This window comes from Triticum urartu, chromosome 4 (genome assembly GCF_003073215.2).
Source record: "Triticum urartu cultivar G1812 chromosome 4, Tu2.1, whole genome shotgun sequence".
Lineage (NCBI taxonomy): Eukaryota > Viridiplantae > Streptophyta > Magnoliopsida > Poales > Poaceae > Triticum > Triticum urartu.
Window position 1 is genome coordinate 420,239,740 of NC_053025.1, and position 72,089 is coordinate 420,311,828.

Consider the following 72,089-nt stretch of genomic DNA (forward strand, 5'->3'; position numbering starts at 1 on the left):
CCAGCATATTCCATGTGCTAACCTACACAGGCTGCAACGTATTATGTTGCAGAATTTTCAGACGAAGAATAAGGTGCGCTAGGTCATTGTTGTGCACTTAGTTTTGCCGTGGAGTTGGATGGACTCTTCTACCTTTGAAGCTTCCGTTGTTATCTTATTTAGATGGCCTTCAACCATATTATTGTAAAAAGTTCTCTTTTGAGACATTCGGTGTAATAAGTGTGTGATTGAACTCTGTTGTAAATCCTCGGGTACTGTGTGTGTCAGCAATACCGATCCAGGGATGGCACTTAAGCACAGAGACTTGACCGCTGAGGTCGGGTCGCTACAAGAACTCACATACTTATTGCAAAAATTTATTAGTTATCGAAACAAAGTAATAGACGTATGCTTCTAGGGGGATAGAATGGTAGGAAAAGACTATCGATCGTCCCCGACCGCCACTCATAAGGAGGACAATCAATAAATAAATCATGCTCCGACTTCATCACATAACAATTCACCATACATGCATGCTACGGGAATCACAAATTTTAACACAAGTATTTCTACGAATCCACAATTACTCACTAGCATGAATCTAATCTTACCATCTTTATATCCCAAAACAATCATAAGGAATCAAACTTCTCATAGTATTCAATGCACTTTATATGAAAGTTTTTATTATATCCCTCTTGGATGCCAATCATATTAGGACTAAATTCATAACCAAAGAAAATTACCATGCTGTTTAGAGAGAGTCTCAAAATAATATAAGTGAAACATGAGAGTTTAATTTCTATAAAATAAAGCCACCGCCATGCTCTAAAAAGATATAAGTGAAGCACTAGAGCAAAATTGCCTAGCTCAAAAGATATAAGTGAAGCACATAGAATATTCTAATAAATCACGATTCATGTGTGTCCCTCTCAAAAGGTGTGTACAACAAGTATGATTGTGACAAACTAAAAAGCAAAGACTCATATCATACAAGACACTCCAAGCAAAACACATATAATTTGGTGAATAAAAATATAGCCTCAAGTAAATTTACCAATAGACGAAGACGAAAGAGGGGATGCCCCAGAAGCTTAGGCTCTTGGTTGTCCTTGAATATTACCTTGGTGTGCCTTGGGTATCCACAAGCTTAGGCTCTTTCCACTCCTCATTCCATAGTCCATCAAATCTTTACCCAAAACTTGAAAACTTCAGAACACAAAACTCAATAGAAAACTCATGAGATCCGTTAGTATAAGAAAATAAATCACCATTTTTGGTACTATTGTGAACTCATTCTTTATTTATATTGGTGTAATATCTACTGTATTCCAACTTCTTCATGGTTCACACACCCCGATACTACCCATAGATTCATCAAAATAAGCAAAGAACACATTTAAATACATTATAAATGCTCAGTTTTCCTGTGCTCCCAAGCCATTAGCCTTTGTAGCTGTCCGATCAATGCTCGGGGCGTTTGCTGGCCATCTGATTGGCCCTAAATCACATGTTCGCTTGCTTTAATCGCTGCCAACGAACGCTCACCTTCGTGGGCCGCTGCTCCGGCGACATTTTTAGCCCTCTGATATTAAATTGGGCCTAATGACTTGTAACACCCTCGTAGGTGGGCTGTTTCTGCAGTCGGCCCATAATAGTTCGTTCGACTGCTAAAAACAAAAACTTTCGTTTAGTGGGAGGACCAGGAGTCGAACTCCTCCCGCGAGGATAGGAAGGTAGTCGACACAACTGAAAGGATCGATATGGTTGACTAGAGGGGGGGTGAATAGGCAACTAACAATTTTTAACTCTTCTTTACCAAATTAAACTTTGCATCAAAGTAGGTTGTCTAGATATGCAACTAGGTGAGCAACCTATATGATGCAACAACAACAAACGTACACGCAAGCAAGAGAAGTAACACTAATGAGCTTGCACAAGTAAAGGTAAGAGATAACCAAGAGTGGACCCGGTGAAGACGAGGATGTGTTACCGAAGTTCCTTCCTTTTGAGGGGAAGTACATCTCCGTTAGAGCGGTGTGGAGGCACAATGCTCCCCAAGAAGCCACTAGAGCCATTGTATTCTCCTCACACCCTCACACAATGCGAGATGCCGTGATTCCACTATTGGTGCCCTTGGAGGCGGCAACCGGACCTTTACAAACAAGGTTGGGGCAATCTCCACAACTTAATCGGAGGCTCCCAACAATACCATGAAGCTTCACCACAATGGACTATGGCTCCATGGTGACCTCAACCGTCTAGGGTGCTCAAACACCCAAGAGTAACAAGATCCTCTAGGGATAGGTGGGGGAATCAAATATCTCTTGGTGGAAGTGTAGATCGGGGCCTTCTCAACCACTCCTGAGCAAATCAAAAAGTTTGATTGGCTAGAGAGAGAGATCGGGCGAAAATGGAGCTTGGAGCATTAATGGAGCTTGAGGGGGAAGAGGTAAGTCAACGGGGAAGAAGGGTACCCCCTTTTATAGTGGGGGTAACAATCCAATTGTTACCCCACTAAACAGCCCCGCAGAGGGCAGCGGTACTACCGCCGGACCCAGCGGTACTACCGCTGGACCCAGCGGTACTACCGCTCCCTCCTACGGTACTACCGCCCAACAGAGAGGGCTAGAAGATAGAGGAGGGACTGGCCTAGCGCGGTACTGCTGGACATGCCTAGAGCGGTACTGCCGCGCTGGCAAAGCATTACTACCGCTCTCGAGCGGTACTGCTGCACCTACAACCGCTGCAGGTGCTGCTCAACCCGACACGAGAAATTCCCCCCTCGAGTCGAGGCGGTAGTGGCCCGATACCGTAGCAGTACTGCCGCTGAGGAACACAAGCGGTACTACTGCTGGGCACCGCGGTACTACCGCTGGGGCTAAAGACAGCTAAAACTGCAAGGAAAGAGACCTCCGACGATGCGGGAAGGCCCAAAGGGTGAGAAATGAAGGTGTACTTGATGATTCCACTCTTGATAGTACGGTGACTCCTAAGAAACTAGTCCACCAACAAGAAACCAAAGAGCTACACCGTCTTGAAAAACACTCCGAGGGGAGAGAAATCGTCTCGAGCCAAAGGATGAATCTCCGAAACGCTCAACGCACAAGGTTAGTCCACAAATATGTTGTCATCAATCACCAAACTACATCGAGAGAGATATGCCTTAACAATCTCCCCCTTTTTGGTGGATTGATGACAACCAGGGATTTGCACAGGGAAAAGACATAAAAGTAAGGATACTTAGAACTACAAAATATAGACGGGCTCCCCCTGAATGTGTGCACCTAGTTAGAAGTGCCTTTGGAATGCAAGACACACACATTCGGATCAACACTCCTCCTATATTTTATAGTCCAAAAATTCTAAGCACAAGATATATGAGAGCAGGGTATAAAACAGGATAAGCATGCAACTCATAAGATACTACAGTACTGAATAGACATGGAAAATAAGGTAATGATAGGGTAGCATATGTCTCACACCATATGACTAGAACTTAGTTCTCACTGGCACCAAACCAAACCAAATAAAGACAACGAGAAAACACAAGACACCACAAACCACAAAGACACACTCGCAGCACGGCAACAACACAAATCCCTAAACTCTCTCCCCCTTTGGCAGCGAGACACCAAAAGGGCAAAGAGCGTTGCTACAGCTCCAGGTGATGGCAAGCTGAGGATCTCGAACATCACATCTCAGCGTGATCATCTGCATCTCCGTCGTCGGTCGGAAACTGCTCGGCATCTGAATCGGTCCAAGGGCAATGCTGGTGAATCCATTCCTCCTCTTCGGTGATTTGGCCCTCAGAACTGCTGGCAATGGTCCCACCCAGCTGACGCATGAGCTCCTTGTGACGCCCCCTGGCCTGCTTCTCAGCCACATGAGTCATGTACTGACCATGAGACTCCATGCAGAAAAGCTTCTTCATCTTGCATTTAAGCTTCTTTGCCCAAGAGGGTTCTGCACTAGAAGGCCCAAAGTCCTCCTCGTGATCATCGGCCGCAGCCCCACCCTCGGTCTCCATGTCAGCAGCAGTAGATGGACCCCCGGGTTTAGGCGCTGGGGTGCCCCAATTGTCCTTCTTCCTCAGACGCTTGATCTCATGAGAAACCAATTCTCCAGTTTCCAACATCACTTTGGGATAGACATATGCCCAGGCCTTCTCAATGAGCCTCATGATGAATGGACCATATATCGGGCACTTGCACTCAGAAACGGCAGAGAGAAGTTTAGACCACATAACATGAGAAATGTCTAGGCTCTCTCCAGTGTTTTCTTCCTTCTCATGCTGGCAGAAAAGAAGCATGTCCACGAGATAGGAGTGGACCATATCCAGATTCCCGATGCGAGGGAAGAGAGTCTCACGGAAGACACGATGAAGGATGTCCAGATAGGCAGACATCTCATAGGTTTCCTTATTAGTCACTAGGTGAACCTTCACAGTACAGTAGGGCCAAAGGGCTTGCTTATGAGTGGATGTAGCATTGCAGTGAGGGCGGAAGCCGACTGGAGTCTCAAGCCCGTGATCTTCCACATCAAGTAACTCCATGAAGGCCTGCTACTTGACGGAAAGCAACTTGCCATTGGTCATCCAAGTCAGAGTCCTGTCGGCATCAGTTCCAAGATGAACGGTAGCAAAGAATTGAGCCACCAAATCTGCATCAAAATCCTTGTTGAACTGCATGATCCTGAGAATGTTCAGCTGAGAACACATCTGAAGGGCTTCGCCAAAGTACTCAGGGTCCTTCTCCATAGCATCCGTGTCGATGGAGCGTACATCAACATAGAGATTCTTCTTGGCCTTGATCACATCAAAAAAGATGGCAAACTGAAAGCGGTTCCAGAACAGGCGGTTGACCAAAGTGGGATCTTGGTCTTCCTCATAGGGGTTGCGGTGACACTTTGCCCAAAACTCTGTGGCAGTCATTTCAGTCATAGTCTTTCCCTTTGGCTTGTTGGCGGATCTCTTCGACTGCTGAGGTGGTGGTGGAGCACTTGAGGTTGCGCCTGCTGGTGGCGGTTGAGTACTAGAGGAACCACCTGCTGGCTCAGAGGTGCGGTAGCGCTTTGACGTTGCACGCCCGGGGTTGACACGGCGGACCTGCTGCTCAGGATGATCATCACCTGGAACCAAACAAACGACCAGAAGAAACACATGAAAGAAAGAGCATAAGCCATCAAACAAAAACAACAAGGATCAAAGCATGGTAGGAAAAAGAAGGAACTGGGCATACAGCGGTAGTACTGCGACCAACCAGTGGCAGTACCGCCCTAGCAGTAGTACCATGAAACAAGAGCGGTAGTACCGCTTGAGTGGTAGTACCGCCCGAGGAGAGCGGTAGTACCGCGCCAGATGGGGAACGGCGGTTCTTCACTACCGTGGTCAGATCTGGCACTACCGGAGATGCCAAATTCAAAAAGAAACCTACCAGACTTCAATCCACAGAGCCTAGAAGCCATCTCCATCCTACTCAAGCCTTGCCTTAGCCAAAAGACAAGAAGAACAATGCCTATTGCCCCTAAAAACTAGATGCAAGATCTAGGCAAAGAGAGAACGAGAACGGGGGCAATACCGGCATCCATGGCAAGAGGACGAGGTGGGGATCGACTCCACCGAAGGAAATGGAGAGGGGCGGCACGAGAACGGCGGCCGGCCGGGCCCCTCCTGTGGCGAGAGGTTGCAGGAGCAACGAAGAAGATGAGTGGGGGCGAATGGGTATGGGGGAGAAGCAACTCCCCCTTCCCCGACATAACCCCCAGTCGCCCGCCCCGCAGTGGTAGTACCGCTGGGTGGGCGGTAGTACCGCTTGACGCTTGTCAGCGATAGTACCTCTCATGCAGCGGTAGTACCGCTCTACCACAAAAAGGTCCGACAAAACCGGGCAGAACACACGAGCGGAAACCGAAACAAAACAAGAACACACACCCACACAAAACCGACAAGAAGAAAGAAGACACACACCTCTCCAAGAGAGGACGGTGGCCGAGGCCACCTATGTTTGAGTTTATAGGTATGGAGCCGCGAAGATTTTAACCTTGGGCCCATGACCAACACTCATCTTTGAAGCACAAGTACCATAAAGAAATGGCTAATGTGAAAGAGTTTGGTTAGTTTATGCATTATGGGGGGAGGGAAAGTTCATTGAGAGAACAACACTCCCCCTATGTCCATGCCTACACCTAAACTAGACAACAAGTTGAGTGAGGTGGGGTGTGCAAGGGTTCGAGTCACATTGCTCGAATCAATGATATTTAGCTCATGCCTTAACTCGTGAAATCTTGCTTCATCCAAAGGCTTCGTGAAGATATCTACAAGGTTATCATGATTGTTGACATAGTTGAGCTCGATCTCCCCTCACCTAATGTGATCCCGGATGAAGTGATACCTAATCTCAATATGCTTTGTCTTGAAGTGTTGCACCGGGTTGAGGGAAATCTTGATGGCATTTTCATTGTCACACCAAAGAGGCACTTTATTACAAGTGACACCGTAATGCTTTAAAGTTTGCCTCATACATAAAAGTTGTGCACAACAAATACCGGCAGCCACATACTCCACTTCCATGGACGAGAGAGACACACAACTTTGCTTCTTGGAAGACCAACTTACCAAAGAGCAACCAAGACATTGGCACCCTCTGGAAGTGGACTTCCTATCCACTTTGTCTCCCGCCCAATCCGAGTCCGAATAACCTACAAGCTTGAAATTTGCTCCTCTTGGGTACCATAAGCCAAAGTTTGGGGTATGAGCCAAATATCGAAAGATTCGTTTGACCGCCACATAGTGACTTTCCTTAGGTGCGGCTTGAAACCGTGCACAAATTCCCACACTCAACATGATATCCGGTCTAGATGCACAAAGGTAAAGCAAGGAGCCAATCATGGAGCGATATACCTTTTGATCCACCGCTTTACCATTGGGATCAATGTCAAGTTGGCACTTGGTGGGCATGGGAGTGGACGTCGGCTTGACATCACTTAGATTGAATCTCTTAAGCATGTCTTGGGTGTATTTGGCTTGGTTGATGAAAGTTCCTTCTCTCCTTTGCTTCACTTCAAACCCGAGAAAGAACTTCAACTCTCCCATGGAAGACATCTCGAACTTTGAGGTCATGAGAGCGGCAAATTCCTCATTGAAAGCTTTGTTAGGGGAACCAAAGATAATATAATCAACATATAATTGGCACACAAACAACTCCCCTTTGACCTTCTTAGTAAAAAGAGTGGGGTTGATTAGCCCAACTTCAAAACCACGGTCTTGTAACAACTCGGTAAGGTGGTCATACCACGCACGTGGGGCTTGTTTAAGGCCATAGAGTGCCTTATCGAGTTGATACACATGATCGGGAAAGTAGGGATCCTCGAACCCGGGGGGTTGCTTGACATAAACCAATTCATTAATAGGACCATTAAGAAAAGCACTCTTCACATCCATTTGGTGTAACTTAAAGTTATGATGAGAAGCATATGCAATCAACATGCGAATGGATTCAAGACGCACAACGGGAGCAAAGGTTTCACCGTAGTCGATACCCTCGACTTGGGAGTAGCCTTGTGCTACCAAACGAGCCTTGTTGCGAATGATAATCCCATGAGCATCTTGCTTGTTCTTAAATATAAACTTGGTTCCAATGACATTGTGGTTCACTGTCGGCCTTGGCACCAATCTCCACACTTTGTTGCGCTCGAAGTTGTTGAGTTCTTCATGCATGGCATTGAGCCAATTCGGATCTTCGAGCGCCTCATCGACCTTGTGGGGTTCGACACAAGAGACAAACGTGTGATGTTCACAATAGTTTGCTAATTGTCTATGAGTGCTTACCCCCTTTCTTAAGCTTCCAAGCACATTCATCATGAGATGATCCTTGGTGGAGAGCTTGGAAGCAACCTTGGTGGCACGACGCTCCAATTCCTCCTCGGGGGTGAGACGAGGAGTGGTCACTTGATCATCTTGAGCGTCGTCTTGAGCTTGTTCTTGATCTCGTGGAACTTGATCTTGAACTTGCTTGGAGGAGGGAGCTTGACCTTGGGCATCACTTGATGTTACAACACCATCTTGAGATTGATATTTCCCTTGGTCTTGTTCTTGAGGTTGAGGGCCCTCACTTTGTTCTTCGGAAGCGTGTGGGTCTTGGGTTGGTGAAGGTTCCACTTGAGTAGAACATTGTCCTTCTCCTTCGGCCACAAGGGATTCCTCAATGGGTAGGATATGACCAATACCCATTATTCTTATGGCTTGGGGAGGAATTTCATCACCTACATCGCAAGTACCACTTTGCTCCACTTGGGAGCCGTTATTCTCATCAAACTCCACGTTACACGTTTCCTCAATAAGTCCCGTGGACTTATTGAGAACACGGTAAGCATGAGAGTTTGTAGCATAACCAACAACTATGCCCTCATAAGCTTTAGCCTCAAATTTAGACAAACGGACACCTTTCTTAAGAATGAAACACTTACACCCGAACACCCGGAAGTACTTGAGGTTGGGCTTGTTACCGGTGAGTATCTCATATGGAGTCTTGTTCAAGCCTTTGCGGAGGTAGAGCCGATTAGATGCATGGCACGCGGTATTGATGGCTTCGGCCCAAAAGTTGTAGGGAGACTTGAACTCCGCCATCATGGTCCTTGCCGCATCCATCAATGTTCGGTTCTTCCTCTCTGCTACACCATTTTGTTGAGGGGTATAAGGTGCGGAATGTTGATGCTTGATTCCCTCATCACTCAAAAACTCATCCAAGGTGTAGTTCTTGAACTTGGAGCCGTTGTCACTTCTTATTGTCAAGATCTTTGCATTGTGTTGTCGTTGAGCTTCATTTGCAAAGTCGATGACGGTTTGTTGGGTCTCGCTCTTCCTCTTGAAGAAATATACCCAAGTGTATCTTGAATAGTCATCTACAATCACCAAGCAATACTTTCTACCCCCAAGACTATCAAAGGATGGAGGTCCAAAGAGATCCAAGTGAAGGAGCTCCAAAGGCCTCTTCGAGTAGATGATAGTCGTGGGAGGGTGAGCCTTCTCATGTAGCTTTCCTTCGATGCAAGCACTGCAAGCACAATCTTTGGCAAAACTAACATTTGTTAGTCCACGGACATGATCCCCCTTGAGAAGACTTTGCAAAGATCTCATATTGACGTGGGCTAAACGGCGATGCCAAATCCATCCCACGTCAACTTTAGCCATTAGGCATGTCACGGTCTTAGTGGGTCGCTTCGAAAAGTTAATCACATAGAGACCGTTCTCGACATGCCCAACAAAGGCTAATTTAAGAGTCTTGCTCCATAAGAGGGCCACGGAATCAATATCAAAGAAAGTGGCAAAGCCCATGAGTGCTAGTTGACGAAGGGAAAGTAAATTGTATGCAAGGGACTCAACAAGCATGACCTTCTCGATCGTAAGATCATGAGAAATGACAACTTCGCCGAGTCCCAATACCTTAGAAGACGAGGCATCACCCCACTCAACATTGGTGGGCACGGATGGAATCTTTTGCACGTCCACCACCAAGTCCTTGCTTCCGGTCATATGATTAGTAGCTCCACTGTCGAGCAACCATGATCCCCCACTGGAAGCAAACACCTACAAGAGATCAATGCTTGGTTTTAGGTACCCATTTTGTAATGGGTCCTTTGATGTTAGTAACAAGGGTCTTAGGAACCCAAATAGACCATTCAATGTACTCATAAGGAGAACCAACAAATTTGGCATAAACATGCCCATCTCTAGTGCGGCACAACACATAAGAAGGGTTAAAGTCACCGGCTTTGTTGGGAAGGGGAGAGTTTCCCTTCTTGGCATTACTACCCTTCATGGAGTTTTTCTCCTTCTCCTTAGTAGAACCCTCACCCTCCTTCACAAAGGTTTTCTTGAGAGGAGGAGGTTGTTTGGCCTTGTCATTCTTCTTCTTGTTCTTGGACTTGGGCACGTACCCAATCCCTACCTTGGCCACAACTCCCTTTTGGTTGGTCAAGAGGTCGTTGAGGCTCTTCTCACCTTGTATGCAAGACACAAGACCTTTCTCAAGTTGCACCTTTAGCTTAGCATTCTCCTCAACAAGATGCACATGCTCACAACACGGGTTAGTAGCATTTGCATTATCAATTAACATCATATGAGGAAAGGTGGCTTTCTCCTTGGTTAGCTTTACTTGGAGTTGATCATGAGACTCTTTGAGGCTAGCATGAGCACCCTTCAAGACCTTGTGAGCCTTGTCAAGTAGATCAAACTCCTCTTTGAGTCTAGCAAGATCAACCCCAAGTTTGGCCTTCTCGGAGTTTAGCACACGAGAAACAACGAGAGCATGATCAAAATCTTTCTTTAACTTAGCATGATCATTGTTGTGTGACTCCTCAAGAGCCAAACGAAGACCACGCTCTTCCACAAGAGCATTGGAAAGATCTGAAATCTCATCGGCATAGTCACGACTATGCCCCTCCATCTTGGAGATAGTATCTTCATGGGACTCGATCATGTCATTGGCTTCACCAAGTTGTTCCAAGAGAGCAACAAAATGCTTCTTGGATTTACCCTTGAGTTTACCCATAAAGGACTCAAACTCATTTTCCTCCACATTAGATCCCTCACATTCATCAATGCAATCCATCAAGGAAGGATTATTAATGATGGTAGTTTTGATGTTGGGAGTTACCTTGTTGGTGGCTTTAGCCATGAGGCACTTGGCGGTGATGTTCTCATTGGGTGAGTCGAAGAGAGATATTCGTGGAGTTTTTGCAATGGCAACGGAGGCCATGGCAACCGACTCACCATCATCATCATCATCATCCTCATGGTACTCTTCTTGAACCACCAATGTCGTGTGAGGGGTTTTCTTGATGAAGTTGCTCTTGTTGGGGAAAGACTTGGCTTTGTCCTTTCGAATGAGCTTGCCACCATTGTCTTCCCTCTTCTCATACGTGCACTCCACAACAAAATGACTCACATTGCCACAATTGTAGCATGTCCTTACACGTTTCTTGCTCTTCGTGCCACTTGAGTTGTTCTTGTTGAAGTTTGGCCTTGAGTTTTTCTTACTCCAAAATTGCCTTGAAGCAAGTGCCATGTGTTCATGATAGGCATACTTTGTATCTTCGGGGTTGCTTTCCTCTTCTTCCTCTTCTTCTTCAACGCAAACCTTGGCCTTCAATGCAAGGTTGGGATTCTTTGCTCTCTGAGAATGAAGCACCGCATTGTCAGCGGTCTTGTCCAAGATGTTCATAGCCACAAACTCATCCAACACTTCACTTGAGTTCAAAGTGTGGAAGTCCGTCCTTTGATGAATGACGGAGGACATGGCCTTGTGGTAAGGCATCATTGCCTTGAGGAATTTGCGCTTGATCCAATTGTCATCCGTGTCCTTGCTCCCGTGATCTCGGAGCGAGACCGCGAGTTTGGTTACTCTCCGATAAAGATCACGAAGTTCTTCATGTTCCTTCATTGCAAACTCATCGGCTTCATCTTGCACTACTTCATAGTTGGAGCGTTGAATGCTTGCGCTTCCCCGGTAGAGAGAGACAACACAAAGCCATGCATCTTTGGCCAAGGCGAAGGGTCGAAGATGAGGTAGATCTTCGGGTGGAATTGCATCTTGAATGATGAAGAGAGCATTCTCATTGAATTGAATATCCACGGCTTCTCGAGGAGTGAAGTTGCTTGGATCATGCAGATGGAAACCTTCTTCAATGATTCTCCAAATATTAGTGTTCACATGATTTAAATGACGCTTAAAGCGATAAACCCAAGAATCAAAGTCCTCATTTTTCACAATCTTAGGGGGAGGACCGGCATGATTCAAATGAGTGGAAGGAACCGGTCCACCATAAACAAGTGGTGGTTCCACATGAGCAAAGATGCCGGTGCCATTTTTACCACTAGAAGAAGGAGCCTTTTCACTACTATCTTCCCCCTTGTTGGAGATAGCATCCGTCACCTTGTCAGTGGGATCACCCACTTTCAATGGTGCGGTGGATAGTTTAAGACCTTCAATGAATTTAGTAAACATGCTTTCAACCTCGGTCGTCATGGAGATTTTCAATGTCTCCAAGGCCACATTGAACTCCTCACGAGAGACCGAGGTTCCCCCATCGCCCGTAGACGAGATCGGATTCACACCAGAGTGTTCCTCCACACCGTCTACGGTATCAACCATACTCTTCGGACGGCAAAGTCCTTAGTAAAGAGATGAGGCTCTGATACCAATCGAAAGGATCGATATGGTTGACTAGAGGGGGGTGAATAGGCAACTAACAATTTTTAACTCTTCTTTACCAAATTAAACTTTGCATAAAAGTAGGTTGTCTAGATATGCAACTAGGTGAGCAACCTATATGATGCAACAACAACGAACATACACGCAAGCAAGAGAAGTAACACTAATGAGCTTGCACAAGTAAAGGTAAGAGATAACAAGAGTGGACCCGGTGAAGACGAGGATGTGTTACCGAAGTTCCTTCCTTTTGAGGGGAAGTACATCTCCATTAGAGCGGTGTGGAGGCACAATGCTCCCCAAGAAGCCACTAGGGCCACCGTATTCTCCTCACGCCCTCACACAATGCGAGATGCCGTGATTCCACTATTGGTGCCCTTGGAGGCGGCAACCGAACCTTTACAAACAAGGTTGGGGCAATCTCCACAACTTAATCGGAGGCTCCCAACAATACCACGAAGCTTCACCACAATGGACTATGGCTCCATGGTGACCTCAACCGTCTAGGGTGCTCAAACACCCAAGAGTAACAAGATTCGCTAGGGATAGGTGGGGGAATCAAATATCTCTTGGTGGAAGTGTAGATCGGGGCCTTCTCAACCACTCCCGAGCAAATCAACAAGTTTGATTGGCTAGAGAGAGAGATCGGGCAAAAATGGAGCTTGGAGCATTAATGGAGCTTGAGGGGGAAGAGGTAAGTCAACGGGGAAGAAGGGTACCCCCTTTTATAGTGGGGGTAACAATCCAATTGTTACCCCACTAAACAGCCTCGCAGAGGGCGGTACTACCGCAGAGGGCAGTGGTACTACTGCTGGACCCAGCGGTACTACCGCTCCCTCCTATGGTACTACCGCCCAACAGAGAGGGCTAGAAGACAGAGGAGGGACTGGCCCAGCGCAGTACTGCTGGATAGGCCTAGAGCGGTACTGCCGCGGTGGCAAAGCGGTACTACCGCTCTCGAGCAGTACTACTGCACCTACAACCGCTGCAGGTGCCGCTCAACCCGACACGAGAAATGCCCCCCTCGAGTCAAGGCGGTAGTGGCCCGGTACGGTAGCGGTACTGCCACTGAGGAACACAAGCGGTACTACCGCTGGGGCTAAAGACAGCTCAAACTACAAGGAAAGAGACCTCCAACGACGCGGGAAGGCCCAGAGGGTGAGAAAGAAAGGTGTTCATGATGATTCCACCCTAGCCAAACCAAATCGGACCCCCTCTTGATAGTACGGTGACTCCTAAGAAACTAGTCCACCAACAAGAAACCAAAGAGCTACACCGTCTTGAAAAACACTCCGAGGGGAGAGAAATTGTCTCGAGCCAAAGGATGAATCTCTGAAATGCTCAATGCACAAGGTTAATCCGCAAATATGTTGTCATCAATCACCAAAACTACATCGAGAGAGATATGCCTTAACAACAACCACTAGACAAAGTTCCCTTTGATGACAAATTGCAGGAAAGAACACTAATTGACCCGTTCTTAGTACAGTATTACCTTATATAAATTAAATGAACAGAAATTCATGAGACTTTCTACAACCAAGAATGAAAGAAACAAAAAAAATAAAAATTCGTACAAATCTAAAAAAGTTCGTAAATTTGAGAAAATTTCTAAAAATTGAAAAAAAGTTCATGAAATTCGAAATAAGTTCATTGAATATGAAAATAGTTCATCGAATATCAAAGTAGTTAATCGAATTTAAAAAAGTTCATCATGATTCAAAAAAATTCACCGAATTTGAACAAAGTTTGTGCAATTTTAAAAAAAGTTCATCGGATTGAAAAAAGTTCATAGGATTTGAAAAAAGTTTGTCGATTTTCAAAATAAGTTCATTGAATTTGAAAAGGAGTTCATCAATTTTTAAAAAATTTAACCGATTCTGAAAAACATGTTCACTAAAATTGAAAAAAGTTCATCGAAGTTGAAAAAATAGTTCATGGATTTGAAAAAAAGTTCATCGAATTCAAAAAAAGTTCACGGATTGGAAAATAGTTCGCGCATTTATCATATATCAAAAAGTGTAAGAATAAAGAATGAGAAAAAATAAAAATAAAAAACGAACAATACCGTTTGAAAAAACAGTAAGTAAATCAACTAAAAAAGACGTAATCAGTCACTGGCCGGGTGGTTATCCTGCCGTACTAGAAACCAGCAGGTCGCTGCTTCAATTCCCGGCTAGCGCACTGTTTTTTGCGATTTAACCAATGAGATAATTTAAATGGGCCGGCCCAACACGCAGGAGGTGGTCTGCGCTGCAGGCGCCCGTTAACGAAAATGCACGTTAACCGGCGCATGCAGCGCCAAATAGGATTTGCACGTTAACGAAAATGCACGCCGATCCAGACAAAGGCGAAGGGGCCATTCGACTGTACGGTGAAGCATACATGGGGATGAAATTGAGTCGCTGGATTGAAGGAAGTAATCAATCATCCGCTCCTGGAAGCATTCATCCCGGCTGAAGTGCGCCGCTCACCGACGGCAATTAATGTGTGCGTTTCTGTTTTTCCAATCTGCATATAGGCGCCCATATATACGCTTCGTCACCTGGCTCTCTCGGATCTCTCGGAACCCATCTTCCTCCGGCAGCAAACACTAATGCAGGAGTCTCCCTCCTTGCCTCCTCCTGACCCTACCGACTATCTCTCTCCTCCACCTGCTCGATCCAGATGGCATCCGGCGCACCAGGATATATGTTGTGGCGATGATTAGGGGAGTACAAGGGGTGACAACTGGATCACCATCCTCGCCCTGTGCCTGCAGCAAAGCACCGCAGAAACCATCAGTCACAGTTAGGCAACAACAAGGTGCCACGGTTGTGTCCGCTACCTTCTCTTCATTGCTGTCTCTACTGCTACTCAGCACCTCGCTCACAACCGCTCGGTACACCCCAATTTCTTAGATTAATTATTTCATCTCAGTTCGAGGTAGTGGCATTGACGATGAGGAATATGTGGACATGATCTCTTAACCTTGTCATTTGCTAATATCTAGCAATTGCTACTGAAAACTTTGCCATGTAGAGTACCTTTTCCATCAGGATGCATTTTTTTAGTACTCTCACAAATTAAAGTTCCATGTGTGCAGCTTCGGCCACTAGAGGTCTCCATAATTGATGTTCCCAGGCTCCTCTCCGCCTGCATGCCATGGTGCAGAACATGCAATGTTTCTGGAATCAGCATATGAAATTTGTTGAACTTTTTTATTTGACTTGACTACCATGCATAGGACTATAGTTGAGTAAATAGTCTCCAATTATTTCATGTTCCATTCAACCTAATACTAATTTTGTGTAGTTTGTAATGCTGAATTTTAATTGGAGATTATAAGAATAGAACTGCTGCAACATTATGTGTCTTTTGTAATTTGTCAACACTATGTGGCTCCCATGGGAAAACAGCAATGTACAGAGATTATGTGTCTTTTATAATAACATTGCTCCATAATGTGACGTAAGTCAAAGAAAATTGTTTTTCATGTATATATGTTTTGGAAAGTGCTTCGTCATTTTTTTAGCATGATAATATATTTTTCTTGCTGAAGATTGCTTCTATTGCTTTCTAATGGAGTGGTTGTCCTGATTTTTAGTAGACCCTGCAAAGGAAAAACAAAAATGTTTTTTAATGGTTAGATGCTACAATATTGGTGGAAATAATGAATGTAAATACTTGTATTATGTAGTTAAGTTGATTGAAACAAAGCCAAAGACCTTGTAACTACTTTCATGGAACAAGCTGTTGAATCAGTACTCATTTGTAACTGAAATTATAATGTTTAATCAACTTGCTATCTTGCAGACACAAAGTCTTATGGTTCAAATTCATTTGTGTCCTGCGCAGCAGTTTTTATTGGTGAAGTTAGTATGACCATCCACTATGTCATCTTGTTCAAACATACTGATCTTGATTCATGGGGGAAAAACAAATGGAGAGAGGAGTTTTGCAAGGGAAACTGGTCCTTGGTGAGACACAAGTTCAGAGTCATGAAAAAATATGTACATATATATTTTTCTCTATATTTATTGATTTATAGCTCATATGTAATCATGTTTTTCACATCTCATGGTACATATTTCCATGGAAGCACCATATGTTTATTTATTCCTGATTTTGTGTTGTACATATAATTGCAAAGGAATCACCGTATCAAATATGTTGGATATACAAACTAATATATCAATACACATATGCCAGTTTTTCCTTTAAAATTCAATGAGAACCCACCATGGGCTGGCTAAGCATGTTCTTTTCCCATCTGATTATCTCCATGAATACTGGCAATGTATCAGATATAAGCCGTGTTTCAATGTAAGGTACTTTGGTTGCCATGAAAATGAAGAGGTTATTAATTTTCAATGCTATAAATTTAAGTTCTCCATGGGAGGTGCTTACATAGTGTGACTTTACTGGCCATTTATTTTTTATGGGATGAGTGTCAATCTGATGTGTTATAGGTCACATATAGGCATTCCTCTACTACTTAGCCATGTATGTATCTTAATGAAAGCAAATAGACACACATTATTACTTGTACAATTGGTTAATATCTCTAAATTGATGACATCCATGGTGCCTGTAGTACACGGTTACCAATGAGTTGATCCCAAACATAACATCTCTATAATGCCAGATAAACATATAGTTAGCCAAACGAACTTACAGTTAATGGACCTAATATGAATTTTTGAAACCCGTTTCCTTTTCCGAATATGCAGGTTAATGACACTCATTTTTTGGATATTTTAGAGCTCGTCTTCATGTTCACTACATGTACGAGATCTCTACTCTGAACTACAATTGGTGTGTTTCTGGTTTGGAAATGGATCTCCACTGTAATTTGAATTGTTCAGATTATATTAAATGGATGTTGTAAGGGTCCATATTTGTGCCGGAGATAGCTTTCATGGCACGAACAAATGTTTATACCTAGAATAAAAAATTGCACAAATTAGAAATATCAAGGTGCTACCTGCCCTACATGAGGTAGATCCTTCCCACATTAAACCTTCATGTACTATCACTGGACGTATGATGCTCTTGCACAAATTGGTTTGAATATTTTCTAGGCCATCTCATCGAGATAGAAGAATATGGTATTTGTTGGTTTATGTAAATTTAACTTTTGTATTTTGTATCACCATATATGCACATAAATTACTATAAATTTATTGTCAAAATAGACGGGCACGGCAACGCGCGCCATCATTGATCTAGTAGAAAACAGAATCTGTCAAAAACAGAATAGTCCGTAGGAATCTGTAAACATCGAATACTTACGTAACTCCAAAAATTCTGAAAAATTAGGAAAACATGGGAAATTTGTATATTAATCTTGTGAAAAAAGAATCAATATTTTATCGCACCTCTGTTAAAAATAAAAATTATTTTACTGGGCAGAAAATTTTCTGTTTTTCAGCAAGATCAAATGAACTATCACCGTAAGCCATCCCAAAGGTCTTACTTGGCACAAACACTACTTAAAACATAAAAACACATCTAACCAGAGGCAATATGAAAAAAATTTGAAAAATAGAACCAAAAAATCAAGAACAAAAATAAATTCGGTTGCCTCCCAACAAGCGTTATGGTTTAACGCCCCTAGCTAGGCATATTGCAATAGATCTAGGTATTGTCATCTTTGGTATGCAATACATAAGTATCTCTCATAATAGATTCATATGGCAACTTAATTTTCTTTCTAGGAAAGTGTTCCATGCCCTTAATGGAAATTGAAATCTAATGTTTCCTTTTTTATATCAATAATTGCACCAATCGTTCTAAAAAAAGCTCTACCAAGAGTAATAGGACATGTAGGATTGCATCTATATCAAGCATGATGAAATCTACGGGCACATAATTCCTATTTGCAACAATAATAACATCATTAATAATTCCCATAGGTTTCTTAATAGTGGAATCCGCAAGATGCAAATTTAAAGAATAATCATCAAATTCACAGAAACCTAGCACATCACATAAAGTTTTTGGAATCGTGGAAATGCTAGCACCCAAATCACACAAAGCATGACACTCACAATATTTAATTTTAATCTTAATGGTAAGTTCCCACTCATCATAAAGCTTTCTAGGGATAGAAACTTCCAACTCAAGTTTTTATTCAAAAGATTTCATCCTAGCATCAACAATATGTTTAATAAAAGTTTTATTTTGATTATAAGCATGGGGAGAATTTAACATGGATTGCAAAAAGGAAATACAATCTATCAAAGAACAATTATCATAATTAAAATCCTTGAAATCCAAAAGGGTGGGTTCATTGCTACTTAAAGTTTTGACCTCTCCAACCCCACTTTTATCAATTGTTGCATCAAGATCTATAAACTCCGAATCATTGGGACGCTTTCTAGCTAAAGTTGACTCATCTCCAGTCCCATCTTTATCAAGATTTATATTAGAAAACAAAGATTCAATAGGAGTCACTTCAATCACTTTAAGATCTTCATCATTATTTAAAGACTCCGGTTTAGCGTCCATCTTGTTTACTAAAGTAGCTTGTTTATCAGAAATTTGGCCTACTAAATTTTCAAGGTGAGCAAACTGAGACTTCAAACCATAAAATTCCTTAGACATATCATCGAGCTCTTTATTCATATAATCAAAGTTTTATGCTCCTTTAGCTCGTTCCTAAAGAAACTATTGTGCTCAAATTTTAAGGACATGAAGCTCCTAACATTATTTTTGATTTCTTCCAACTTCCTATATAGTAAGGATCAAAATTATTGGGTTCAGCCATAAAGGCAAGCAAACACACCGACACACGAGCAACAAAAGGCAAACGAAAAGACGAACGGAAGAAGGGCGAAAAAAGGCAAAGCTTTTTCTATTTTTCTAAAAAAATCATTTTAGAAGTGGGGAGAGGAAAACGAGAGGCAAATGGCGAATAATGTAATGCAAGAGATGAGAGTTTATTATGGGTACTCGGTAGGCTTGGTGTCCTAGATGCCCATATTGGTTCCTACATATCCTACGAAGATCTTTATCGGTCGAACCGTTATGACAACATATGTAATTCCCTTTGTCCATCGGTATGTCACTTGTCCGAGATTCGATCGTCGGTATCTTCATACCTAGTTCAATCTCGTTACCACCAAGTCTCTTTACTCATTCCATAATACATCATCTTGCAACTAACTCATTAGTCACTTTGCTTGCAAGGCTTCTTATGATGTGTATTACCGAGAGGGCCCAGAGATACCTCTCTGATACTCAGAGTGACAAATCCTAATCTCGATCTATGCCAACTCAACAAACACCTTCGAAGAAACCTGTAGAGCATCTTTATGATCACCCAGTTGCGTTGTGATGTTTGACAGCACACAAGGTATTCCTCTCCGGTATCCGGGAGTTGCATAATCCCATAGTCAAAGGAATATGTAGTTGACATGAAGCAAGCAATAGCAATAAACTGAACGATCAATATGCTAAGCTAACAGATGGGTCTTGTCCATCACATCATTCTCCTAATGATGTGATCTCGTTATCAAATGACAACACATGTCCATGGTTAGGAAACCTTAACCATTTTTGATCAACGAGCTAGTCTACTAGAGGCTTACTAGGGACACAATATTTGTTTATGTATTCACACATGTATTTAAGATTCTGATCAATACAATTCTAGCATGAATAATAAACCTTTATCTTGAATAAGGAAATATAAAATAACAACTTTATTATTGCCTCTAGGGCATATTTCCTTCACATGCCGCCGCCATCGTCGTCCCTCCAGCGATGAAAGGGCGTAGGGCCGCCATGACAGCCTTGTCTGGCCACTGCCTAGCGCTCGTAGAGGAGCTGGTCCGCTTCCTTCTGCGTGGTATGGAGGGCCGCCGCGGCAAAAGCCGACGACGCCTGCAGTGCCCTAGCGGTGGCCTTGCACCTATTGGCATTGGCAGAGGTGTCGGTAAGCGACCATTCCTTGCCAATCTTGACGAGCTCCTCGTCAAGCCAACGGCGGTGCCTCACGGTCGTCTCCACGGTGGTGATGGAGCGATCGAGGGCCCATGCTGCCGCCAGGTCGGGTTCGTTGAGACCCAGGCCAACGCCATGTCTGACTTGGCGAACCCGGAGCAGCGGGTAGCGTTGCGTCGCTCTTGCCGCCCCGCCAACCTTGTTGCCCTTTACTCGGTGGACACAATGGACCACAACGAAGAGGGATCGCCACCACCGAGGTAGTGGAGGATGTAGCCGCGTGCCTTGGCAATCATAGGTGGCAGTTCCTCCTTGCCTTGATCACGCTAGTTGCTGCAGGGCGTCGATGTTGGCCCGTCGATCCAGGCATGCTGTTGTGCAGCGGAGGCGACGCCGTCTCTGCCTTCATGTGGCGCCCAATTAGGACGCCACGGTTGTGTGCCAGCGATCTTGGCTCCTGCTGGACGTGGCGTCCGATTTGGATGTCGTTGTTGTGTGTGGGCGGGTGCGGGATCCTCCTTGACACACCAGAGAGGAGACATCGGCTCGTCCTAGATGCGGGAACGCAGCGGGGAGCACGGCGCCGGAACACGTTCCCAGAGATACCTCTTTGTCATGATCTCCATCTGACGGATGAACTCCTGGCCCGTTAGAGTGGCCTCGACGAGGAGGTGTGGCTACTGCACCAGCGGTTCCTGGTCCTCCTCGTCGCTGGAGGAGATGACAATCTCCTCCTTGCCGGAGGAGCCGGAGGTCGTGGAGCCCGATATCCCCGAAGAGTGAGGGCGATGGCAGCCTGAGCCAGACGAAGATCGACTCATGCCGCCACTGCCTTGCTACGAAGAGAACTAGGACTTCGTCATTACCGTATGAGGAGGAGCTTGGAGAGGAGGAGGGGCTCGAAGAGGAGGGGGAGGGGAGGAAAAGATCCACAGGTGTTGATGTGCATCGCCGGAGCACGGCACATATAGTCACGGCGAGGCCATGCAAAAGGATGGTCAACCCTTTTCAATGTGGCACATCGGCCAGAGTTTGTTTTCTGAGACATTGTGTACGCATTGAAGTGGTGTCACCAAATAAGTAACGTCGGTCAGTGCCGCCCTCTTGTCCGGTCACATCTCTCAGCATCAATGCCAGTCGTTGCGTGCCGTGGGCCGACATGAATGCAGCACGGGAAGTGGCGCTTGCGTTGTATAGAAAGAGCGGGAGTGGCGGGATGGGGTTTGGGTGGGCCATGGTTGTCAGACACGTGCATGGCAATGGCCCGGACACCTGCAGAGCCCCCCCCCCCATATCGATTTGTTTCCGTCCGGCGGGAAAAAAGACGTCCGAACCCATTAGCGGACAGATACAGGACCGTTGGATGACAAAACACGTCCAGACCGCACGGTCTGGACGGTTGCGCACGATTTGAGGGTCCGTGTTGGAGATGCTGTAAGACCTCATTTGTGATGAGATTATCTAGTCACATGCATATGGTTGGTGTAGATGAAGAGAGACAGAGACATAATAAAAAAAGATAGAAGTGCCCCGAGGGTAGGCCGCGTCCTACGTGGTGGATTTGTTGTACGTGGTGGATGATACGTCAATTTTGCATCATGTTTTCCTACTGTTATTTATGAGGTTTTTATGCATAATAATGCTTTTTGGAGTAATTCTAATGCCTTTTCTCTTATAATATGCAAGGTACACACAAAGAGGGAGAATTCCGGCAGCTGGAAATCTGGACCTGGAAAAGCTACGTCAGGCTACCTATTCTGCACAACTCCAAACAAGCTGAAACTTTACGAGAATTTTGTATGGAATATATAAGAAATATTGGAGCCAATAAGTACTAGAGGGGCCCCACAAGGTGGACACAACCAACCTGGGCGCGCTAGGGAGCCCAGGCGCGCCCTGGTGGGTTGTGCTCCCCTTGGCCCACCTCCGGTGCCCATCTTCTGGTATATAAGTCATTTTGACCTAGAAAATTAAGGAGAAGACTTTTGGGATGGAGCTCCGCCGTCTCGAGGCGGAACTTGGGAAGGAGCACTTTTGCCCTTCGGCAGAGCGATTCCATCGGGGGAACTTCCCTCCCGGAGGGGGAAATCATCATCATCATCACCAACAACTCTCCCATATTGGGGAGGGAAATCTCCATCAACATCTTCAACAACACCACCTCCTCTCAAACCCTAGTTCATCTCTTGTGTTCAATCTTTGTACCGGAACTATAGATTGGTGCTTGTGGGTGACTATTAGTGTTGATTACATCTTGTAGTTGATTGCCATATGGTTTATTTGGTGGAAGATTATTTGTTCAGATCCATTATGCTATTTAATACCCGTCTGATCTTGAGCATGATTATCATTTGTGAGTAGTTACCTTTGTTCTTAAGGTCACAGCAGAAATCATGTTGCAAGTAATCATATGAACTTGATATGTGTTCGATATTTTGATAGTATGTATGTTGTGATTCCCGTAGTGGTGTCATGTGAACGTCAACTACATGACACTTCACCATATTTTGGGCCTAAGGGAATGCATTGTGGAGTAGTTATAAGATGATGGGTTGCGAGAGTGACAGAAGCTTAAACCCTAGTTATGCACTATTCCGTAAGGGACCGATTGGATCCAAAAGTTTAATGCTATGGTTAGAATTTATTCTTAATACTTTTCTCGTAGTTGTGGATGCTTGCGAGGGGGTTAACCATTAGTAGGAGGTTCGTTCAAGTAATAACAGCACCTAAGCATCGTTCCACCCACAAATCAAGTTATCAAAGTAGCGAACACGAATTGAATCAACATGATGAAAGTGACTAGATGAAATTCCTGTGTACCCTCAAGAACGCTTTGCTTATTATAAGAGATCGTTTTAGCCTGTCCTTTTCCTCAAAAGGATTGGGATACCTTTCACTTTTTCTACTACTATTGTTACTTGCTCGTTAAAAATTATCTTGCTATCAAACTACTCTGTTACTTACAATTTCAGCACTTGCTGACATTATCTTGTTGAAAACCACTTGTGATTTCCTTCTGCTCCTCGCTGGGTTCAACACTCTTACTTATTGAAAAGGCTACAATTGATCCCCTATACTTGTGGGTCATCAAGGCTATTTTCTAGCGCCGTTACCGGGGAGTGAAGCACCTTTGGTAAGTGGAATTTGGTAAGGAAACATTCATATAGTGCGCTGAAATTTACTGTTACTTGTTACTATGGGAAACAATCCTTTGAGGGGTTTGTTCGGGGTATCTTCACCTCGAACGGAACCACAATTAGCTACCCCTCAACCTACTGCACCTACTGAAAATATTGAATAGGAAATTCCTTTAGTTATGATAGAACAACTGCTAGCTAATCCTTATGTAGGAGATGGAACCGAACATCCTGATATGCACTTGATATATGTGGAACAAATTTGTTGATTGTTTAAGCTTGCAGGTTTACCCGGAGATGGAGTTAAGGAGAAGGTTTTCCCTTTATCTTTGAAGGGAAAGGCATTGGCATGGTATAGGCTATGCGATGATATTCGAACTTGGAAATGGAATCGGTTGAAATTGGAGTTCCACCAAAAAAATATCCCATGCATCTAGTTCATCGTGATTGGAATTACATATATAATTTTTGGCCTCGTGAAGGAGAAAGTATCACTATATCTTGGGGGAGGCTCAAGTCAATGTTATATTCATGCCCCAATCATTAACTCTCAAGAGAAATTGGTATCCAGAATTTTTATGATGGGATTTCTCATAATGATCGATCCATGCTTGATACTTCTTGTGTTTGTTCCTTTATAAAGAAGACTATTGAATTCCGATGGGATCTTTTGGAAAGAATTAAACGCAACTCTGAAGATTGGGAACTCGACAAAGGTAAAGAGTCGGGTATTAAGCTTAACTATGATTGTGTTAAATCTTTTATGAATACCGATGCTTTTCAAAAGTTTAGCACTAAATATGGACTTGACTCTGAGATAGTAGCCTCCTTTTGTGAATCATTTGCTACTCATGTTTATATCCCTAAAGAGAAGTGGTTTAAATATCACCCACCTATTAAAGAAGAAATTAAAGAACTGGAACTAGCTAAAGAGGAAACTATACTTTATAATGTTGATCCAGTTGTTCCTACTGCTTATATTAAGAAACCACCTTTCTCTGTTAGGATAAAGGAACATGCTAAACTTTCAACCGTGGCCAACAAAAGTTATATTAGAACACCTACACCTGATGAACAAATTAAAGTAGAGCCTAGTGTTGCTATGGTTAAGGACCTCTTTGAAGAAAATATAGATGGGCATGTTATTTACATCTGTAATGAAGCTACTAGAATTGTCAAACCTGATAAAACGGATATTCATAGACCCATTGTTGGCATGCCCGTTGTCTCAGTTAAAATAGGAGATCACTGTTATCATGGTTTATGTGACACGGGTGCTAGCGTGAGTGCTATTCCCTTTACCTTATATCAAGAAATTTTGAATGACGTAGCAGCCGCTGAAATAGAAGAAATAGATGCCACTATTAAATTTGCTAATAGAGACACCATCACACCACTTGGGATTGTTAGAGATGTTGAAGTCTTGTGTGGAAAAATAAAATACCCTACTGATTTTCTTGTTCTTGGTTCCCGACAAGATGATTTTTGTCCCATTATCTTTGGAAGACCTTTCTTGAACACCATTAATGCTAAAATAGATTATGAGAAACAAAATGTCGGTGTTAGCTTTGGTGATGAGTCTCATGAGCTTAATTTTTCAAAGTTTAGTAGAAAGCTTCATGAAAAAGAATTGCCAAGTAAGGATGAAATAATTGGTCTTGCTTCGATTGTTCCTCCTCCTACTGATCCTCTAGAACAATATCTGCTAGACCATGAAAATGATTTACATATGCATGAAAGAAATGAAATAGATAAGATTTTCTTTGAACAACGTCCTTTGCTTAAACACAATTTACCTATTGAAACTCTAGGTGGTCCTCCACCACCTAAAGGTGATCCTGTATTTGAATTAAAACAATTGTCGAATACTTTGAAATATGCTTATCTTGATGAGAATAAGATATATCCTGTTATTATTAGTGTTAACCTTTCAGAACATGAAGAAGAAAGATTATTGAAAGTTCTAAGGAAGCACTGAGCTGCTATTGGATATACTCTTGATGATTTAAAGGGCATTAGTACCACTCTATGTCAGCACAAGATTAATATAGAACCTGATGCTAAACCCGTTGTTGATCACCAACGTTGGTTAAATCCGAAAATGAAGGAAGTGGTAAGAACGGAAATATTAAATCTTCTGGAAGCAGGTATAATCTATCCTATAGCTGATAGTAGATGGGTAAGTCCTGTTCATTGTGTTCCTAAGAAAGGAGGTATTACTGTTGTTCCTAATGATAAGAATGAACTTATTCCACAAAGAATTGTTACAGGCTATAGAATGGTAATTGATTTTAGAAAATTAAACAAAGCAACTAGAAAAGATCATTACCCTCTGCCTTTTATTGATAAAATTCTAGAAAGATTATCCAAGCACATGCATTTCTGCTTCCTTGATCGGTACTCTGGGTTTTCACAAATAACTGTTTCTCAACCTGCTCAAGAAAAGACCACTTTCACTTGTCCCTTTGGTACTTATGCTTATAGACGTATGCTTTTTGGTTTATGCAATGCACCTGCTACCTTTCAAAGATGTATGACTGCTATATTCTCTGACTTTTGTGAAAAGATTGTGGAGGTTTTCATGGATGACTTCTTTGTTTATGGGAAGTCTTTTGATGATTGTTTAAGCAATCTTGATCGAGTTTTGCAGAGATGCAAGCAAACAAATCTTGTCTTGAATTGGGAGAAGTGCCACTTTATGGTTAATGAAGGTATTTTTTTGGGTCATAAAATATCTGAAAGAGGTATTGAAGTGGACAAAGATAAGGTTGATGCAATTGAGAAAATTCCATGTCCTAAAGACATCAAAGGTCATGCTGGTTTCTATAGGAGATTTATCAAAGACTTTTCTAAAATTTCTAGGCCTCTTACAAATCTTTTGCAAAAGGACGTTCCTTTTGTTTTTGATGATGATTGTTTAGAAGCCTTCGAAACACTCAAGAAAGCCTTGATTTTTGCACATATTATTCAACCACCTGTTTGGAACTTACCTTTTGAAATTATGTGTGATGCTAGTGATTATGTTGTTGGTGCTATTCTAGGACAAAGAGTTGATAAGAAACTAAATGTTATTCATTATGCTAGTAAAACTCTAGACGGTGCTCAACAAAATTATGCTACTACTGAAAAAGTATTTCTAGCAGTGGTGTTTGCTTGTGATAAATTTAGATCTTACATTGTTGATTAAAAAGTAATTGTTCACACTGACCATGCTGCTATTAAATATCTTATGAAAAATAAAGATGCTAAACCTAGACTTATTCGATGGGTTCTCTTGCTACAAGCACTACAAAAAAGACACATCCGTGATAGTTTGGGCCGAACGAATTTTTTGCTGTCATGCTTATGACACTTCTATGACGATAATTGTGACAAAACCCTGTATCATCATAGATGTGGTGGGCTCCTACTTCTATGACAAAAAAACATGACATAAAATGGACTTTTCGTCCTAGGCGGTCCAGAGATGCAGCTGCATGACATTCTTTGGGCCGTCCATGACGGAAAAAATCATGGTAGAACCAAGGGCGAGGAAAATATCGCGGAGTTCCCGGTTATGGTGGGTGCTCAGGGCCGAGCGATGCAATGTGCTTTGCGCATTTCTCTCATGTACGCGGATGTGTGCGAGGCATTGGCTAACTGAACCCGAGCGATCGCACGTTACTGAACCCGAGCGATCGGTCCCTTGGCTGTTAACTGAACCCGAGCGATTCATTCGCTGCTGACTGAACCTGAGCAATTCCTTCGCTGCTGCTACTAACTGAACCCAAGCGATCGATCACTGCTACTTCTTACTGAAGCCGATCGAGCCCCCATGCGAGACGTAGCCAGACGGTGTTGGGTTGCCTCTCGATGAATAGTGACCGTTGCTACCGTGTGCGCGGTACGTAGAACGAGTCGAGACATGGTGAGTCGAGCTGGTTGGTTGGCTGTGGATGAACAGTTCCTGGTGGGGGTTGGATGAACAGGACCCCGTGGTAGTAGGCCGTTGCCGCTGGATGAACAAGACCCCAAGGAGGCCGCCGCACCCCAGCCGGTTGGGGGTGGATGCATGAACAGGACCCCGTGGAGGCTCTATGAACAGCAGCCGGTGGAGGCTGGATGAACAGTAGCCGTGGATGAACAGTAGCCCGTGGAGGCTGGAGGAGGTCGACGATGGATGAACAGTAGCCCATGGAGGCTGGAGCGAGGCAGTAGACGGTAGATGAATAGGACCCCGTTTCAACCGTATGCGCTCCAACACAAGCCCGTTCCCTCCGTTTTGTGGTATGCCACACCCCTCCCAATCAACTGGACCCCATTTTGACCGTAGGCACTCAAACACAAGTCTGTTTCCTCCGTTTTACGGTACGCCAGACCCCTCCCGATGAACAGGATCCCGTTTCGACCATGGAAGGTCGAACAGAAGGCCGTTTCCTCCGTTCTGGGGTACGCTAGACCCCGTTTCGGCTGTTCCGTCCAAGCCGGTTGGTTCCCGTTGAACAGGACACATTCCGACCCAGTCGGTTGCCTCTCGATGAACATGACGCTGTTTCTCTGTTCCGACCCAGCCGATTCACTGCCTGATGAACAGGACGTCGTTGCTGCCGTCCGTTGCCTCTCCATGTACACAAGCCCTGACTGTTCGTATATATGCGCGAGTACGCGCTCGAGACCTCTCCTGCATGTACGTACGTGGCCGTATTTTTTGCCCTGTAGTTGTACGTACGTGTACAGGACTTAGACGGGACTGCGTGAACTACTATGTCGGGTGCTCTACAATGACACATGCCGCTACTTACTCGGCCATGGTTCATACTTGCAGAGAGACCAATCAATCAGTATGTACCTACATGTTCGCGACCAGACAGACAACCTTACGTACACTTTGACCGGGTGGGTCTCAGTGGTCAGGGAGGATAAGGACGCACTTGCGTGTGAAGATATAGCTGGTCGGTCCCAGCTGTCAGGGGAAGGAATCATTTTTATTTTGCGAGTAATAAGGAGGCACTTCTTTGTGTTCAAAGATGTAGCTGGTGGTTCCAGCTGTCAGCCTCACCGCCTAAAGTCCTCTTCCGATGGTTGTCCTTCGTTGACCATGTTGACCACGCCGCGCTGAGAGCACCAAGGCGGTGGATGATGGCGAGGCCTAGGAAGGGAACGATGCGGAGCCGGGGAAGACGCGGTAGTGGATGCCCATGCGGAGGGGAGTATGTGGGTTGACTGCTTCGGCTGCAGTGTGAGGCTGCCGTCGTCGGAGAATAGCAGGAGGTGTGGGTGAGTATAGAGGGATGGCATGGCCAGCGGTGGCAGCACAGCCGGACACGGGGGGCAGGAGCAGGCGACACGGACGGTGCTGGTTTGGGCGGCTGGAGCAAGAAGACCAGAGGTTGAAGAAGCACGGCAGTCGTTGGATGGACATCGCACGGTCACTGCAGCTAGAATCATTTATATTGACTAAGTTGACAAAGCCCTTGGTACGCGTCAACTTAGTAGGCCCACAGGTCAGCCTCCGAAACAGTACACCCCAGATGTCAGGGGGAGGAATCATTTTTTGGGCGGTTGCAGCAAGAATATCCAAGATTGAAGAAGAAGCATAACATCTGTTGGATAGACATCCAACGGCCACTGCTGCTCGAACCGTGTGTTGACTATAAGTTGACAAAGCCTTCCGTATGCGTCAACTTAGTAGGCCCACAAGTGTGTGGCAGAGAACATATAGCCCATTTGTGATTTGTAAGAATGTACAACCCGTTTTTGAATTCTAATGGAATTTACTACAGCCCATTTACAGTTTGTTAAAAGTACAGCCCATTTTCTAGCTAGGACAACGATTAATAATTTCAACCAACCGCTCAATACGGAATTCAATAAAATTTCCCACATTTTGATGGGATATAAAATATTTTTTATCCCAAAATATCTAGTCAGCTTAAATGTAATTTCAAAATAATTTTATATTATGTAAAAATCCAACGAAATATTGCACGCGCAACAAGTAATGAAATTAAAATTTTCAAAATCAGAAAAAAAAATATTTTAACTAATTACGTGTTTGGTGCATTTTTTTAGAGTTACAGCGCAGTTTTTTATAATTACATTCCATTTATTATTTCTTAGTGCTCATTTTCTTGTTAAGCCTAATGCATCCCTCCTAGGAAAGATTTGCAACCCAGCGGAGCGGGGAATAACAAGTTGACATGGGCTAGGTATTCCTCAAAAAAAAGTATAGCTGGGCTAGCCATTTTCAGCTTGAAAAAAATTAATATCTGGGTTGGGCTAGCCCAGCTATACCTCAAGGCCTGGGCTAAATGGCCACAGCCAGCCCAGTTGATACCCTGCTCATCTGAACAATAACAAAAACATCGCTCAAGAAAAACTCTGCTCACACCTCAAAAACACAAATACTGTTCAAGCTGCTGGGTCGCAGCTGTTGACCGCTCCTTGTGCAATTCTCTCGTTTATTGACTATATAGGTTGACAATGGTGTGAGACCGTGATTTCAGGAAACTAGGAGGAAGCAAAAAAATAGTAGTATATAATAAGGACGCACTTGCGTACGTGTGGCTATGGCCCTGGTGGGTCCCCACTGTCATCCTCTCCAATTAAAGTCATCTCCCGATTCCTCGTGTTCGTTGACCATGTTGACAACGCGAGACGGCGGCGCCACGACGAGCGCAACAACTCAAAGGACGATGGAGAGGGCCTCGCGGGTCCTACGGATGGTCTGATACAGCGACCGTTGCTCATTTAGGAAGCCAGGATCATATGGCCACATGTCCGCGACGACATTGTCATTCGCTTGTTGGCCGACGATTCGTCTTTCTAGGAGCCGGTGCTCATTGAGGAGACAGAGGTTGCAGCATAGGTCCTCCTGTGCTGGTAGCTCTTCCGCCATTAGGGCGTCGAAGTGTGGCCGCACCTGCTTTATGGTGAACATGACATGAACCGGCTTGGGCGGTGGCACCGACTCCTGGTCGAAAGCCACGTCCATCGTCTATTTGTTGTCGCTCAGCTTGGCGAGCTCGCTGGCGAGCCAGCATGTCCGGCTGATGGACCGGACCACTACCAAGCACGAATCTGACCAACCTGGCCCACCTAGACTGCCTCCCTCGCCCGCGTGCGTTTTTCACCCGAAACGGCCAGCACCGCCAGCGCCGCTACCCGGCGCAGGAGATTGCTCCGCGTTCAAACGACACAAGTGTCGTCCGTCCGTCTGTTTTCTGACCACATTAATGATACGCGGTTGCCGAGGCGGCTACTCCAGCGCCACCCGTCCGTCCCTCTGCCGCCCACCATTGCTATATAAACTCATGCGCCGGCCATAACCGCAGTCATCCGCCTCCGTTCCCTTTCTACTGTCCACACCACTTCCACCATGGTTTCCTCGCGCTCCAGCGCTTTTCGGGATGGGCGGACGATGGACCAAATGGAGATGGCAGCCATTGCTGCCGACTGGCTGGCTAGCAGATAGCCGGAGGACGACGACGTCCCAATGGAGAACGTGGTAGTCAACGATCCGACGCCAACCCCCTCCTCCGCACCATCCTCGCCGGTGCATTGCACCATGACCATCGGCGAGGCCCGTGCCCAATAGATGGACATGGTAAGGCAGAAGCGTCAGGAGCAGTTTCGGGAGGCGCAGGCCGCCGCCGCCTACAACCACCATCTCCTCCAAGAGCACCTGTAGGCGGAGGAGCAGATCACCGCGGAGCGGGCAGAGCATGAGGCGTTGTTTGAGTCATACCACTCCACCCGCGAGAGCCACCTTGCACGCTGGCAGTACCTCATGCAGGTGGCAGAGGTTGCGGTGGCCTATAATGAGGACGATGAAGCGGACGAGGCGCTGTTTGGCAATACCGGCAACGAGGCGGAGGACAATGTCGACTCCGCCCCGCCAACACCGAGGCGGAGGACTTTGCCGGCTTCGGCGAGGCCCTGCTCCGCTGAGGCCCCGCCCCGCTAACAACGAGGCAGAGGACATCGTCGGCTCCACTGAGGCCCCGCCCCACCGTCACCGAGGCGAAGGATTTCGTCGGCTTCGGCGAGGCCCCGCCCCGCCAACAACGAGGCAGAGGACATTGCCGGCTCCACCCCACCGGCACCGAGGCGGAGGACTTTGCCGGCTTTGGCGAGGCCCTGCTCCGCCGAACCCCCGCCCCGCCAACAATGACGCAGAGGACATCACTAGCTCCGCCGAGGCCCCGCCCTGCTGGCAACGAGGGGGGGGGGATTTCCCCCGCTCTGCCGAGGTGCCGCCCCGCCGGCAACAAGACAGAGGACATCGCCGGCTCCGTCGAGGCCCCGTCCCATTGCCAACAAGGCCGCGCCACACAAAAAACAAGGAAGAGTAGAACCTGGTAGGTCGCCGCCGCTCGGGTCCAAGTAAGGCCACCGATACTACCCTCCGGTTGAAGCCAAGCTAGGCGGGTTGACCATTGACGGCCGATTAGCTTCTTGGCGGTGACGTGGAGTCGGAGAGCTGTGTTGGAGAAGGACGCTGCTTCAGTTACTTAACTACAGGTGCAGTTGGGTCACTGGCATGTTGCCCAAGAGGCATCTGGCCCACATGTCAGTGACGCAACTGCACCTACAGTTAAGTCACTGAAGCTCAGTCCGCTAGAGAAGAAGCTTCTGTTCGGCTCAGCTGGACACGGGTGCTTCGGTTAATTAATTATACCTCCGGCACACCCCTTTTTAGTTGAAGAATGTATGAGATGTAATGAAATCCGGCATGTTTATATGAAATTCGGCCATGTATGAATGAATTTAGTTCTATTAGTTCGAAATCTTGTATCACTGGCATTGGATGAACATGCAAAACAAAATATACTAGCATTATTTCCAGGGTGATCACCTCGTCTGCAGCAGTTTCACATGTACTCCCTTCGGTCCTTTTTAGTTTGCATATAAGTTTTGTCTGAAGTTAAAGTATCTCTACTTTGACCAATCTTATAGAAAAAGTATCAACATTCACAATGTAAAATCAATTGACTTGAAAGAAATCTAATATGCAAAGTAAAAAGGAACAGAGGGAGTACAAAAAGTTTGAGCAACTTTTTAGCGTTCCTATACATTGCAATCAAACACACAGGCCTGGCAATTCATAGAGAACATTCAAACAAAAATGATTATGCATATTAGCGATTCACATGTCAGAGCCAAGATTTACTTCACAACTAAAGAATAAAGAAAATCGGTCGATGTTGCTAACAGCACAGGGCGTCCCATTCGAAAATATCAAACACATGTCTTCTTTCTAACATCAATGAGAAAAATTTGACAAGGTTGTCCCATTCCAAAATGTCAAATGTGTGTTGTTTTGCATACATCAATGAGCAAATTTTGACAAGGTTTTCCCATTCCAAAATATCAAATGCCTACGATTGTGGAATGGACAGGGTTTGCCATCAGTTCGGACATTGATATGGCACCTCGTGCTAAATAAACCAGCTATTATTTTTGTGCAGTTCCACCAAAATCAACCAAATTCGTGTATAGCTTGTATGATTTCGCCTTTATATGTTGCAACGCCTTGAACATATCGGCACATCCTTTCTTGTGGTGGAAATGAATGATTCGAGAATATTCGATGTATTCATGAACATTTTGTGCAGTTCCCATTGAAATCAAGCTGAGCACCCTTGTTTGCATAAGTACAAAAATGATTAGTATAAAGCAAACTGTACTATGAATTGACAGTTTAAACAGGCAACCTACATGATCCATGCAGAGCACACATTTTAAAAAATGGAACTCACCGGAAGGAATCCTAAGACAACATTGTATTGGCCATCACAACAATAAAGATGGAGATCCGTGAGTCCTTCTGAGCTAAAGTTAGTTTGTTCTTGTGGGCAATAATGTAACCATCCTTCAACTACTCCCTTCTTAAGAAGAGAGGCTTGGCTTCTTTATCCTAGCATAATCGGAACTAGGCACTTCACGTACTCCATGTTCTTCTTCAGAGGAGGATGATCCTGTTGTGCAAAGACAAGAGGACAACTAAATTCTAGCATCCCTGTTTGCTCAAAAAAGGAAAGGAAATATTTAAAATAGCACAGATGAAGCACTTCTCAAGGACAATACCACTTTCTCATGACAGTATCTAAATAGTAGCACAACACCAATAGAGATGACAAAGCTCAATCATATGGATGAAATCCGTGGGCGAGTACCAACCTTTGTCAGGAGGCTTATTCTGTAGAGCATACAGATAAAGCACTTCTCAGGAACCATATGTTGTTATCTGCTATGGTTGCCATGCTTACTATATACTCCTCGCTTAGTTTAATGTTTCCAACATCTTCTTGTGCAGTTCCACTAAAATATATGTTATCTTCAAAGAAGATCCCTGTTTGCACAAGTAGAGATGATTACATATTACATTAAGAGTGGCATCAAATCAGTGGCAAAACAATTGCTCGTTCCAGCCATAGCAATAAATTAAGATGCAAAACTATATCATTACTTGTGTCATCACAGTTCCAGTGCTTCATTACAGCACCGGGAGTTGATTTTTGTTTTTCTTCCGCTTGTTCTTATCCTTCATCACTTGGTTCAATAATAGACAAGCTTCATCTTCAATGTAAGATTTGGCATGTCAATTAGGGAGCACAAGTATAGCACTAAACAACGACAATAATTTTCTGATGACAGTGGCAAAATACAGGCCAACGGTTGTGAAATATCATTATCTTAACTCAATGGGATATTACGGCGCACATACAGATAACGGTGGATGACACAGAAGCCAACAAAAGAAGCATCTAACTTATCTAAATGGGAAAGAAAGCAAGACAGTAGCATTCCTCAAACAATGGCATTGATTCATATTAACAGAGAGATTATAGTAACAATAAAATTCGTTAAACATGTAATTTGCTTTTAACTGTGGCATTGCTTCAATTTTCCAGCGACATTATTTGAGGGTGTTTGTTTACAGGGACTTTTTGGTGTAGGGACTAAAAAAATCCCTTTTACTCCCATCTAAACCAAACACGAGGGACTTTTAGGGACTAAAAGTGGGTATTTGGGACTAAAGATAGAAGATCCTTAGGGAGAGTCTTTTTGGGACTTTTTCCAATAGTTGCCCCTGCCCCGCATCGCACCTTATCTCTATTAGTTCATTACTAGGGGTAACATGGTATTTTAGCATGTCACTTAATAACCTGTAGTCCATGTTTAGTCCCTGGAACCAAACAGGTAGGGACTAGGGACTTTTTAGTTTGGACTAAAAAAGTCCTAGGACTTTTTAACCAAACAGGGCATTAGATTAACAACAGCTAAAGAGTTGTACGGGACAGTGGACGCACCAGTACCATGTGCATCTACCGATGTATAAAGGGGTGATGCACAGTCTATTGCAACAAAGAACAAACAACCAAGGAGCATATTTGCGTTGGTCCTAGTTTTGTTATCTTTAGACACCTTTCCCTATGTGAGGGCAGCAAATCTAGTCCTCCTCAAACTCTACAGTCTTGTCCCCCAAAACAGAAAGATCAGTTTGTTATAGATGCGCGTACTGCGTTTGTCATTGTTTCCCCTTTTCGACCAACGTATGTGCTGGATAGCCAGTCTGTACTACTTTTCCCCCTTCTTTCCTCTTTGAACCACGTACTAGATTCATGTTATACAACTTTCCCCACTACTTTCCTGTTTGATCCAACACCTAGAATCGAGTGCAGAAGCAGAAAAAGCCCACATGCAGCTAGAGCAATGTATGTGGAATAAGTAAATTATACCTTAAGGTTCTCAGGGTGTGGCTCAGTGGGCGGTGGGAGGTCGATCTGCCCACACTATGTACGGCAGCGAGGAAGAAGGGGTCGGAGGCCCTCCCGCGCTGCCTCTGGGAAAGAGAACAGTTGCGCCGGTAGTGGATTCCCTCCCTAGCCGACGGCGACAGCGTTAAGCCTCCTTCCCTTCCCGGTGGATGGATCATACCGGCTATTTGACCAGTAGTGAGGGGAGATAGAGGGAGGGAGAGAGAGAGAGAGGCCAACGAAGTCTTGTTTAGATCTGGAGAAGTTGAGAGAGTATAAAGAGAGAAACTACACGCGTTGAGGCTCCAGCGTGTGTGTATATAGTGGAGAGAGAGTGTGAAGAGAGCAAACCCTAGACAACAAGCGCCGAGGCTCCAGCGTATATAGATGAAGTGGTTTTCTTTTTCTATCCATAAAAATTGTTTTGGATTGTGCATGAAACGGAACTCTTTATTTGACGTAGTGAAGAAAAAATACTAGGGGCAATGCTAATACGTGAAGAAAATTTAACGCTCGATGGAGTCAACTCACAATTAACGATGCACGCCTCTTGGTCGCGCTTACTAACGTTCACTTGTGGTACACGACCCTCCGAAGTGAACAACAATTGAACCACACACGGTCAAAATATCGGAAAGGTGGGCTGCACCATCCTCCAATTTTAAATATTTTGGGCACTAGTATTCGGTCTAAGTCAGTGTGCCACCGTATGTACTAAGGGTTACAGCAGATGCTAAGAAACTAGCGTGTATTGAGAGTAACTGACATGCCATTTATTTGTAGGGTCACTTGCAAACTCTGAAATTCTATTCTCCTCTTATTTAGTGGATGAGGCAAATCTTTTGCCTCTATTTCAAAAAAACGAGAAATTCAATTTAATTATTTAGTTTTTACACTTTGCTCTCTTCCAATAATTTTGGGCACTTGTATTCGACCTAAGTCAGTGTGCCGTCGTATCTCGTACTACTCCCTCCATCTAGGTGTAAGTCAAGTTAGAAGGTGCAGCGGGACCAAGGTGCAAGCAGATTGGAGGAGAAGGTGAAACTTGACCGGTCCTTCCTCCAATCAAAGCCCTGATTTCTATCTCTAAAAGCAACAATTAATCACAACAATTAAGAGATGCCATTTTAGCTACCATGCAGGGCCATGTATTAACTCGCATGCAAGCCGACTTTGATTCCTTGATTGATCAACGCGTAGTTGCGATCCATGCATTGGGTTTCCGGGGGAGATAACAAGGCAGAGTAAGTAACAACGCTCGCTAGCAACGAGTCTAGGAGGGGATTGAGATGCGAAATTAATGGATGAGGCATAAACATTTTGGGAATATCTGATTTTTGTAAGATGACTTAACACCTAGACGGAGGGAGCACTACTCCTCAGTCCAGGTTTGATGGAATACTCGCCACCTCTTCTCTTCTTGTACGTACTCCATTTATCTCATTTCCTGTGGCTTCCCACTTCCACGATATTCCTATTCTATGAACATGTGTGTGTGTGTTTTAACAGCGTGTGTGTGTTAGAGAGAGCGACACATCGACCAACTCCTACAAAGAGATGGTGTGTAGTGTACGATTTAGCCGTGAGAGTTGGTGCATCCTCTCGTTTCCGGGCGTCTGGTCGGGACAACTGCCACACCCGCTCCTGACCAGCCTGGCCCACCCAAAGCCCCTCCATCACCCGCGCGCGCTTCCCGCCCGAGACGGTCAGCGCCGCTCCAGAGAATCGGTGCCGCATTCATGCCCGGGCAGAGCGGACGCGGCCTCTCACTGGCGCCTGCGTTGAAGGGAGAAGCGGGTTCAAGAGTGATGGTTGCTTCGTCCGTCCAACTTACTGTTGGGTCTATGTGATTTGACGGCTCATTAATCATTATTAGAGAGGTGGTACGACTGCTAGATGTCCCATGTTTCGGCGAAAGGAGGTACTTGATACGTCTCCAACGTATCTATAATTTTTTATTGTTCCATGCTATATTATATCCTGTTTTGGACATTATTGGGCTTTATTATACACTTTTATATTATTTTTGGGACTAACCTATTAACCGGAGGCCCAACCCAGAATTGCTATTTTTTGCCTATTTTAGGGTTTCGCAGAAAAAGAATATCAAACGGAGTCCAAACGGAATGCAACCTTCGGGAACGTGATTTTTTCGAACGAACATGATCCAGAGGACTTGGACCCTACATCAAGCAATCAACCAGGAAGTCACGAGGTAGAGGGGCACGCCTACCCCCCCTCCAGGTGCGCCTCCACACTCGTGGGGCCCATGTTGGTCCACCGACGTACTCCTTCCTCCTATATATACCTACGTACCCCCAAACTACCAGATAAATGCCAAAACCCTAATTACACCGCCATAACTTTCTGTATCCATGAGATCCCATCTTGGGGCCTTTTCCGGAGCTCCGCCGGAGGGGATATCGATCACTGAGTGCTTATACATCAACACCATAGCCTCCAGATGAAGTGTGAGTAGTTTAATTCAGACCTACGGGTCCATAGTTATTAGCTAGATGGCTTCTTCTCTCTTTTTGGATCTCAATACAAAGTTCTCCCCCTCTCTTGTGGAGATTTATTCGATGTAATCTTCTTTTGCGGTGTGTTTGTTGAGATCGATGAATTGTGGGTTTATGATCAAGTTTATCTATGAGAAATAATTGAATCTTCTCTGAATTCTTTTATGTATGATTGGTTATCTTTGCAAGTCTCTTCGAATTATCAGTTTGGTTTGGCCTACTAGATTGATCTTTCTTGCAATGGGAGAAGTGCTTAGCTTTGGGTTCAATCTTGCAGTGTCCTTTCCCAGTGATAGTAGGGGCAGCAAGGCACGTATTGTATTGTTGCCATCGAGGATAACAAGATGGGGTTTATATCATATTGCATGAGTTTATCCCTCTACATCATGTCATCTTGATTAAAGCATTACTCTGTTCTCTTGAACTTAATACTCTAGATGCATGCTGGATAGCGGTCGATGTGTGGAGTAATAGTAGTAGATGCAGGCATGAGTCGGTCTACCTATCTTGGATGTGATGCCTATATACATGATCATACCTAGATATTCTCATAACTATGCTCAATTCTGTCAATTGCTCAACAGTAATTTGTTCACCCACCGTAATACTTATGCTCTCGAGAGAAGCCTCTAGTGAAACCTATGGCCCCTGGGTCTATTTTCCATCATATTAATCTTCCCATACTTAGTTATTTCCTTTGCCATTTATTTTACTTGCATCTTTATTTCTCTTTATCATAAAAATACCAAAAAATACCATCTTATCATATCTATCAGATCTCACTCTCGTAGGTGACTGTGAAGGGATTGACAACCCCTTTGTCGCGTTGGTTGCGAGGAGTTTATTTGTTTGTGTAGGTGCGAGGGACTCGTGCATGGCCTCCTACTGGATTGATACCTTGGTTCTTAAAAACTGAGGGAAATACTTACGCTGCTCTACTGCATCACCCTTTCCTCTTCAAGGGAAAACCAACGCAGTGCTCAAGAGGTAGCAGTACTAGATTACAATTTTCTCCATTCTTACAGTGGAGGAGTGCGAAAGCAGTGAAAACACGCAGGCTCAGTGCTTACATGGCCCACATCACACTATCACCATATTTTCTGGACACCGTGCGACACCTAACTCTTTACATAGTAGTATAGTATGTACTGTAATTTCTCAGCGAGATAAATTTGTACAATGCTATGAAGCTTCCAGCTTCTATTTCATGTATCTTGCGTCCAAGGTTGCCCCGTTGCAACATTTCATCAAATACAATGGAGACTAACATGCATGCTATTGCATCTCAATGATTGACAGATCATAGCCAATATGTACTCCCTCCATTCCAAAATAAGTGTCTCAACTTTATGCAAACTTTAGTACAAAGTTGTACTACTACTAAAGTTGACACTTATTTTGGAACGGAGACAACTAAAGAAAAAAACGATCCATGCAGTCCCTAGCCCTTGAACCCTAAACCCTACCAGGCTTTAATTTGCTGGCGACGTTAAAGCTTCCGAAGAAATGAAGTTTGCAACCCTTTGACCATCAGATCATTTTGTGCAGTTTCACTAAAATCGAGATGAGCATCCCTGTGGCAAATAAATTGAAGAAGCATGATTAGAATAAGATTACTGGGACTAGTTGATAAGACATAAGCTCATCACAAATACAGTAGAAGCCAGTAGAGGTATGTGCGGGACAAAGAAGTAGAGAAATATCCACATGGAGCGATGTGAGTAGCTGGGGCAGTGGTGTAAGCCGGCTGTAAGGAAGTTGTACCTGAGGGATGTAGAGACGTAGCTCAACCTAGAGGAGGGTGGCGGGAGGCGGCAACTGCCCACGTCACGGTAGTGAGCAAGGGACGAAGGTAACCTCACCGGCTTTGTGAGAGAGAATGGCAGGGACCCCTGATCGGGATGTGCCAACAGTGGGTTTTCACCGTCGGCGTCGGCGACCGCATGTACACAAAACATCCACCCCTTCCCTCGGTGGACGTGATCTGCCCGGATGTTAGAGATGTGGCCACTGTCATTTTGTGCGAGAGAGTGTGAAGGGAGCAACCCCAGCAAGCAACCGTGTAGGATCGTCCTGGCTATGTATATAGTGGAGCGATTTCCTTTTCTCTCCATATGAACCTATTTATATTGCGTATGTGCCACTGAAGAAAAAAACTTTATTTATAAATGACGTGGCATAGTTCATGGGTGGTTCTTGACCCTCCATTATTTATAAGTGAGTAACTACTACTAGACGCGTCAAATTATCATGTGGGCGGCATCATCTTATAGAAATGAGCTCCACCGTGTCACGTGTGTGGTTGGCGAAGACACAAAAGACGCAAAGAGTGCTACTAGTACTATGTGCATGGGTGCGTGCATGTAGCGACCAGACCTCAAACGGTTCGATCTCTGTGCATCAGTGTCATCCCTGGATCAGTAATGCTGACACGCACAGTACTTGAAGGATTTATAACAGAGTAGCAATCACACACTTATTACATCGAATGTCTCAAAAGAGAACTTATTACAAATAATATGGCTTAAAGCCATCTAATAACGATAACAGCGGAAGGATCGGAAGATAAGTGAGTCCATCAACTCCAACGGCATCACTGAGTATAGAACCACGACCTAAGGCTCCTTACTCATCGTCTGAAAAGTCTGCAACATGAACGTTGCTGCCCGAAAACGGGTCAGCACATGGAATATGCTGCCAATGTAACACATAGAGAGTAGTGAACAGAAAAAGGCTATACTACATGCATATATGGCTGGTGGAAAGCTCTATGGTTACAGTTTTGCGTAAAGCCAGTTTTTCCGTACTGCAAAGGAATAAATTTTATTTAACTATCATGGTGGTTGTTAAACATTGAGAGCGCAGACACCCTCTCAATCCCAATTAAACATCATCATTAAAACCCAACAAAATTAATTAAAGTCACATGATGAGATTCACATGATAATCCAAGTACTAGATACTCAAGACGTCCATAACCGGGGACATGGCTAACCATAATTAGTTTATACACTCTGCAGAGGTTTGCGCACTTTTCCCCACAAGACTCGATCTCCTCCGTTGGGATTCTCGCACTACATGGTGTTTGAGAAACGGATGACCGAGACATGGTCTTTCAGAAGCGTTGGCACCTTACGATCGGGTAGACCGTTACACCTACTTTCCCCTACATCTGCTAGTCTACCATTGTAAGAGTTCACACGACTTAATCAACTACACTAGAGCCCATAGTAGCTTGTGGCTACACACGGAAGTTCCTAGTATGAATAATCTCATGATCCCTTTGAGCCTGGGTGGCGGTCCATAAAGAAAAACAGGCAATCGCTGGAATACCCAGGTGCCTCAATCCAGCCAGATGTGTATTAAAGTTGCCACCTTAAGTTGAACCATTAATTGACATTCTCACATCTGTCACGGATACACTCAAACCCAATCCACGTCTACAAGCATAGCATGGCATAAGCAAACATAGAATTAACTCCCAGGGTTTGATAATAAAACAGGAAATAGGTACTACCTCATCTACTTCCCAAAACCCACATATTAATCAGATCCTATTCATGCAATGGTTTGAGGATTGATCTAATGCAATAAAACTGGGTAGTAAGAGGTATGATCAAAGTGTTACTTGCCTTGCTGATGATCCGCAAAACCTAGAGATTCGAAGTAGCAAGCGGCGCACTCCGGGTACTCTATCGCAACAAACAAACAAGCATACTATAAGTACTCATCTAATGCACAGGTAAAACTCAAATAAGAGATCTAACCAGAAAGTTCAACTTAAGAACTCCGGTTTGCAAAAAGAAACAAATCAAACGAAACAACGAAAGTCAAACGGCGAAAGAAAACAAGCTTCGATTACTAATCTGGACCTAAGTCAAATTTTACAGAAGCAAAAACTTGTTTGAGTTGGTTAAACGGAAAAAGGGTTTCGAGACAAAACTCTAGGCGCTTCAATCGCCTGATTCCGATAAACGAGCGAAAAGTTAAACTAAAACGAAAATCGGATCAGAAATCACGATCAGAAATAATCGCGGAAAATCCAAGAAAAAGAGAAAACTAACAAATAGATTAACGAACGAACGTTCGTTATCTGAAACTAAATGGTGAACTCGTCCGCTAAAACAAACGAACGAGCGAACACTCGCTAAATAAAAGAACCGATAAAACTGATCTAATAAAATAAATAAAAGAAACTAGGGTTTTCAAAAAAACCAGATCGGTTCTCTTCGGAAAACCGGCAGCGAACGGCGTGGCTACCTCGTCGGACTCCGGCGGCTCGGGGCTCAGGCGGGGCGGGGCGGCGTCGTCGGCGGGCGGCGCGGGCGTCGGTCGCGGCGGGCGCGGCAAGCGGCGCCGAGCGGCGGCTGCGGGAGGCGGGGCGGGGCGAGGTGGCGGGGTGAGGTGGCGGTGGCGGGATATTTATGAGAGGGGGGTGGCGCCGGGTCGAGGTCGGCCTCGGGAGGCGTGCCCCGGTCGGACTCGGCTGCGGCGGCGGGCGGTCTCCTGCGGGGAAGGCGACGGCGGGCGCGGGCCTGGCCTGGCTCGGCTGGGCCTTCGGCCCAGTCGGGCGCGTGGTACTTTTTTTAAAAAAAATTCCGCCGAAACTAAGAAAAATTCTAGAAAATAAAATAAAATTCTAAAAATGCCAAAATAAATTTTCACCACCTAAATAAAATATTTAGAACAAGATGAACATTTTCTTGGCCCTAAAATGCAGTTTTGAAAAACGTGCATTTTTTCCTAAATTCAAATAAACTAGCCAAAAACTCCAAAATAAAATCTTATTTGATTTTTTATTATATCTTCAATATTTCTTTATTTTGGGAAAGTCATTTTATTCCCTCTCTTATATTTGTATAATAGAAATAATTGAAGAAAAAATAAATAAAATCAAATGGTCCTATTTCCAAAATTTGAGAAAACTCAAATATGAAAATAACGAAATCCCCAACTCTCTCTGTGGGTGCTTGAGTTGCGTAGAATTTCCGGATCAGGCCAAAAGTAGATAAAAATATGATATGCAGTGATGATCTAATGTATAACATTCCAAATTGAAAATTTGGGATGTTACAGTGCACCTCTTCTCTTCGAGCATGGTTATTGAAAGTATAGCCCACTACTCTACCACGTGGTTATTATATATAGGCAAAGAGTATAGGCAGTAATAATGACTAATAGCCGTCAAATCACGAGGCCCGCCTTTCTCTATGTTTGACCGAGGAAGCAGCCATCATTTCAGTCCTCGTTGAATATCCATCTTCTGCTACCTCCGCAAATAAATCCGCTTCTACCTTGGTGGCATGGTTAATAATATAGCCATGTCAATCACGACGTAGAAATATCTTTCACTGACACAATAGGGCTGGATCTAAGGCTGGTGATTTTTTTACTTTATCTCTTTCTCTTTTTGTCTCATTTACTCATTTTACATAGGAGCACGTGTAGAGGATGGCTATTCCTTTCGATGGGACTTCTTCATGGGGTTTAATACTAAGCAGCTCCGAATTATTCCCGCTGCCCACCACTCTGAATCGTGCCATCTATGATAGTACTCCCATTGCAACAATGAGGTCCACTAGGTCTAGCACGTTCTGTAAGAAGAGACTGTCACGCAAAACATACATCTTGTTGCCTTCTTCCTCATACAGTATGTACCACTAGTACGTACTACTTGTACTACTACTACTCATTCTCCTATAAACCTTGTGCTTGGCATCTCCAAACTATTAACCTTGCGCTTGGTTGTTCGCCTCTTCGGGAAGTCGAGCAATAATGGTATTGCAGTATATATCGTTCTAGCTATCTGAGACCGAATGAATTGATGCATGTCCACCACGTGGGCGAGGGTCGAGCGAGGGTCGAGGGGTGAGGAGCGAGGGAGAGTGCTTACTTTTACGTTCGTTTCAATATGGACTACATATGGAGCAAAATGAGTGAATCTACACTCTAAAATACGTCTATATACAATAGTGTTTGGAGTATGTACTAGTAGTTCATATTGAGATCTGCTAAAAGACATATATTTCAAACAATATGATAATCTCTCTAACCAAGGTAGGGATTAGGAGTAAACGGAGGGAGTAGTAAATTTTTCTCCTCGTCCTGCGAGCCACCGCGTGCGTGGGCAAGGGAGCGGGTGTAAGGCATAGTAAGAAAGCTTCACCGCGTCCTGCGAAGCACCGCGCCTGTGGGCGGGGGAGACGGCGTACTAAGCCAGCTTCTCCTTGTTCTGCGAGTTGACGGGACACATCAAAAGTAATACGTATAGAGCATCTCCAGTGTATAGAGCCTTGCCTCTAAGGTAGGCCCCACATGGTTTGCCTCTTTTTTAACATTACGCGTCAAGTCGCAATTTGTTTGTTAACCCGTGGTACACGATCCTCCATCAAGTGGACAACCAATACACGTGTCAAATTTCCACGTGGGCTGCCTTTTCGTACAAAAATGAGCTCCACCATGTACCCGCGCTGGTGTGGTTGGGAAAGAGACGGGAGTATGTGCGCCGTGCGTGCACCTCTTCTCTTCGTGCATGTACCCACCTACGTGGGTGTGTGAGAGAGATACAAACCTAGACAGATGGCGTGTGTGTTCGTGAGTGTTTTTTGTTGGGCCGTGTGTGATTTCGTGAATGTATTTGTGGGAATATGTGTCGATGATATCTCAAACAAAAATTTGACACATGAAATGTGTGTGAAATAGAGGCCTATCTATATCATATATAGAGGGGGCGATCCATGAGAAGAGAGAGAGAGAGGGGTCATAGATATCAATAGAGTCGAAGAGAGAATCAAGTGGGTGGGTGCGAGATCGATGAAGAGAGCCATCGAAATTGTGTGTGTGCAGGTCAAATATATAGGGTGACTGACCTACCGGAACGTCGGAGGGCACATGACTAGTTTGTGTGTGGCAGGGAGACATGACTAGAGCGCTCGATGTATCGGTGTGTGGGGGGGGGGGAGGCAGAGACCTAACTAGAGAGGTAGATCGAGTCGTATATGTGTTGAGAAGGAGAGACCCAGCTATGTCTTGAGGGATATCGGTCGACATCCACACATAAGTGAAGGGCGGGAAATAGGTTGGGACACACACACACGCACGCACACATACACACACAGAGAGAGAGAGGAGAGAGGGAGGGAGGGAGAGGGGTAGAGTGCCATATGGGTGATGGAGTTGCTTCTCGGAGATGGTGGGAGAGGCCTGCTAGACAAAGTGAGGGTAGAATTGCAATATTATCAGTAAGAGTGGGGATGTGTTTCTGTGTGTGCATGTGCGTGATAGATGTGTTGGGACACATGCATGGATGATGAAGGGGGACCATGTGTTTGGTAAGCAGACCTAACTAGATCGGTAGATCAATTGTTGTTTGTCATAGGAAGGAGAGACATAACTAATGAGGTGGATCGATTGATGCGTGGGGAAAACGAGTTATAACGACCTAGCTAGCTATATGTATAGCGGGAGATCGGTTGGTGTACATCCATTTGTTAGAGGCAAATAAGGCCCAGAGAGACGGATAGACGGAGAGAATGGAGCTAGGAGGTGGTGCGAGAGGCCTACTAGCTAGATGGGGGGAGGAGTGTGAGATTGTGAGATCGATGAAAAGAGGGGTGAGAATTTACACGTGTGTGGGACCGTATGAGAGACACGAGGCATGGACACATAAAGGGGGAGATGGAAGGTGCGTGTGTATGTTGTAGGCAGACATCACTGGAGAGGTTTATCGATGGGTGTGTGTCGGAAAGGAGTTGTGGAGACCGTGGGAGAACGACCTAAAGAAAAAATGAATGTGCGCGATGGATAGAATGCTGAGGGAGGGGGAGGGCGAGGAGCGCGTGTGCGTGCACGAGAGAAAGTTAGTGCTAGCTACAAAGGTTAGATCATAATTCGATATGAATGTGGATTCATATATTTGAATAGGAGAACATAGTGTTATAAACATATGCATGCATGAATATAGCAGTGATACGCGTGGTGTGGTTTTGGACATGTTATACCATAATGTGATAATGTGTTGTGTTTGCAACTCACAGCTAAATATCGAACAATCTAAACCATAATATACATCGAACAATCTCACATTTTATTTGAATTTGTCATAATGTGTGGCATTTGCAGCTCACAACTAAATATCAAACAATCTAAACCATACTATATATCGAACAATCTCACATTTTATTTGAATTTGTGGTAATGTGTGGCGTTTGCAACTCACATCTAAATACTTGTAGGCGTAGGGGGCGGGGCACCATACATTATGTGATAAACACATTATACATATGAGACATGGTTTAGATTATAAAGATCTAGCTAGAGCTTGAAATGTACTGTGATTTGAAATCAACATAAAGTGGATTCAAAAAATCGAGTTTGAGTTCATATATTACACATAGTTCATATCTAACTCGGTAGTAATCATGTGGTGTGCTGTGAAGATAATACACAAACGATGGTTTAACTTGACAATAATGATGATTGTAGATCTTATTAAAATAGAGAAACGAATTCAAATGGTTTAACTTCACGGCAATCATGATTGTAGATCTTATTCAAATAGAGAAACGAATTCAAATTTAGTTCATATTGAAGCGGTAGTATATACGTTTGGAATGCACTAAAACGTTCATTTGAGTAGCAGGTTGCATGCATTATACTTGTAGCGAAATATTTTAATTGAACATAACATGAATTCAAAGTTTTGAATGGCATTTGTAGTGCGAATTGATTTGGTGCAGTACACGGGACTAGACTCTCTTGTGTGGTGCGCATAGGTTTCTTTTTGTTTTTTCGTCGTCGGAAGTGCGAATTGATTTGGTACAGTACACGTTAGGCTTGTCCGGAATTTCAACCCGCGCCTTGTTATCCCAAAATATTTAAGATATATCTTTGTCTCGTTGTGCTCCGAAAACTCCCTCCATCTCAACCCGCGCCTTGCTATCCCAAAATTACAATGCGCGCGAAAACTCCCACCTCCTGCGAAATCCCGACATGTGAAATGCCCGTGATACCCCTGAACCAAAAGAACCGCCTAGCTCAAATCGGTGGGGGTACTTTCGTAACTTAGCCCACATTCCGAACAAGTGTGTCCCTAAGCCATGGTTCCCCCCTCCCATCCCATCCCACCACCCATTCGTAAACTGAGGCCGCTAAAACCCACGAAGCCCCACACCCTCCTCCGTCCTCCACCCAGCCGGAGCCTCTTCCCCGATGATGACGTCCACAGCAACACCTCGACGTCCCTCATCCACGGTTCAGCCACCCCGTCCTCCACCTCCAAGGAGCTGCCCCGACGTTCCCCTCGTCTTTCGCATCACCTCCATTCCCAGACCGCCATCTTCACCTGCACCACCGAAAGAGCGGCATCATCACCGATTTCTCGGATGAAGCTGAGACCTAATCGGCGCCACCAAAGAGGTTCGACACTAATCAGCACATTTTCTTCTTGATTTGATCTCACGGTGCTGCCGACGCTCTGTCCCGAGCTGACATGGCACGGCTCCATCCACAGCGGTGTCGCCGGCCACTTCCTCCACGTCGTCACTCCCTCGGCGGCGACATCCACATCAATAGGAGCTACTGCTACTTTGGCTCTCGCTCGCGCTGCTACTCTGCTCTTGCTCTCGGTCCCCTACCTGGTCAGCTTCTGCTCTTGCTCTTGCTTGTGCCGCTGCTCTCGCTCTTGCTCTTGCTTGTGTTGCTGCTCTCGCTCTTGCTCTTGCTTGCGCTGCTGCTCTACTCTTGTATGCGCTGCAGCTGCTCTACTCTTACGCGCGTTGCTACTGCACGAGCAAGAGATCCTGCTCTCCCTTGAGCCCCTCCAGCTGCTACCCGAGATGTTGCTACACGGACAACTGCCCCGACTCTCGCACGCGCTGCTGCTCCGGGCGCTGCTGCTGCTACTGCTTTTTTGCTGCTAGTGCGTTCAGTTTCGGCAGTAAAATTCAGTTTCGACAGCAAAATTCAGTTTTGATAGTTAAATTCAGTTTCGACAGTTAAGTTTAGAGATGTGCGGCTGATGTATTTTACATCTAGCACTTTGTGGTTATGTATTTTACGTCATCTGTTGGAGATGCTATTAGAATTCCACTTAGGTTAACATTGTCTCTCTTGTCCTGCTTTGGCCTCGCCGTCATACAACTCAACGGAGCTGCTCCAATGATGAAACCCTCCATCACAGCGGAGCAGTACCCCGGGCTCCATCTCCAGATGCCTAAGATCTTCTTCCCCTCCTCTGACAGACAAATCAGCCAGAGCATCCTCACCGGCCAACCCAATCACACTAAGATCGACATGGCTTCGCCAAAGAGGTTGTACACTTGTTGCGTCGCTTTTTTACTCTACATGTTATATATACTGTCCACTGAGCACACATTATAACGTGAAATACGATCAGTTTCTCCAACTATATGACAAGCCGTGAGGTACCAGGCAACTTAGCTATTCGTGATGGACTCTATTGAACGCCATCATTATTTATCTCTGCGCGTTTGAGCTGTGCATTTGTATATGGACCTAGGAGTTGAGCTAGTAGGGCAGTGGCCTGGGTCCAAAGTAGTAAAAGTAGCACAAAAACATTTTTTGAGTGTAGGCTTTTCCCTGCTCATGCCTGCCTACTAGAATCGCCAGTGCTTGGAAGGAAAACTGAAGGAAAAACATAGGAATTGGAAAGTTTCCTATGGTACTACTATTAATGCATTTGGTTCAAAGGAATGGAGCAAAGGAAAACTGTAGGATTTGTTCCTTTAGTGTCACCTTGAAAGAAAAACCGTAGGAATTTTAATATCCACTTGTCCTCCTTTTCAAATTCCTATTCATGAAGCACAAGACTAAGAGATAGTAGCATAATAGCATTATAACCATACATTTTCTTTTGGTTTGACTTAATATCACCATGCTTCTTTGCATCCTGTGATCTTCCAATTCTTGTGAACCAAACACCCAGATTGGCAGAAATCCTGTGTTTTTAAATTCTCTATTTTAAACGTGCATTCCTATCCTATTACTGTGTATTTACTATCCCTGCGTTGTTAGAATCCTCCAATTCAAATGAGACCTTACATAATTACTTCTCTTACAGATAGTTGTCAAAGAAAACCTTGTGTGGTTTGTCCCGCTCCTGCTGCGCCGTCGTCCACCCCAGCTCAGTTGCTCCAGCGATAGAAGGGTCCACCATAGCAGGGATCTGGCCTCCAGACTATCTTTCGCCGCCTTAGATCTTCTTCCCCGCCGTCAGCATCCTAGACAACTTCATTACCATCATCAACCGAGCAGATGACCTCGAGGACTACACGGGTCCGCAAGAGAGGTCGCACTCTTTCGTGTCTGCTTACATTATGCATCGCTTAATATTACATGCTACTTTATCGTCATGTTCACCGATTAGACTCTGAGTCACCTCCAAACTAATTGTAAAACTTGAGTTTTTAAGTGGTTGTGTGGTACATATCGGGGCCGCAATCAATAGTATCTATCTACTATCTGGTTAATCTCTGGTGTGTACTATGAGTTTCATGTTGGGTGGGAAACAAACAGTAAAGAAGCCATTATCTGTATTTTTTAACTGGAGCCATTATCTGCCTGCTATCATTGGTTTTGGGTCTATCCACAGGTTGCTATCATCACTCTGGATTTCTGCATGCACTCCTTACATAATCTCACTATGTTTTATTCCTATGCATGTTAGTTATTGTACACAATGGATCTAACATGTAGAGAAAAAGAGATGAGCCTTGTGTGGCAATAAAATTTCATGCAGACGTCGCTCCATGGTGGGCGCAAAGGCAGCCCCCTCTCCACCCATTTTGGATTGTAGTCAAGAGGAAGATAACTATTCTGATGGGGATTCAGAAGGAGAAGACCACTCCTATTTACCCCCTGAGGTCTTCGCTCTAACTTGGCATGCTGATGTTGGTAATATCATGCATATGGTGCCTTGCATTACTTACTTTATACATCAAATATGTCATATGCTTAGTTTAGACATGCTTTGTGTGAATGCCATCTGTTTGGTTTCTTTATCATATATGTGAATTATGCAACACCATCTTGTTTAGCCAGGCATCGTATATGTGAATTTTGCAATGCCATCCTGCTTGCCAGTCATCTTATATGTGAATTATATCAGTCCATCCTTTTTTCATTACGTATTACATTTGTCAACAATGTTAGTACATTCAACTAATCTTCGTGTGCATCAGCCATTTGACACGGTGATGGAAAATTCTGGAGTAAAAACAAGGTCTTTAGAGCAGACTATGCTATGTGACGAAGTGCATATCTCGCTGGTTATGGATAGCTCCTCAAAGGAGGATTCAGAGATAGATGACCAGTTCTATTTCCACCCGAGGTGTATGCTCCAACTTGGCAGGGTTATGTTGCTCATATCGTGCGTATGGTGTCTTGCATTGCTATGTCATTTGATTAGTTTACACATGCTTTGTGTGAATGCTACTTGTTTAGTGTCTAATTACCATATATGTGAATTATGCAATGCCATCTTGTTACAATACATTATATATGTGAATTATGCAATGCTATCTTGTCGCAAGGCACTATATATGTGAATTATGCAATGCCATGTTGTTTAGCCAATCATCGTATATGTGAATTATATCATGTTATCCTTTTTTTGTATTACATGTTCTATTTGTCGACAACGTTTGTATATCCTACTACTCTTCCTGTCCCTGTGCATCAGCCATTTGAAGCGGTGATAGAAGTGTCTGGAGTGAAAACAAGGTATTTAGAGCAGACAATGCTACCTGCTGAAGCAGACATCTTGCTGGTTACAGATAGCTCCTCAGAGGAGGATTCAGAGACTGATGACCAGTCCTATTTCCCCCCTAAGGTCTATGCTCAAACTTGGCAGGGCTATATTGCTCATGCCATGCATGTGGTCTTGCATTGCTTAGTTTTTACATCATATATGCTATTGCCATCTGCTTACTTGCTTACTATACAAATCATATATTTGAATTATATCATGCCATCATGTTTACATAGACAACATCTATCTGAATTGTGGCATGCCAACCCATTTAATAAACACATCATATAGTTATATCATCTCATCCTATTTAGTGTTTACAGTCATCATATTTTGAATTATGTCATTCTATCCGTGAATTATATCATGCTATCATGTTTCTATAGGCGGCATGTATGTGAATTATGGCGTGCCAACCAATTTAATAAGCACATTATATAGTTATATCATGTCCTCCTGTTTAAATAGTCATCATATTTTGAACTATGTCTTTCCATCTTTTTTAGTTAGCCATCATATATGTGAAATTGTTTCATGCTATCCTGTTTAGTTAGCCATCATATATGTGAAATTGTGTCATGCTATCCTGTTTGGTTAGACAACATAAATGTGAATTATTTCGTGCCCTCTTTTATTCCCCACTATCCATTGCACCTACCTATCATACAATGTCTGTACATTCAATTACTTTTCTTGTTTATCGGCCATTTGAATTGGAGAGGGTGATGGCAGTGTCTAAGGGAGTAACAACACGGTCTTCAAAAAATATAGTGCTAGCAGTCGATGCAGATAGAACCATAGTTGTACTTGCCGAAGAACCAGCCCCACCACACATAACCTAGACTCTCGCAGATTGTACCCCTACCCAGTTGGACAGAGAACCAGCTACACCCCTTCTAAACCCAACCCCAGCAGATAGTAACCCAGTTCCAGTTGACACGGCATTGTCTCCACCACAGAGCACCCAAACACGAGCTGTTAGTAAGGGAAGTACACTGCCCAAAGCACGAGGACCACCACTCTGAATCCCAACTCAATGCTTAAAGCAGAAGAAGAAGAATTGTTCTTAGGTCAGGTTCTGGGCTATGGTTCATACTCCTTTGCTCTTGCATCACTGTATTTACTCATACAAACTATTTTCAAATTTGAAGGATGGAATTGAAACTCCAATGGCGCAACAGGTATGTTTTAAACCTGTTTCTTTAACTGGTTTGCTATTGTAACTTGCTCTATGTTGATTTCAGTTTCAATTGAATAAATAGTTATGTTCTCATGTCATGCACATTACAAGTGTTGTTATTGCTCCATAGTTTCCCACACTTATATTTTGTCTATTCTGCTTTGTCTTGAACAAATATTATTTGAACTGTCTCTCTATCTTAATTTGGCAACAAAAACTAGAATGATATAGACCATGAAGTGACCATGGTACATAGATATATGTTTGTTTCATGTTGTTATCCTATCCACTTTACTACTGAACTGATTTACCAAAATGAGTTTCAACATGGTAAACATGTGATGTGTTTGCTTGTTTCTCTTTTAGAATGCGGACAAAATATTGGAGAAGAGTACACCGTTATGCAATGGTAAAGGAAGTAATGCAGATAAGGTTCAAGATAGTGAGACATCCCTATTGGTCTCCAAGAAAGTTGATAAAAACTATATTGAAGACACTAAGACAACCCCAAAGTCCTGTCTTGATGTAGTGTTGGAGTTACTGGCCACTACTACTGGCACCAGCTCTTCGAACTCGCTGCTTGAATCAGTTTGGCTTCTTGAGTCTCAACTTCAAGTTGAAAGACATCGGTCAGATGTTCTGCAATTGGAAGACGAAGGACTGAGGAAATCCCTGCAGAATTCAGATGCATACTTTCTGGTGCAACAGCAAGCGCTGGAGGATTTAAGCGCTAAACAAGAGAAAGTTAATAAGCTAGCTAAGCATCTTGCCAGCATTATGGGTACCAAGGATATTGTTTCTTGAGCTCTTCTGAAGTGGTTTCAGTTCTGGACTTGTTTTGCTGCGGCGTTTATTTGCACTGGTCGCCAACTTTGACAACCCGTGTATGTGATATGCTGCTTTGTTGCCTATATTTGCACTGGTGGCGAACTTTAATGCCCAGTGGATGTAATATGTGTAATAGCCGTGATAGCCTAGCGTAAGTTCCTTTCTTATTTATTTCCTTATTGTCTTGTTTATTTGTTTGCTTGTAGTCAGTGCAGTTCTTTTTCCGCGGTTTGATAGTGGCCGCAATAACCTATTTTTAAAAACTAGGCCACAATAACCATGGGCTACATATTTACTGTAGTGACCCTGGGCCTCCTACAGGCCGTAGAAACTATGGGCCTTCTAAGGGTCGTAGAAACAATGGGCCTTCTACGGGCCGTATAAACAATGGGCCTTCTACGGGCCGTAGCATCAATGGGCCTTCTACGGGCCATATGATCGATTGGCCAAACATGGGCCAATAATAGACTACATTATGGGCCATAAACAGGCTAGAGTTGGAATCGTCCGTTCACGGGCCGACAATAACGGGCCGTCGTTAATCGATTGTATTTGGTGATGCTATGAAAACAGCCCAACGGATTAACGGGCCGACTGTAACCACGGGCTGAATTTGGCTCATAAGCAGAAAAGGCCAGTAACAGGCCGTAAGTAACCAAATGCTGGAAATGAGCCCAAGAATAAATGGGCCCTGAGAAAGGCTGAAGGATAACACGGGTTGGAAACGGCCCAATGGAATAATGGGCCGTTAATGGTTATAAATCGGTACACTGTTCATTACGGGCTAGTTTCACCATGGGCCGTTAATGGGCCAAGAGTTACAAAGGTCCTCATATGGGCCGAAGGACATCATGGGCCACTACATGGGCCGGAAGTTACAATGGGCTAGAATCATATTGGATAGCCCAGATGAAGCTACTGGGCTTAATTCTGAAAGGCTGTAACGGGTCGTGAGTTAGCAGGTCGTAAATGGGCTAAATACGAATAGGTCGTTAACAGGCTTTCCGTGGGCCGGCCTGCTACCTTTTGACCAAGTCAAACGGGCCGGCCTTTTCACCGGAGTGGGCCTCTATTGGGTTGTGCCACATGTCGACGTAGCATAGGTGCCTCCTGTCCAATGAGTGGACGACATCTATCCCAACGGTGAGCCAACACGTGTTTCATCCGGCCAATGAGAATTTTACACGTGGAAAATCCCCATTGGTTCGGGCTGTTAACAGGTTATCGGATCCAAAACTGGACCCGATAGCTTAATGGCGACCCGTTACGATGGATGCCACGTGTCGGTTACCCTTGACGAAAACACTTCCATGACGCGCCATTTATCGTCATGGAAGTGGACACTTCTGTGATGATAATTTTGGTAATGTCATGGAACACTTCTATGATAGCACATGTATGACTATCTTGATTCTGTCATAAAATCGTCATGGATGTACATGCATGACAGAAAATGTGACCTACTGTGACAAACACGTATCACCACGGAAGAGTATTTTTTTGTAGTGAAGAATTTGATTTGCATATCGTTGATAGAAAAGGAGCGGAGAACCCCGTAGCTGATAACTTGTCTAGGCTTGAAAATAATCTTGATGACCCACAACCTATTAATGATAGTTTTCCTGATGATCAATTAGCCACAATAAATGTTTCTAATAGTACACCTTGGTATGCTGACTATGCGAATTATATTGTTGCTAAATACATACCACCTAGCTTTACTTACCAACAAAAGAAAAAATTCTTCTATGATTTAAGACATTACTTTTGGGATGACCCACATCTTTATAAAGAAGGAGTAGATGGTATTATTAGATGTTGTGTACCTGAGCATGAACAGGGAAAAATCCTACAAAAATGTCACTTCAAAGCTTATGGAGGGCATCATGCAGGAGACAGAACTGCTCACAAGGTATTGCAGTCTGGATTTTATTGGCCTACTCTTTTCAAGGATGCTCGTAAGTTCGTCTTATCTTGTGATGAATGTCAAAGAATAGGTAATATTGGTAAGCGTCAAGAAATGCCTATGAATTATTCACTTGATGTTGAACCATTTGATGTTTGGGGTTTTGATTACATGGGACCTTTCCCTTCTTCTAATGGGTATACACATATTTTGGTTGTTGTTGATTATGTTACTAAGTGGGTAGAAGCTATTCCAACTAGTAGTGCTGATCACAACACCTCTATTAAAATGCTTAAGGAAGTTATTTTCCCAAGGTTTGGAGTCCGTAGATATTTAATGACTGATGGTGGTGCACACTTTATTCATGGTGCTTTCCGTAAAATGCTTTCTAAGTATGATGTTAAGCATATAATTGCATCACCCCATCCTCAGTCTAGTGGTCAAGTTGAACTTAGGAATAGAGGAATAAAATTGATTTTGCAAAAGACTGTCAATGGGTCCCGGAAGAATTGGTCTAGGAAATTAGATGATGCACTTTGGGCTTATAGAACATCATATAAAAATCATATGGGTATGTCTCCTTATAAAATGGTTTATGGAAAAGCTTGCCATTTGCCTCTTGAGTTAGGACATAAAGCTTATTGGGCAGTTAAAGAACTCAACTATGATTTTAAACTTGCCGCTGAAAAGAGGTTATTTGACATTAGCTCATTAGATGAATGGAGAACCCAAGCTTATGAAAATGCCAAGTTATTTAAAGAAAAGGTTAAAAGATGGCATGCTAAAATAATCCAAAAGTGTGAGTTTAAAGTTAGAGAATATGTTCTTTTGTACAATTCTTGTTTCAGATTCTTTGCAGGAAAACTCCTCTCCAAATGGGAAGGACCCTATGTTATCGAGGAGGTTTATCGGTCTGGAGCTATCAAAATAAATAATGTTGAAGGTACTAACCCGAAGGTTCTTAATGGGAAACAAATAAAACATTATATCTCAGGTACGCCCATTAATGTTGAAAGTAATATTATCCAAACTTTGACACCAGAAGAACACATAAAAGAGATCTTCCGGAACACTCCAGAATCGTGAAAAAGAGGAAGTACATGATACGCTAAATAAACGGACTCCGAAAAATCCGCAAAAATATTTTCTGTCAATTTTGGAATATAATAAAAATTAGGAAAATAAGAAACAACCAAGAAGGTCACCCTGGTGGGCACAAGACACCAGGGTTGTGCCCACCTTGGGTACCTTCCGGACTTCGTTTTTCTTCAGCTTGCTTGTTTCCCAAGATAAAAAAATCTTTATATACCCCCCGAACCTATTGACCACCATATTGTGGAGAAATCTTCTATTTTCTTTTCCTTGTTGTTTTCTATCAGATCCCATCTACCATGGCCGCTTCAAGCTCCTCCAAGGACAAGTTCTTCAAGAACGTCATCAACCCATATTTTTGGGAGGTGGTGCGGCACCCTTAGGTCATCCAGATGCATGAAGGGGTGCTTCACATCCGTGATGTGCAAGGTCCCAAGGGGACGGGAACCATGGAGGCCAGGCTTGAAGCTATGGAGCAGGAGGTCTTCCGGTGCAGGGGGGTGGTGGAGCGTGGACTCAATGCCAATCACCTCATGATCATGGACCTTATTCGTGATCTCAAGGTGGATGGCAAGTCCATGAAGGACATCGTCTTCATCCTCAACGAGCAAATCAACTTCCTCCAAAGCCAGATCTACAATCTCCAAAACCAAGTCTTTGAATATGAGGCGAGGTTTAAAGGTATGAGTTTGGCTGCCGGTTGCAGGACCCATGAGACTCACTCCTCTTATGATGGTGGACCTCTGCCATGGAAACCCAAGGACAATACCTCTACTTCATCACCAACAGAAAATTGAGTATCGAATATGGGTACTCCCCTTGGCTTCCGCCAAGCTTGGGGGAGGTGCCCCGGTATTGTATCACCCCCAGTATCTTTTTCCTTTACATATTTCAGTTCGACCCATAGCTATCTTTTGCTTTAGATGAATAAAAGTTTAGTTTGATCCTTTCTTTTTGAGAGTTTGCTTAGTGACCTATCCTTGTAATCGTGTGCGACATATATAATAAAGTTTAGTTTGAGTTTTTGCTTTCTTTACTTTCATGTTCCAATAAAAGGAAGGAAATAAATGAAAAAGATCATATGCTAATCCTATGGTAGGTGATGGCACCACATAAGGAAAAGTATAAGTAGAAAATTTTGTTAGAGATTGACAAACATAGCATTGGTCAATGATGCAACTCATGAAAGAATTAATAAGGGAAGAGAAGATTCACATACAAATATACTATCCTGGAAATCTTTTGTGATTGTGAGCCCCCATCAAAATATTATATGCCAAAATTGTTGATGTTGGACAAGGAAGACAATGTAATGATTTATGTTTGTTCATATTCACATAGAAGTTATATTGTCATAGATCCTTCAACATGTGGTGCTTGCCCCCCATCTTTGCTAGCCAAAAATTCTGCACTAAGTAGAGATACTAATTGTGCATCCAAAAACCCTTAAACCCAAATCTTATTTTCAAGAGTCCACCATACCTACCTAGGGATTGAGCAAGATCCTTCAAGTAAGTTGTCATCGGTGCAATCAGGCAATAAAAATTGCTTCTAAAAGTGTGAGATAATTTAGTGTAAGAGAAAATTGAGCGTTGTAAGAACTTGTGATGGTGAAGAATAAAAGCGACAGACTACATAATGAAGGTTTCCATCACAAGGGGCAATACAACGTGACGTTCTTTTGCACTAAGGGGTTGAGCATACAAACAAATAAGCGCATGGCAACCTCTGATCCCTCTACGAAGGGCCTATCTTTTACTTTTATATATTTACTTTTATGCAAGAGTCAAAGTTTTTCTCTCTATTCCTTTTTATTTTTCTCCTTTGGCAAGCATCATGTGGTGAGGAAAGATCTAGGCACATATGTCCAGTTGAATATGGGTGGCATAAGTTATTATTGTTGACATGACCCTTGAGGTGAATACATTGGGAGGCGAAACTATAAGCCCCTATCATTCTATGTGTCCGGTTGAAACGTTTTGCTCATGTGTATGCGGTGAGTGTCAGCAATCATAGAAGAATATATGATGGTTGAGTATGTGGACTTGCCTAAAGGCTCCGATACGTGACCCTTCCTGAAAAGATGATGAATTGTAGTTGCAAAGTTGACTGAGAACATAGTTTGTTGGTTTCTAATAGAGTTTATGCTTTATACTTCGATAGTGTGATGAATTGTTACTTATTCATGAGAAGTCTATGATAAAAGTTCCATGATAAAAGTTTTATGTTAAAGTTTGTTGTTGTTATAATAATTCACATGATGCTTCTATGTCTGTACTTTGTTTTTATCGACACCTCTCTCTCTAAGCATGTGGACATGTTTTTTGATTTCAGTTTTCGCTTGAGGACAAGCTAGGTCTAAGCTTGGGGAAGTTGATACGTCCATTTTGCATCATGTTTTACTACTGTTATTTATGACGTTTTTATGCATAATAATGCTTTTTGGAGTAATTCTAGTGCCTTTTCTCTCATAATATGCAAGGTACACACAAAGAGGGAGAATTCCGGCAGCTGAAAATCTAGACCTGGAAAAGCTACGCCAGGCTACCTATTTTGCACAACTCCAAACAAGCTGAAACTTTACGGGGATTTTTTATGGAATATATAAGCAATATTGGAGCCAATAAGTATCAGAGGGGCCCCACCAGGTGGGCACAACCCACCTAGGCGCGCCAGGGAGCCCAGACGCGCCCTGGTGGGTTGTGCTCCCCTCGGCCCACCTCCGCTGCCCATCTTCTGGTATATAAGTCATTTTGACCTAGAAAAAAATAAGGAGATGACTTTCAGGACGGAGCACCACCGTCTTGAGGCGGAACTTGGGCAGGAGCACTTTAGCCCTCCGGCAGAGCGATTCCGCCGAGGGAACTCCCCTCCCAGAGGGGGAAATCATCGTCATCATCATCACCAACAACTCTCCCATCTTGGGGAGGGCAATCTCCATCAACATCTTAAACATCACCATCTCCTCTCAAACCCTAGTTCATATCTTCTGTTCAATCTTTGTACCGGAACTATAGATTGGTGCTTGTGGGTGACTAGTAGTGTTGATTACATCTTGTAGTTGATTGCTATATAGTTTATTTGGTGGAATATTATATGTTCAGATCCATTGTGCCATTTAATACCCCTTTGATCTTGAGCATGATTATCATTTGTGAGTAGTCACCTTTCTTCTTGAGGTCACGGGAGAAATCATGTTGCAAGTAATCATGTGAACTTGATGTGTGTTCGATATTTTGATAGTATGCATGTTGTGATTCCCTTAGTGGTGTCATGTAAACGTCGACTACATGAAACTTCACCATATTTTGGGTCTAAGGGAATGCATTGTGGAGTAGTTATTAGATGATGGGTTGCGAGAGTGACAGAAGCTTAAACCCTAGTTTATGCGCTATTTCGTAAGGGACCGATTGGATCCAAAAGTTTAATGCTATGGTTAGCATTTATTCTTAATACTTTTCTCATAGTTGCGGATGCTTGCGAGGGGGTTAATCATAAGTAGTTGGTTTGTTCAAGTAAGAACAACACCTAAGCACTGGTCCACCCACATATAAATTATCAAAGTAGCGAACATGAATTGAATCAACATGATGAAAATGACTAGATGAAATTTCCGTGTACCCTAAAAAACGGTTTGCTTATTATAAGAGACCATTTTGGCCTGTCGTTTGCCTCAAAAGGATTGGGCTACCTTGCTACACTTTTGCTACTACTATCGTTACTTTCTCGTTACAAATTATCTTGCTATCAAACTACTCTGTTACATACAATTTTAGCACCTGCAGACATTACCTTGCTGAAAACCACTTGCCATTTCCTTCTGCTCCTCGTTGGGTTCGACACTCTTACTTATTGAAAAGGCTACAATTGATCCCCTATATTCGCCCCCCATACATATGGGCTGGACAAAGATGTTACGGATAGCTGGACGTATATGGACAAAGTGAGGATACCGCTTGGGTCACTTTTCTTCTTCTCTCTCCTTCCTGAACACCCATCGAGTGCGTTCGAGGATATTCGTGCTCTTAATTCTTGAAAAGATATACATGCAACAAATTTCGTTAGTGACGTGAACTGCTTTTTACAGATGTGAACAAGGGCATATCTCCAACGCGAGTCATCATAATATCCTCAAATGTTCAAACTGGCCGCTACAAACACATTTAGTTTCTATGTGGGTCATCAAAACGCTTCCAAACGTCTAGACTGTTTCAAACCCCACGAGTTTTTCACCAAATCAGGGAAGCTTTAGGGGAGTCTAGACATCTTAGGATAACACTGAACTCAACATTAGACAAACCCATTTTTTCCTCTTCTCTCTGTTGGGGAACGCAGTAATTTCAAAAAATTTCTACGCACACGCAAGATCATGGTGATGCATAGCAACGAGAGGGGAGAGTGTTGTCTACGTACCCTCATAGACCATAAGCGGAAGCTTTATTGTTGGGGAACGTAGTAATTTCAAAAATTTCCTACGCACATGCAAGATCATGGTGATGCATAGCAACGAGAGGGGAGAGTGTTGTCTACGTACCCTCGTAGACCGACAGCGGAAGCGTTAGCACAACGCGGTTGATGTAGTCGTACGTCTTCACGGCCCGACCAATCAAGCACCGAAACTACGGTACCTCCGAGTTTTAGCACACGTTCAGCTCGATGACGATCCCCGGACTCCGATCCAGCAAAGTGTCGGGGTAGAGTTCCGTCAGCACGACGGCGTGGTGACGATCTTGATGTACTACCGTCGCAGGGCTTCGCCTAAGCACCGCTACAATATTATCGAGGATTATGGTGGAAGGGGCACCGCACACGGCTAAGAATATGATCACGTGGATCAACTTGTGTGTCTATGGGGTGCCCCCCTGCCCCCCGTATATAAAGGAGCAAGGGGGTGGAGGCCGGCCCTAGGAGGGGCGCGCCAGGGAGTCGGATTCCTACTCCTAGTTGGAGTAGGTTTCCTCCTTTCCTAGTCCAACTAGGAGAAGAGGGGAAAGGGGGGAAGAGGGGAAGGAAGGGAGAGAGGGGCCGTGCCCCAAATCCCTTGTCCAATTCGGACTGGGCTTGGGAGGGGCGCACGGCACCTCCTGGTCCTTCCCATTAAGGCCCATTGCTTCTTCCTCGTATTCCCGTAACTCCCCGGTACCTCCGAAAATACCCGAATCACTCGGAACCTTTCCGATGTCTGAATATAGTCGTCCAATATATCGATCTTTACATCTCGACCATTTCGAGACTCCTCGTCATGTCCCCAATCTCATCTGGGACTCCGAACTCCTTCGGTACATCAAAACTCATAAACCCATAATATAACTGTCATCGAAACCTTAAGCGTGCGGACCCTACGGGTTCAAGAACAATGTAGACATGACCGAGACACGTCTCCGGTCAATAACCAATAGCGGAACCTGGATGCTCATATTGGCTCCCACATATTCTACGAAGATCTTTATCGGTCAGACCGCATAACAACATACGTTGTTCCCTTTGTCATCGGTATGTTACTTGCCCGAGATTCGATCGTCGGTATCTCAATACCTAGTTCAATCTCGTTACCGGCAAGTCTCTTTACTCGTTTCGTAATACATCATCTCGCAACTAACTCATTAGTTGCAATGCTTGCAAGGCTTATGTGATGTGCATTACCGAGAGGGCCCAGAGATACCTCTCCGACAATCGGAGTGACAAATCATAATCTCGAAATACGCCAACCCAACATGTACCTTTGGAGACACCTGTAGAGCTCCTTTATAATCACCCAGTTATGTTGTGACGTTTGGTAGCACACAAAGTGTTCCTCCGGTAAACGGGAGTTGCATAATCTCATAGTCATAGGAACATGTATAAGTCATGAAGAAAGCAATAGCAACATACTAAACGATCGAGTGCTAAGCTAACGGAATGGGTCAAGTCAATCACATCATTCTCCTAATGATGTGATCCCGTTAATCAAATAACAACTCTTTGTCTATGGTTAGGAAACATAACCATCTTTGATTAACGAGCTAGTCAAGTAGAGGCATACTAGTGACGTTTAGTTTGTCTATGTATTCACACAAGTATTATGTTTCCGGTTAATACAATTCTAGCATGAATAATAAACATTTATCATGATATAAGGAAATAAAATAATAACTTTACTATTGCCTCTAGGGCATATTTCCTTCAGTTATGACAACGCGGTTCATGTAGTCGTACGTCTTCATGATCGACCGATCCTAGTACCGAAAGTACGGCACCTCCGTTATCTGCACACGTTCGGCTCGGTGACGTCCCATGAACTCACGATCCAGCAGAGTGTTGAGGGAGATCTTTGTCAGCACGAGGGCGTGATGACGGTGATGATGATGCTACCGGAACAGGACTTCACCTAAGCACCGCTACGATATGACCGAGGTGAATTATGGTGGAGGGGGCACTGCACACGGCTAAGAAATCAATGATCAACTTGTGTGTGTATGGGGTGCCACCTGGCCACATATATAAAGGATGGAGGGAGGAGGAGGCCGGCCCTCATAGGGCGCGCCCAAAGTGTTGAGTCCTACTAGGACTCTCTAGTCCTAATAGGATTCCACCTCCCACATAGAATAGGAAAAAAGGAAGGGAGAAGGAGAAGGAGAAGGAAGGAAGGGGGCACCCCCTTTCCCTAGTCCAATTCGGACCAGTCCATAGGGAAGGGGCGCGACCACCCTTGAGGCCTTTCTCTCCTTTCCCGTATGGCCCATTAAGGCCCAATACAAATTCCCGTAACTCTCCGATACTCCGGAAAATACCCGAATCACTCGGAACCTTTCCGATGTCCGAATATAGCCTTCCAATATATCGATCTTTACGTCTCAACCATTTCGAGACTCCTCGTCATGTCCCCGATCTCATACGGGACTCCGAACAAACTTCGGTCATCAAATCACATAACTCATAATACAAATCATCACAGAACGTTAAGCGTGCGGACCCTACGGGTTCGAGAACTATGTAGACATGACCAAGACTCATCTCCGGTCAATAACCAATAGCAGAACCTGGATGCTCATATTCGTTCCTACATATTCTATGAAGATTTTTATCGGTCAAACCGCATAACAACATACGTTGTTCCCTTTGCCATCGGTATGTTACTTGCCCGAGATTTGATCATCGGTATCTCAATACCTAGTTCAATATCGTTACCGGCAAGTCTCTTTACTTGTTCCGTAATGCATCATCCTGCAACTAACTCATTAGTCACATTGCTTGCAAGGCTTATAGTGATGTGCATTACCGAGAAGGCCCAAAGATACCTCTCCGATAGACGGAGTGACAAATCCTAATCTTGATCTATGCCAACTCAACAAACACCATTGGAGACACTTGTAGAGAATCTTTATAATCACCCAGTTACATTGTGACGTTTGATAGCACACAAGGTGTTCCTCCGGTATTCGGGAGTTGCATAATCTCATAGTCAGAGGAACATGTATAAGTCATGAAGAAAGCAGTAGCAATAAAACTGAATGATCATTATGCTAAGCTAACGGATGGGTCTTGTCCATCACATCATTCTAATGATGTGATCCCATTCATCAAATGACAACACATGTCCATGGCTAGGAAACTTAACCTTCTTTGATTAACGAGCTAGTCAAGTAGAGGCATACTATGGACACTCTGTTTGTCTATGTATTCACACATGTACTAAGTTTCCGGTTAATACAATTCTAGCATGAATAATAAACATTTATCATGATATAAGGAAATATAAAAAACAACTTTATTATTGCCTCTAGGGCATATTTTCTTCATTCTCCCACTTGCACTAGAGTCAATAATATAGTTCACATCATCATATGATTTAACACCAATAGTTCACATCTTTATGTGATTAGTTCACATCTCCATGTGACTAACACCCAAAGGGCTTACTAGAGTCAATAATCTAGTTCACGTCGCTATGTGATTAACACCCAAAGAGTTAACATGTTTTGCTTGTGAGAGAAATTTAGTCAACGGGTCTGCCACGTTCAGAGACGTATGTATTTTGCAAATTTTCTATGTCTACAATGCTTTGCACGGAGCTACTCTAGCTAATTGCTCCCACTTTCAATATGTATCTAGATCGAGACTTAGAGTCATCCAGATCGGTGTCAAAGCTTGCATCGACGTAACTCTTTACGACGAACTCTTTGTCACCTCCATAACCGAGAAACATTTCCTTATTCCACTAAGGATATTTTTGACCGCTGTCCAGTGATCCACTCCTGGATCACTATTGTACCCTCTTGCCAAACTTATGGTGAGGTACATAATAGGTCTGGTACACAGCACATCATACTTTGCAGAACCTATGACTGAGGCATAGGGAATGACTTTTCATTCTCTTTCTATTTTCCACCGTGGTCGGGTTTTGAGTCTTTACTCCACTTCACACCTTGCAACATAGGCAAGAACTCCTTCTTTGACTGTTCTATTTTGAACTACTTCAAAATCTTGTCAAGGTATGTACTCATTGAAAATATATCACGCGTCTTGATATCTATCTCTATAGATCTTGATGCTCAATATGTAAGTAGCTTCACCGAGGTCTTTCTTTGAAAAACTCCTTTCAAACACTCATTTATGATTTCCAGAAAATTCTACATTATTTCCGATCAACAATATGTCATTCACATATACTTATAAGAAATGTTGTAGTGCTCCCACTCACTTTCTTATAAATACAAGCTTCACCGCAAGTCTGTATACAACCATATGCTTTGATCACTTTATCAAAGCATATATTCCAACTCCGAGATGCTTGCACCAATCCATAGCTGGATCGCTGGAGCTTGCTCACTTTGTTAGCACCTTTAGGATTGACAAAACCTTCTGGTTGCATCATATACAACTCTTCTTTAAGAAATTCATTATGGAATGCAGATTTGACATCCATTTGCCAGGATTACCGTACCACTCTGGTGCGGACCGTACTCTGGTTGACCTACGAGGTTCGGTAGTAACTTGATCTGAAGTTTCATGATCATCGTCATTAGCTTCCTCACTAATTGGTGTATGAATCACTGAAACTGATTTCTGTGATGAACTACTTTCCAATTTGGGAGAAGGTACAATTACCTCATCAAGTTCTACTTTCCTCTCACTCACTTCTTTCAAGAGAAACTCCTTCTCTAGAAAGGATCCATTCTTAGCAACAAAATATCTTGCCTCCGGATTTGTGATAGAAGGTGTATCCAACAGTTTCTTTTAGGTATCCTATGAAGACGCACTACTCCGATTTGGGTTTGAGCTTATTAGTTTGAGACTTTTTCACATAAGCATCACAACACCAAATTTTAAGAAACGACAGCTTTGGTTTCTTGCCAAACCATAGTTCATACGGTGTCATCTCAACAAATTTAGATGGTGCCATATTTAACGTGAATGCAGTTGTCTCTAATGCATAACCCCAAAACGATAGTGGTAAATCGGTAAGAGACATCATAGATCGCACCATATCTAATAAAGTACGATCACAAAATTCGGACACACCATTATGCTGTGGTGTTCCAGGTGGCGTGAGTTGCGAAACTATTCCACATTGTTTCAAATGAAGATCAAACTCGTAACTCAAATATTCGCCTCTGCGATCAGATCGTAGAAACTTTATTTACTTGTTACAATGATTTTTCACTTCACTCTGAAATTCTTTGAACTTCTCAAATGTTTCAGACTTATGTTTTATTAAGTAGATATACCCATATCTTCTCAAATCATCTGTGAAGGTCAGAAAATAACGATACCCGCCGCGAGCCTCAACACTTATCGGATCGCATACATCAGTATGTATTATTTCCAATAAGTCAGTTGCTCGCTCCATTGTTTCGGAGAACGGAGTCTTAGTCATCTTGTCCATGAGGCATGGTTCGCAAGCATCAGGTGATTCATAATCAAGTGATTCCAAAATTCCAACAACATAGAGTTTCTTTATGTGCTTTACACCAATATGACCTAAACGGCAGTGTCACAAATAGGTTGCATTATCATTATTAACTTTGCATCTTTTGGCTTCAATATTATGAATATGTGTATCACTATGATCGTGCCATATCTCTGTATTAAGCTACAGTAATCCTCTGACTATTAATGTGAGGTCATCATAATGAATTTTGCTAAACCTCACTCGTTTCGAACGGAGTTCAAATTTCAAATTTAAATAACAAGTCAAATTGTAAATTCGTCAAACTGAGATTTAAAAATGTTCGAAAGGTAGTAGATATTCACTAAATAATTATAGAGCATCAATCAACATATTGTAAATAACTATGTGCCTCTAATTTAATTAAAACGGGAACCAACTGTAATTAAATTAACCATTTACGGTTGAACAAATATTTATACAATTCAAAAATATTTGTAACTTTTTGTGCAACCTAATAATATTGCTTAGCATTTATGTCTGAAGTTTCATACTAGACAAAACTCATTTGGTAGCAAAATAGTATAAACAGTAGCTAAGTGTATAATAACAACAAAAAAAGATTAAAACTGAAATTGCCCTGTGCACTTTTGGCCAACTATGAACAAGAGCCAGCCAGCCTACTATGCCTTATGGGCACTACATGCAGAGGACATGGCCCAGCCCAAGTCGTTGGTCGTCCCCAACCTCATGCCGTGGACACTGCTTGTCCGTCCAGCGCGCGGATGCCGCGCTGTCGGCCATCTCGCGGTCACAGAGATGGATAAGGACTCCTTTAACGCCTCTCTCTCCGCCAGGAACCCTAGCCATCCCCTGATCCCCTCACTCTCGTTTTCTTCCTCGTTTTCTTCTTCACCGAGCAGAGTCGTCGCCTCGCCTTCATCAATCCCACGACCACCGGCCTCCCCTCGCTGCGCCAAGATGTCCAGGAGATTCGTCATCCTCGACTACGTCGTGTCCGTACCAGGGAACCACGAGGACCACGCTACACCGACGGGATCAAGCGTCTTCCTCATCTACGGCCGTCACTGCCCCGCGCCCGATCTGCCTCACCGGAGCTTCTCCATCCCGCCGGACACGTCCTCTGCCTCCCCCTGTGAGCGGCACCCCCATTCCCCTCGTCCTCCCCTCTGTTCGTCGCTCCGTTACGCTGCCCGAGCCATCCATGTTCCTTCTAGTGGCCGCGGTCATCGCGACCGTGCCCACCACCCAGCCCACGTCCAGTCCATGCCCCTGGTGTGCCCTGCAACCGCCCGCGCGTGCGTCCTCTGCGCCCAGCGCCGCAGCCACCCGCAGCTCTGCCGCTGTTCTGCCGCTCCATGTACTGTTGTTGCTTTTGGCTGCCGCGCCCATGGCCTCGCGTCCGCTCGCTGCTGCTCTATTTTGGCTGCCGCGCTGCTGCTCCTGCTTGTGCCGCTGAACTGCTGCTACTCCCGTTGCTTGCTGCTGCTCTTATCCTACTAGCTGCCGCCGCTTGTGTTACTTTGCTGCTGCTATTGCCGCCCTGCAATGGCTGGCTGCTGCTGGTGGTGGCTATGGCCGTGTGTGCGTAGGCGTTGTGTGTGGCCGGCTTGATTAGTTTAGGCTAACCTAGATTAATTACGTAATCTTTGTTAGGTTAGTTGCTAGCCTATGGCAGGTGGACCCCTTTTTGTTAAGTTAGATTTTATTTGTTTTGTCTACATATAGTCTATGCCATGTGGGCCTTGCCTTTCCTTTTGACCGGTCAATTTGACTTGGTCAATTCGGATTAAATAAATGCTAAAATTTCAAAAAATTGTATAAACTTTAAAAATTCATAGAAAATAAACCATAAGTCGGATGTAAATAATTTATATACAAAAGTTTCTTAGAACACCTGGCACCATTACTTGTCATGTCATGCATCATTACGCATCTGTCTGCATTGTATTCATTGTTTCTTCCCCCTCTTCTCTCCGGTAGATTACGAGACTGACGCCGCTGCTGGTGACCCGGTCGACTACATTGTTGACGACCCCTACTTGCCAGAGCAACCAGGCAAGCCCCCCTTTGATCACCAGATATCGCCTATTCTTCTCTCTACTGCTTGCATTAGAGTAGTGTACCATGTTACTGCTTTCCGTTAATCCTATTCTGATGCATAGCCTGTCCTTGCTACTACTGTTGTTACCTTTACCTGCAATCCTAAATGCTTAGTATAGGATGCTAGTTTTTCATCAGTGGCCCTATATTCTTGTCCGTCTGTCATGCTATACCATCGGGTTGTGATCTCTGGGGGTGATCACGGGTATATACTTATATACATGATATATGATACTTGTGGTGACTAAAGTCGGGTCGGCTCGTAGAGTACCCGCGAGTGATTCACGGAATGGGGGCTGAAAGGACCTTTGTCCCGACGGCCCTCTGGGTGGATCTTTGTGGCAGAGCGACAGGGCAGGTTGAGACCGCCTAGGGGAGAGGTGGGCCTGGCCCTGGTCGGCGTCCGCGGTTACTTCTAAATAACCCGTAACAAGATCTTGGTATTTGATCCGAGTCTGGCCACTGGCCTATACGCACTAACCAACTACGCGGGAACAATTATGGGCACTCGACGTCGTGGTATCAGCCGAAGCCTTCATGACGTCAGCGACTGAGCGGCGCGCGCCGGGTTGGACCGTGTAACGCAACTTCCTTGGAAATGGAGGTTGCTAGGTCTGCTCAACGGCTGCCCTCGCAACGTGCAGGTGTGCAATGGGCGATGGGACTAGACCCCTGCGCCATAGGATTTAGACCGGCGTGCTGACCTCTTTGTTGTGCCTAGATAGGGCTGCGAAGTGTTGATCTTCCAAGGCCGGGCATGACCCAGAAAAGTGTGTCCGGCCAAAGGGGATCGGGCGTATTGGGAAATGTGGTGCACCCCTGCAGGGAAGTTTATCTATTCGAATAGCCGTGTCCCTCGGTAAAAGGACAACCCAGAGTTGTACCTTGACCATATGACAACTAGAACCGGATACTTAATAAAACACACCCTTCCAAGTGCCAGATACAACCCGGTGATCGCTCTCTCACAGGGCGACGAGGGGAGGATCGCCGGGTAGGATTATTCTATGCGATGATACTTGGTTAACTTACCAGCTACTCTCTTCTTCTGCTTCAAGATGGAGGCTGCCAGAAGCGTAGTCTTCGATAGGACTAGCTATCCCCCTCTTATTCCGGCATTCTGCAGTTCAGTCCACATATACTACCCCTTTCATTGATACCAATGCATACATAGTGTAGCTCCTTGCTTGCGAGTACTTTGGGTGAGTACTCACAGTTGCTTTGCTCCCCCCTTTTCTCCTTTCTATACCTGGTTGTTGCGACCAGGCGTTGGAGTCCAGGAGCTAGACGCCACCGTCACCGACGACTCCTACTACACTGTAGGTGCCTACTACTACGTTCAGGCCACTGACGACAACCAGGAATAGTTTAGGAGGATCCCAGGTAGGAGGTATGTGCCTCTTTCGATATGTATCCTAGTTTGTGCTAGCCATCTTATGGCACTTGTTTACTTATGTCTGTACTCAAATATTGTTGCTTCCGCTGACTCGTCTATGATTGAGCTCTTGTATTCGAGCCCTCGAGGCCCCTGGCTTCTAATATGATGCTTGTATGACTTATTTTATTTGTAGAGTTGTGTTGTGATATCTTCCCGTGAGTCCCTGATCTTGATCGTACACATTTATGTGTATGATTAGTGTACGATTGAATCGGGGGCGTTACAGATCGAGATTCAATAAACCATTCACCTTGGGTGTATGACCACAGAAGGTTTTATTCATGTAAACAGAATAACAATTATTCTTTGACTTAAATGAATAATCGTATTGCAATAAACATGATCCAATCATATTATGCTCAACGCAAACACCAAATAACATTTATTTTAGGTTCAACACTAATCCCGAAGGTAAAGGGAGTGTGCGATGGTGATCTTATCAACCTTGGAATCATTTCCAACACACATCGTCACCTCGTCCTCAACTAGTCTTTGTTTATTTTGCAACTCCCGTTTCGAGCTACTACTCTTAGCAACTGAACTAGTCATACCGAGCTTGTCAAACGTTCATAACGTCTGCATCTGCTCCTGCAATAGGTCTGTCACCTAGCGGTGCATCAAGGACATAATTCTTCTATGCAGCAATGAAGATAATCCTCATATCACGGACCTAGTCCGCATCATTGCTACTATCATCTTTCACACATAGTTTTTATCTAGGAACATATCAAAAATAAACGGGGAGCTACATCGCGAGCTATTGATCTACAACATAGTTATGCAAATACTATCAGGACTAAGTTCATGATAAATTAAAGTTCAATTAATCATATTACTTAAGAACTCCCACTTAGATAGACATCCCTCTAGTCATCTAAATAATCATGTGATCCAAAACAACTAAACCATGTCCGATCATCACGTGAGATGGAGTAGTTTTCAATGGTGAACATCACTATGTTGATCCTATCTACTATATGATTCACGCTCGACCTCTCGGTCTCCAGTGTTCCGAGGCCATATCTGCATATGCTAGGCTCGTCAAGTTTAACCTGAGTATTCTGCGTGTGCAAAACTGGCTTGCACACGTTGTATGTGAACGTAGAGCTTATCACACCCGATCATCACGTGGTGTATCGGCACGACGAACTGTCACAATGGTGCATACTCAGGGAGAACACTTATACCTTGAAATTTAGTGAGAGATCATCTTATAATGCTACCGCCGAACTAAGCAAAATAAGATGCATAAAGGATAAACATCACATGCAATCAAAATATGTGACATGTGTTGGGGAACATAGTAAATTCAAAAAAAATCCTATGCACACGTAAGATCATGGTGATGCATAGCAACGAGAGGGAAGAGTGTCGTCCACGTACCCTCATAGACCATAAGCGGAAGCGTTATGAGAACACGGTTGATGTAGTCGAACGTCTTCACGATTCGACCGATCCAAGTACCGAATGCATGGCACCTCCGAGTTCAGCACACGTTCAGCTCAATGACGTCCCACGAACTCTGATCCAGCAGAGCTTCACGAGAGAGTTCCGTCAGCACGACGGCGTGATGATGGTGATGATGTTGCTACCAATGCAGGGCTTCGCCTAAGCACCGCTATGATATGATCGAGGTGGATTATGATGGAGGGGGGCACCGGGGCTAAGGGATCAATGATCAACTTGTGTGATCGAGGGTGCCCCATTCCCCCGTATATAAAGGAGCAAGGGGAGGCTGGTCGGCCCCTGTAGGGCGCGCCGGGAAGAGGAGTCCTCCTCCTAGTAGGAGTAGGACTCCCCTTTCCTACTCCTACTAGGAGGAGGAAAGGAAGGGGGAAGGGGAGAAGGAAGGAGACGGAGGAAAGGGGGAAAGGGGGGCCGGCCCCCTAGTCTAATTCGGTTTGGGCTATTGGGGGCGCACGCCCTGCCTCCTCTCTTCCACCACTTGGCCCATGAGGCCCATTACTTCTTCCCCATATTCCCGTAACTCCCCGGTAGTCCGAAAAATACCCGAATCACTCGGAACCTTTCCGATGTCCGAATATAGTCATCCAATATATCGATCTTTACGTCTCGACCATTTCGAGACTCCTCGTCATGTCCCCGATGTCATCTGGGACTCCAATTTACCTTCAGTACATCAAATCACATAAACTCATAATACCGATCGTCACCGAACATTAAGCGTGCAGACCCTACGGGTTCGAGAACTATGTAGACATGACCAAGACACATCTCCGGTCAATAACCAATAGAGGAACCTGGATGTTCATATTGGCTCCTACATATTCTACGAAGATCTTTATCGGTCAAACCGCATAACAACATACGTTGTTCCCTTTGTCATCGGTATGTTACTTGCCCGAGATTCGATCGTCGGTATCTCAATACCTAGTTCAATCTCGTTACTGGCAAGTCTCTTTACTCGTTCCTTAATGCACTATCCCGCAACTAACTCATTAGTTCATTGCTTGTAAGGCTTATAGTGATGTGCATTACCGAGAGGGCCCATAGATACCTCTCCGACAATCGGAGTGACAAATCCTAATCTCGATCTATGCCAACTCAACAAGTACCATTGGAGACACCTGTAAAGCACCTTTATAATCACCCAGTTATGTTGTGATGTTTGGTAGCACACAAAGTGTTCCTCCAGTAATCGGGAGTTGCATAATCTCATAGTCATAGGAACATGTAGAAGTCATGAAGAAAGCAATAGTAGTAAACTAAAATGATCAAGTGCTAAGCTAACGGAATGGGTCAAGTCAATCACATCATTCTCCTAATGATGTGATATCGTTTATCAAATGACAACTCATGTTTATGGTTAGGAAACATAACCATCTTTGACAACAAGCTAGTCAAGTAGAGGCATACTAGTGACACTTTGTTTTTCTATGTATTCACACATGTATTATGTTTCTGGTTAATACAATTCTAGCATGAATAATAAACATTTATCATGAAATAAGGAAATAAATAATAACTTTATTATTGCCTCTAGGGCATATTTCCTTCAGTCTCCCACTTGCACTAGAGTCAATAATCTAGATTACACAGTAATGATTCTAACACCCATGGAGCCTTGGTGCTGATCATGTTTTGCTCGTGAGAGAGGCTTAGTCAACGGGTCTGCAACATTCAGATCCGTATGTATCTTGCAAATCTCTATGTCTCTCGCCTGGACTTGATCGCGGATGGAATTGAAGCGTCTCTTGATGTGTTTGGTTCTCTTGTGAAATATGGATTCCTTTGCCAAGGCAATTGCACCAGTATTGTCACAAAAGATTTTCATTGGACCCGATGAACTAGGTATGACACCTAGATCAGATATGAACTCCTTCATCCAGACTCCTCCATTTGCTGCTTC